Genomic DNA, 72,089 nt, shown 5'->3' with positions numbered 1-72,089 from the left:
CTGTATCATCGGAGTCTGGGGGTCGGTAGAAGGAGCCAATTATTAACTTAATTCGGCTGTTAAGTATAACCTCCACCCACACCAATTCGCACAGAGTATCTACTTCGACTTCACTACAAGATAAACCACTACTGACAGACACAAACACTCCACCACCAATTCTGCCTAATCTATCTTTCCTGAACACCGTCTGAGACTTCGTAAAAATTTCTGCAGAACTTATTTCAGGCTTTAGCCAGCTTTCTGTACCTATAACGATATCAGCTTCTGTGCTTTCTATTAGCGCTTGAAGCTCAGGGACTTTTCCAGCGCAACTACAACAATTTACAACTATAATTCCGACTGTTCCTTGATCCAAGCACGTCCTGTAATTGCCAAGCACCCTTTGACATTGCAGCCCATCCCGCACTTTCCCGAGGCCTTCTAACCTAAAAAACCGCCCAGTCCACGCCACACAGCCTCCGCTACCCGTGTAGCCGCCAGCTGAGTGTAGTGAACTCCTGACCTATTCAGCGGAACCCGAAACCCCACCACCCTATGGCGCAAGTCAAGGAATCTGCAGCCAATACGGTCGCAAAACCGTCTGAGCCTCTGATTCAGACCCTCCACCCGGCTCTGCACCAAAGGTCCGCAGTCGGTTCTGTCAACGATGCTGCAGATGGTGAGCTCTGCCTTCATCTCGTAAGCAAGACCGGCAGCCTTCACCAAATCAGATAGCCGCTGGAATCCAGAGAGAATTTCCTCAGATCCAAAGCGACACACGTCATTAGTGCCGACATGTGCCACCACCTGCAGCTGGCTGCACCCTGTGCTCTTCATGGCATCCGGAAGGACCCTTTCGACATCAGGAATGACTCCTCCCGGAATGCACACGGAGTGCACACTGGATTTCTTCCCCTCCTTAGCCGCCATATCCCTAAGGGGCCCCATTACGCGCCTAACATTGGAGCTCCCAACTACCAGTAAGCCCAACCTCTGCGATTGCCCGGACCTTGAAGGCTGAGAATGATCCTCTGAAACAGGGCAGGCAGCTGCATCTGGCTCAGCCAGAGACAGTGCCTGAAACCGGTTTGTCAGACGCACCGGGGAGGCTTTCTGATCAGCCTCCGGGGACGCCTTTCGCTGCCTGCCACGCCTTGGAACGACCTCCCAATCAACCACAGGCGAGGGCTCAGCCCCACTGCGGGCAGCAACCGGGGCAACCACAGCGGCAGACCGATCTGGGGACAGACGGGATGAGGTTGACATCCCCGTGATACCCGAGTCCGGCTCCCCACAGTGGTGCCCATTGGCAACAGCCTCAAGCTGCGCGACCGAAGTCAGCGCCGATTGCAGCTGTGAGCGAAGGGATGCCAAGTCAGCCCTCATCCGAACACAGCAATCGCAGTCCCTGTCCATTCTCAGAGAAAAAAGCGGCCAATGTGACGATCTGGCTTTAAGTCGATTCGATAACATATGACGAAAACGGACTGATTTCTCAGGTTTTTACTTTTCACATTCTCCCGTGCAACGGGGCTGCTAATCCTCCTTTGATGCAAAATCTTAAGGTTCCACTTTATGTCCAAAGCACCAAGGCCGGCTAAAAATTAATAATCGATAAACAAAACTTGAATTGTACTGCTTCATACTGGCTATTGCTTCAACTTAGAAGCTTCTTCTGTGATCTACTATGGTGCTTTTAGTGTCTCCGCATACCGCAGCACGCGACATAGCTTTGCAGACGAAAAATGTAACCGTCTCAGAGAGAAAAGCGGCCAAAGTGACGATCTGGCTTTAAGTCGATTCGATAACAAATGACGAAAATGGACGGATTTTTCAGGTTTTTACTACATATGAACACTTTTCACATTTTCCCGTGCAACTCGGCCGCTAATCCTCTTTTCATGCAGAATCTTAATGTTCCACCTCATGTCCAAGGCACCAGAGCCTCCTAAAAATCAATAATCGATAACCAAAACTTGAATTGTACTGCTTATTACTGGTTATTGCTTCAACTTAGAAGCTTCTTCTGTGTTCTACTATGGTGCTTTTAGTGTCTCCGCATACCGCAGCACGCGACATAGCTTTGCAGACGATAAATGTAACCGATTCAGAAAGAAGAGTGGCCAATGTGACGATCTGGCTTTAAGTCGATTCGATAACAAATGACGAAAACGGACGGATTTCTTAGGTTTTTACTACATATGAACCCTTTTCTCATTCTCCCGTGCAACGCGGCTGCTAGTCCTCCTTTCATGCAAAATCTTAAGGTTCCACCTCATGTCCAAGCACCAAAGCCGGCTAAAAATCAATAATCGATAACCAAAACTTGAATTGTACTGCTTCTTACTGACTATTGCTTCAACTTAGAAGATTCTTCTGTGTTCTACTATGGTGCCTTTAGTGTTTCCGCATTCCGCAGCATGCGACATAGCTTTGCAGACGATAAATGTAACCGTCTCAGAGAGAAAGCGGCCAATGTGACTATCTGGCTTTAAGTCGATTCGATAACAAATGACGAAAACGGACGGATTTCTCAGGTTTTTACTACATATGAAAACTTTTCACATTCTCCCTTGCAACGCGGCTGCTAGTCCTCTTTTCATGCAAAATCTTAAGGTCCTAGGTCACGTCCAAGCCACCAAAGCCGGCTAAAAAGTGAATAATCGACAACTAAAACTTCAATTGTACTACTTCTTACTGGCAATTGCTTCAACTTAGAAGATTTTTCTGTGTTCTACTATGGTGCTTTTAGTGTCTCCGCATACCGCAGCACGCAACGTAGCTTTGCAGACGATAAATGTAACCGTCTCAGAGAGAAAAGCGGCCAATGTGACGATCTGGCTTTAAGTCGATTCGATAACAAATGACGAAAACGGACGGATTTCTCAGGTGTTTATTATATTTGAACACTTTTCACATTCTACCGCGGTACGCGGCTGCTAGTCCTCCTTTCATGCAAAATCTTAAGGTTCCACCTCATGTCCATGGCACTAAAGCCCCCTAAAAATCAATATTCGATAACCAAAACTTGAATTGTGCTGCTTCTTACTGGCTATTGCTTCAACTTAGAAGCTTCTTCTGTGCTCTACTATGGTGCTTTTAGAGTCTCCGCATACCGCAGCACGTGACATAGCTTTGCAGACGATAAATGTAACCGTCTCAGGAGAAAAGCGGCCAATGTGACGATCTGGCTTTAAGTCGATTCAGTAACAAATGACGAAAACGGACGGATTTCTCAGGTTTTTACTACATATGAACCCTTTATCACATTCTCCCGTGCAACGCGGCTGCTAGTCCTCCTTTCATGCAAAATCTTAAGGTCCTAGGCCATGTCCAAGCCACCAAAGCCGGCTTATAAGTGAATAATCGACAACTAAAACTTGAATTGTACTACTTCTTACTGGCTATTGCTTCAACTTAGAAGCTTCTTCTGTGTTCTACTATGGTGCTTTTAGTGTCTCCGCATACCGCAGCACGAGACATAGCTTTGCAGACGACAAATGTAACCGTCTCAGAGAGAAAAGCGGCCAATGTGACGATCTGGCTTTAAGTCGATTCGATAACAAATGACGAAAACGGACGGATTTCTCAGGTTTTTACTACATATCAACACTTTTCACATTCTCCCGTGCAACGCGGCTGCTAGTCCTCCTTTCATGCAAAATCTTAAGGTCCTAGGTCATGTCCAAGCCACCAAACCCGGCTAAAAAGTGAATAATCGACAACTAAAACTTGAGTTGTACTACCTCTTACTGGCTATTACTTCAACTTAGAAACTTCTTCTGTGTTCTACTATGGTGCTTTTAGTGTCTCCGCATACCGCAGCACGCGACGTAGCTTTGCAGACGATAAATGTAACCGTCTCAGAGAGAAAAGCGGCCAATGTGACGATCTGGCTTTAAGTCGATTCGATAACAAATGACGAAAACGGACGGATTTCTCAGGTTTTTACTACATATGAACACTTTTCACATTCTCCCGTGCAACGCGGCTGCTAGTCCTCCTTTCATGCAAAATCTTAACGTCCTAGGTCATGTCCAAGCCACCAAAGCCGGCTAAAAATCAATAATCGATAACCAAAACTTGAATTGTAATGCTTCTTACTGACTATTGCTTCAACTTAGAAGCTTCTTATGTGTTCTACTATGGTGCTTTTAGAGTTTACGCATACCGCAGCACGCGACATAGCTTTGCAGACTATAAATGTATCCGTCTCAGAGAGAAAAGCGGCCAATGTGACGATCTGGCTTTAAGTCGATTCGATAACATATGACGAAAACGGACTGATTTCTCAGGTTTTTACTTTTCACATTCTCCCGTGCAACGGGGCTGCTAGTCCTCCTTTCATGCAAAATCTTAAGGTTCCACTTTATGTCCAAAGCACCAAGGCCGGCTAAAAATCAATAATCGATAAACAAAACTTGAATTGTACTGCTTCTTACTGGCTTTTGCTTCAACTTAGAAGCTTCTTCTGTGATCTACTATGGTGCTTTTAGTGTCTCCGCATACCGCAGCACGCGACATAGCTTTGCAGACGAAAAATGTAACCGTCTCAGAGAGAAAAGCGGCCAATGTGACGATCTGGCTTTAAGTCGATTCGATAACAAAAGACGATAACGGACGGATTTCTCATGTTTTTACTACATATGAACCCTTTATCACATTCTCCCGTGCAACGCGGCTGCTAGTCCTCCTTTCATGCAAAATCTTAAGGTCCTAGGTCATGTCCAAGCCACCAAAGCCGGCTAAAAAGTGAATAATCGACAACTAAAACTTGAATTGTACTACTTCTTACTGGCTATTGCTTCAACTTAGAAGCTTCTTCTGTGTTCTACTATGGTGCTTTTAGTGTCTCCGCATACCGCACCACGCGACATAGCTTTGCAGACGATAAATGTAACCGTCTCAGAGAGAAAAGCGGCCAATGTGACGATCTGGCTTTAAGTCGATTCGGTAACAAATGACGAAAACGGACGGATTTCTCAGGTTTTTACTACATATGAACACTTTTCACATTCTCCCGTGCAACACGGCTGCAAGTCCTCCTTTCATGTAAAATCGTAAGGTCCTAGGTCATGTCCAAGCCACCAAAGCCGGCTAAAAAGTGAGTAATCGACCATTAAAACTTGAATTGTACTACTTCTTACTGGCTATTACTTCAACTTAGAAGCTTCTTCTGTGTTCTACTATGGTGCATTTAGTGTCTCTGCATACCGCAGCACGCGACATAGCTTTGCAGACGATAAATGTAATGGTCTCAGAGAGAAAAGCGGCCAATGTGACGATCTGGCTTTAAGTCGATTCGATAACAAATGACGATAACGGACGGATTTCTCAGGTTTTTACTACATATGAACCCTTTATCACATTCTCCCGTGCAACGCGGCTGCTAGTCCTCCTTTCATGCAATATCTTAAGGTCCTAGGTTATGTCCAAGCCACCAAAGCTGGCTAAAAAGTGAATAATCGACAACTAAAACTTGAATTGTACTACTTCTTACTGGCAATTGCTTCAACTTAGAAGCTTCTTCTGTGTTCTACAATGGTGCTTTTAGTGTCTCCGTATACCGCAGCACGCGACATAGCTTTGCAGACGATAAATGTAACCGATTCAGAGAGAAGAGCGGCCAATATGACGATTTGGCTTTAAGTCGATTCCATAACAAATGACGAAAACGGACGGATTTCTCAGGTTTTTACTACATATGAACCCTTTTCACCTTCTCCCGTGCAACGCGGCTGCTAGTCCTCCTTTCAAGCATAATCTTAAGGTTCCACCTCATGTCTATGGCACCAAAGCCGGCTAAAAATCAATTTTCGATAACCAAAACTTGAATTGTACGGCTTCTTACTGGCTATTGCTTCAAATTAGAAGCCTCTTCTGTGTTCTGCTAAGGTGCTTTTAGAATCTCCGCATACCGCAGCACGCGACATAGCTTTGCAGACGATAAATGTAACCGTCTCAGAGAGAAAAGCGGCCAATGTGACGATCTGGCTTTAAGTCGATTCGATAACAAATGACGAAAACGGACGGATTTCTCAGGTTTTTACTAGATATGAACCCTTTTCACATTCTCCCGTGCAACGCGGCTGCTAGTCCTCCTTTCATGCATAATCTTAAGGTTCCACCTCATGTCCATGGCACCAAAGCCGGCTAAAAATCAATTTTCGATAACCAAAACTTGAATTGTACGGCTTCTTACTGGCTATTGCTTCAAATTAGAAGCTTCTTCTGTGTTCTGCTATGGTGCTTTTAGAATCTCCGCATACCGCAGCACGCGACATAGCTTTGCAGACGATAAATGTAACCGTCTCAGAGAGAAAAGCGGCCAATGTGACGATCTGGCTTTAAGTCGATTCGATAACAAATGACGAAAACGGACTGATTTCTCAGGTTTTTACTTTTCACATTCTCCCGTGCAACGGGGCTGCTAGTCCTCCTCTCATGCAAAATCTTAACGTTCCACCTCATGTCCAAGACACCAAAACCCCCTAAAAATCAATAATCGATAACCAAAACTTGAATTGTACTGCTTCTTACTGGCTATTGCTTCAACTTAGAAGATTCTTCTGTGTTCTACTATGGTGCTTTTAGTGTCTCCGCATACCGCAGCACGCGACATAGCTTTGAAGACGAAAAATGTATCCGTCTCAGAGAGAAAAGCGGCTAATGTGACGATCTGGCTTTAAGTCGATTCGATAACAAATGACGAAAACGGACGGATTTCTCAGGCTTTTACTACATATGAACCCTTTTCATATTCTCCCGTGCAACGCGGCTTCTAGTCCTACTTTCAGGGATAATCCTAAGGTCCTAGGTCATGTCCAAGCCACCAAAGCCGGCTAAAATGTGAATACTCGTCAACTAAAACTTGAATTGTACTGCTTCTTACTGGCGATTCCTTCAACTTAGAAGCTTCTTCTGTGTTCTACTATGATGCTTTTAGAGTCTCCGCATACCGCAGCACGGGACATAGCTTTGCAGACGATAAATGTAACCGTCTCAGAGAGAAAAGCGGCCAATGTGACGATCTGGCTTTAAGTCGATTCGATAACAAATGACGAAAACGGACTGATTTCTCAGGTTTTTACTTTTCACATTCTCCCGTGCAACGGGGCTGCTAGTCCTCCTTTCATGCAAAATCTTAAGGTCCTAGGTCATGTCCAAGCCACCAAAGCCGGCTAAAAAGTGAATAATCGACAACTAAAACTTGAATTGTACTACTTCTTACTGGCTATTGCTTCAACTTAGAAGCTTCTTCTGTGTTCTACTATGGTGCTTTTAGTGTCTCCGCATACCGCAGCAGGCATCGTAGCTTTGCAGACGATAAATGTAACCGTCTCAGAGAGAAAAGCGGCCAATGTGACGATCTGGCTTTAAGTCGATTCGATAACAAATGACGAAAACGGACTGATTTCTCAGGTGTTTATTATATTTGAACACTTTTCACATTCTACCGTGGTACGCGGCTGCTAGTCCTCCTTTCATGCAAAATCTTAAGGTTCCACCTCATGTCCATGGCACTGAAGCCCCCTAAAAATCAATATTCGATAACCAAAACTTGAATTGTGCTGCTTCTTACTGGCTATTGCTTCAACTTAGAAGCTACTTCTGTGCTCTACTATGGTGCTTTTAGAGTCTCCGCATACCGCAGCACGTGACATAGCTTTGCAGACGATAAATGTAACCGTCTCAGAGAGAAAAGCGGCCAATGTGACGATCTGGCTTTAAGTCGATTCAGTAACAAATGACGAAAACGGACGGATTTCTCAGGTTTTTACTACATATGAACCCTTTATCACATTCTCCCGTGCAACGCGGCTGCTAGTCCTCCTTTCATGCAAAATCTTAAGGTCCTAGGCCATGTCCAAGCCACCAAAGCCGGCTTATAAGTGAATAATCGACAACTAAAACTTGAATTGTACTACTTCTTACTGGCTATTGCTTCAACTTAGAAGCTTCTTCTGTGTTCTACTATGGTGCTTTTAGTGTCTCCGCATACCGCAGCACGAGACATAGCTTTGCAGACGACAAATGTAACCGTCTCAGAGAGAAAAGCGGCCAATGTGACGATCTGGCTTTAAGTCGATTCGATAACAAATGGCGAAAACGAACGGATTTCTCAGGTTTTTACTACATATCAACACTTTTCACATTCTCCCGTGCAACGCGGCTGCTAGTCCTCCTTTCATGCAAAATCTTAAGATCATAGGTCATGTCCAAGCCACCAAAGCCGGCTAAAAAGTGAATAATCGAAACCAAAAACTTGAATTGTACTACTTCTTACTGGCTATTGCTTCGCCTTAGGAGCTTCTTCTGTGTTCTACTATCGTGCTTTTAGTGTCTCCGCATACCGCAGCACGCGACATAGCTTTGCAGACGATACATGTAACCGTTTCAGAGAGAAGAGCGGCCAATGTGACGATCTGGCTTAAAGTCGATTCGATAACAAATGACGAAAACGGACGGATTTATCTGGTTTGTACTACATATGAACACTTTTCACAGTCTCCCGTGCAACGCGGCTGCTAGTCGCCCATTCATGCAAAATCTTAAGGTCCTAGCTCATGGCCAAAACACCAAAGCCGGCAAAAAAGTCAATAATCGATAACTAAAACTTGAATAGTACTACTTCTAACTTACTATTACATTCTCTTAGAGACTTCTTCTGTGTTCTACTATGGTGCTTTTAGTGTCTCCGCATACCGCAGCACGCGACATAGCTTTGCAGACGATAAATGTTACCGTTTCAGAGAGAAGAGCGGCCAATGTAACGGTCTGGCTTTAAATCGATTCGATAGCAAATGACGAAAACGTGCGAATTTATCAGGTTTTTACTACATATGAACACTTTTCACATTCTCCCGGCCAACGCTGCTGCTAGTCGCCCTTTCATGCAAAATCTTAAGGTCCTAGCCAATGTCCAAGGCACCAAAGCCTTCTAAAAAGTCAACAATCGATAACTAAGACGTGAATTGTACTACTTCTTACTGGCTATTACATCAACATAGAAGCTTCTTCTGTGTTCTACTATGGTGCTTTTAGTGTCTCCGCATACCGAAGAGCGGCCAATGTGACGATCTGGCTCGAAGTCGATATGATAACAAATGACGAAAACAGACGGATTTCTCAGGTTTTTACTACATATGAACACTTTTTACATTCTCCCGTGCAACGCGGCTGCTAGTCCTCCTTTCATGCAAAATCTTAAGGTCCTAGGTCATATCCAAGCCACCAAAGCCGGCTAAAAAGTGAATAATCGACAACTAAAACTTGATTTGTACTACATCTTACTGGATATTACTTCAACTTAGAAGCTTCTTCTGCGTTCTACTATGGTGCTTTTAGTGTCTCCGCATACCACAGCACACGACATAGCTTTGCAGACGATAAATGTAACCGTTTCAGAAAGAAGAGCGGCCAATGTAACGGTCTGGCTTTCAATCGATTCGATAGCAAATGACGAATACGTGCGAATTTATCAGGTTTTTACTACATATGAACACTTTTCACATTCTCCCGGGCAACGCTGCTGCTAGTCGCCCTTTCATGCAAAATCTTAAGGTCCTAGCCAATGTCCAAGGCACCAAAGCCTTCTAACAAGTCAATAATCGATAAATAAGACGTTAATTGTACTACTTCTTACTGGCTATTACATCAACATAGAAGCTTCTTCTGTGTTCTACTATGGTGCTTTTAGTGTCTCCGCATACTGCAGCACGCGACATAGCTTTGCAGACGATAAATGTAACGGTTTCAGAGCGAAGAGCGGCCAATGTGACGATCTGGCTCGAAGTCGATATGATAACAAATGACGAAAACAGACGGATTTCTCAGGTTTTTACTACATATGAACACTTTTTACATTCTCCCGTGCAACGCGGCTGCTAGTCCTCCTTTCATGCAAAATCTTAAGGTCCTAGGTCATATCCAAGCCACCAAAGCCGGCTAAAAAGTGAATAATCGACAACTAAAACTTGATTTGTACTACATCTTACTGGATATTACTTCAACTTAGAAGCTTCTTCTGCGTTCTACTATGGTGCTTTTAGTGTCTCCGCATACCGCAGCACGCGACATAGCTTTGCAAACGATAAATGTAACTGTCTCAGAGAGAAGAGCGGCCTTTGTGACGATCTGGCTCTAAGTCGATATGATAACAAATGACGAAAACAGACGGATTTCTCAGGTTTTTACTACATATGAACACTTTTCACATTCTCCCGTGCAACGCGGCTGCTAGTCGCCCTTTCATGCAAAATCTTAAGGTCCTAGCCAATGTCCAAGGCACCAAAGCCTTCTAACCAATAATCGATAAATAAGACGTTAATTGTACTACTTCTTACTGGCTATTACATCAACATAGAAGCTTCTTCTGTGTTCTACTATGGTGCTTTTAGTGTCTCCGCATACCGCAGCACGCGACATAGCTTTGCAGACGATAAATGTAACCGTTTCAGAGCGAAGAGCGGCCAATGTGACGATCTGGCTCGAAGTCGATATGATAACAAATGACGAAAACAGACGGATTTCTCAGGTTTTTACTACATATGAACACTTTTTACATTCTCCCGTGCAACGCGGCTGCTAGTCCTCCTTTCATGCAAAATCTTAAGGTCCTAGGTCATATCCAAGCCACCAAAGCCGGCTAAAAAGTGAATAATCGACAACTAAAACTTGATTTGTACTACATCTTACTGGATATTACTTCAACTTAGAAGCTTCTTCTGCGTTCTACTATGGTGCTTTTAGTGTCTCCGCATACCGCAGCACGCGACATAGCTTTGCAGACGATAAATGTAACTGTCTCAGACAGAAGAGCGGCCTTTGTGACGATCTGGCTCTAAGTCGATATGATAACAAATGACGAAAACAGACGGATTTCTCAGGTTTTTACTACATATGAACACTTTTCACATTCTCCCGTGCAACGCGGCTGCTAGTCGCCCTTTCATGCAAAATCTTAAGGTCCTAGCCAATGTCCAAGGCACCAAAGCCTTCTAACAAGTCAATAATCGATAAATAAGACGTTAATTGTACTACTTCTTACTGGCTATTACATCAACATAGAAGCTTCTTCTGTGTTCTACTATGGTGCTTTTAGTGTCTCCGCATACCGCAGCACGCGACATAGCTTTGCAGACGATAAATGTAACCGTTTCAGAGCGAAGAGCGGCCAATGTGACGATCTGGCTCTAAGTCGATGTGATAACAAATGACGAAAACAGACGGATTTCTCAAGTTTTTACTACATATGAACACTTTTCACATTCTCCCGTGCAACGCGGCAGCTAGTCCTCCTTTCATGCAAAATCTTAAGGTCCTAGGTCATGTCCAAGGCACCAAAGCCGGCTAAAAAGTGAATAATCGATAACTAGAATGTGAATTGTACTACTTATTACTGGCTATTACATCAACTTAGAAGCTTCTTCTGTGTTGTACTATGGTGCTTTAAGTGTCTCCGCATACTGCACCCAGCGACATAGCTTTGCAGACGATAAATAACACCGTTTCAGAGGGAAGGGCGGCCAATGTGACGATCTGGCTTTAAGTCGATTCGATAACAAATGACGAAAACGGCCGGATATCTCATGTTTTTACTACATATGAACACTTTTCACATTTGCCCGTGCAATGCGGCTAATATTCCGCCTTTCATGCAAAATCTTAAGGTCCTAGCTGCTGTACAAAGCACCAAACTCGGCTAAAAATCAATAATCGATAAACAATACTTGAATTGTACTGCTTCTTACTGGCTATTGCTTCAACTTAGAAGATTTTTCTGTGTTCTACTATGGTGCTTTTAGTGTCTCCGCGTACCGCAGCACGCGACATAGCTTTGCAGACGATAAATGTAACCGTCTCAGAGAGAAGAGCGGCCAATGTGGCGATCTGGCTTTAAGTCGATTCGATAACAAATGACGAAAACGGCCGGATATCTCAGGTTTTTACTACATATGAACACTTTTTACATTCTCCCGTGCAACGCGGCTAATATTCCGCCTTTCATGCGAAATCTTAAGGTCCTAGCTCATGCCCTAGGCCCCAAAAAATTATAAAAAGTCAACTATCGATAACTAAAACATGAATTGTACTGCATCTTACTGGGTATTACATCAACTTATAACCTGCTTTTGTGTTCTACTATGGTGCTTTTAGTGTCTCCGCATACCGCAACACGCGACATAGTTCTGCAGACGATAAATGTTACCGTTTCAGAGAGAAGAGCGGCAAATGTGACGATCTGGCTTAAAGTCGGTTTGATAACAAATGAGGAAAACGGGCGAATATCTTAGGTTTTTACTACATATCAACACTTTTCACATTCTCCCGTGCAACGCAGCTCCTAGTTATCCTTTCATGCAAAATCGTAAGGTCATAGCTCATGTCCAAGGTACCAAAGCCGGCTAAAAAGTCTATAATCGATAACTAAAACTTGAATTGTAATACTTCTTACTGGCTATTACATCAACTTAGAAGTTCTTCTGTGTTCTACTATGGTGCTTTTAGTGACTCCGAATACTGCAGCACGCGTCATAGCTTCGCTGACGATAAATGTAATCGTTTCAGAGAGAAGAGCGGCCAATGTGACCATGTGGCTTTAAGTCGATTCGATAACAAATGACGAAAACGGACGGATTTTTCAGGTTTTTACTTCATATGAAACACTTTTCCCATTTTCCCGTGCAACGCGGCTGCTAGTCCTCCTTTCATGCAAAATCTTAAGGTCCTAAGACATATCCAAGCCACCAAAGCCGGCTAAAATGTGAATAATCGACAACTAAAACTTGAATTGTACTACTTCTTACTGGCTATTGCTTCAACTTAGAAGCTTCTTCTGTGTTCTACTATGGTGCTTTTAGTGTCTCGGCATACCGCACCCAGCGACATAGCTTTCCAGACTATAAATGTAACCGTTTCAGTGAGAAGAGCGACCAATGTGACGATCTGGCTTTAAGTCGATTTGATAACAAATGACGAAACCGAACGGATTTCTAAGGTTTTTACTACAAATGAACACTTAACACATTCTCCCGTGCAACGCGGCTGCTAGTGGTCCTTTCATGCAAAGTCTTAAGGTCCTAGATCACATCCAACGCACCCAGGAAGGGTAAAAGGTCAATAATCGATAACTAAAACTTTAATTGTAATGTTTCTTACTGACTATTACATGAACTTAGAAGCTTCTTCTGTGTTCAACTGCGGTGCTTTTAGTGTCTTGCGCATACGGCAGCACGCGACATAGCTTTGCAGACGATAAATGTAACCGTTTCAGACAGAAGAGTGGCCAATGTAACGATTTGGCTTTAAATCGATTTGTTAACAAATGACGAAAATGGACGGATATCTCAGGTTTTACTACACATGAACACTTTTCACATTCTCCCGTGCAACGCAGCTACTAGTCCTCCATTCATGCAAAATCGTAACGTCCTAGCTCATGTCCAAGGTACCAAAGCTGGCTAAAAAGTCAGTAATCGATAACTAAAACTTGCATTGTACTACTTCTTACTGGCTATTATTTCAACTTAGAAGGTTCTTTGTGTTCTACTATGGTGCTTGTAGTGTCTCCGCATACTGCAGCACTCGACACAGCTTTGCAGATGATAAATGTAACTGTTTCAGAGAGAAGAGCGACCAATGTGACGATATGGCTTTAAGTCGATTTGATAAGAAATGACGAAAACGGCCCAATTTCTCAGGTTTTTACTACATATGAACTTTTTTCCCATTCTCCCGTGCAACGCGGCTGCTGGTCCTCATTTCATGCAAAATTTTAAGGTACTACCTCATGCCAATGCACCAAAGAAGGGTAAAAGGTCAATATTCGATAAGTAAAACTTGAATTGTAGTGTTTCTTACTGGCTATTACATCAACTTAGAAGCTTCTTCTGTGTGCTACTATGGTGCTTTTTGTGTCTCCGCATACCACAGCACGCGACATAGCTTTGCAGACGATAAATGTAACCGTTTCAGAGAGAAGAGCGGCCAGTGTGACGATCTGGTTTTAAGTCGAACAGATAACAAATAACGAAAACGGCCGGATTTTTCAGGTTTTTTCTACATATAAACACTTTTCAGATTCTCCTGTGCAACGCGGCTGCTAGACTTCCCATCAAGCAAAATCGGAGGGTTCTAGCTTATGTCCAAGGCACCAAAGGAAGGTAAAAGGTAAATAATCAATAACTAAAACTTGAATTTTACTGTCTCTTACTGGCTATTACGTCAACATAGAAGCTTTTTCTGTGTTCTCCCATGGTGCTTTTAATGTCTGGCCCATACCGCAGCACGCGACATAGCTTTGCAGACGATAAATGTAACCGTTTCAGAGAGAAGAGCGGCCAATGTAACGTCCTTGCTTTAAGTCGATTCGATAACAAATGAAGAAAACTGACGGATTTCTAAGGTTGTTACTACATATGAACACTTTTCACATTGTCTCGAGCAACGCGGCTGCTAATCCTCCTTTCATACAAAATCGTAAGGTCCTAGCTCATGTCCAAGGCACCAAAGAAGGCTAGAGATTCAATAATCGATAGTTAAAACTAGAATTGTACTAAATCTTACTGGCTATTACAAAACCGAATAAAAAGTCAAAAACCGATAACTAAAACTTGAATTGTACCACTTCTTACTGGCTATTACATCAACTTAGAAGCTTCTACTGTGGTGCCTTTAGTGTCTCCGCATACCGCACCCAGCGACATAGCTTTGCAGGCGAAAAATGTAACCGTTTCAGAGGGAAGTGCGGCCAATGTGACGATCTGGGTTTAAGTCGACTCGATAACAAATGACGAAAACGGCCGGAATTCTCAGGTTTTTACTACATATTAACACTTTTCACGTTCCCTCGTGCAACGCGGCTGCTAGTCCTCCTTTCATGCAAAATCTTAAGGTCCTAGATCATGTAAAAGGCACCTAAGCCGGCTGAAAAGTGAATAATCGATAACGAAAACTTGAATTGTACTACTTCTTACTGGCTATAACATAAACTTAGAAGCTTCCTCTGTGTTCCACTATGGTGCTTTTAGTGTCTCCGCATACCGCACCCAGCGACATAGCTTTGCAGACGATAAATCTAACCAGTTCAGAGAAAAGAGCGGCCAATGTAACGTCTTTGCCTTAAGTCGATTCGATAACAAATGACGAAAACGGACGGACTTCTCAGTTCGTTACTACATATGAACACTTTTCACATTGTCCCGAGCAACGCGTATGCTACTCCTCCTTTCATACAAAATCGTAAGGTCCTAGCTCATGTCCAAGGCACCAAAAAAGGTTAAAAATTCAATAATCGATAGTTAAAACTTGAATTTTACTACATCTTACTGGCTATTACATAGCAGAATAAAAAGTCAAAAACCAATAACTAAAACTTGATTGTACTACTGCTTACTGGCTGTTACATCAACTTAGAAGGTTCTTCTGTGTTCTACTATGGTGCTTTTAGTGTCTCCGCATACTTTAACACGCGACATAGCTATGAAGACGATAGATGTAACCGTTTCAGAGACAAGTGCTGCCAATGTAACGATCTGGCTTTAAGTCGATTCGATAACAAATGACGAAAACGGAAGGATTTCTCAGGTTTTTACCACGTATGAACACTTTTCACATTCTCCCGTGCAATTCGGCTGCTAGTCGTCCTTTCATGCAAAATCTTAAGGTCCTAGCTCATGACCAAAGCACCAAAGCCGGCTAAAAAGTCAATAAACGACAACTAGAACTTTAGTTGTACTACTTCTTACTGGGTATTACATCAACTTAGAAGCTTCTTCTGTGTTCTACTATGGTGCTTTTAGTGTCTCCGCATACCGCACCCAGCGACATAGCTTAGCAGCCGATAAATGTAACCGTTTCAGAGGGAAGTGCGTCCAATAAGACGATCTGGCTTTAAGTCGATTCGATAACAAATGACGAAAACGGACGAATTTCTCAGGTTTTTAATACATATGAACACTTTTCACATTCTCCCGTGCAACGCGGCTAATAGTCCTCCTTTCATGCAAGATCTTAAGGTCCTAGCTCATGTCCAATGCACCAAAGCCGGCTAAATAGTCAATAATCGATAACTAAAACGTGAATTGTACTACTTCTTAATGCCTATTACATAAACGTAGAAGCTTTATCAGTGTTCTACTATGGTGCTTTTACTGTCTCCGCATACGGCATCACGCGACACAGCTTTGCAGACGATAAATGTAACCGTTTCTGAGAGAAGAGCGGCCAACGTGACGATCTGGGTTTAAGTCCATTCGATAACAAATGACGAAAACTGACGGATTTCTCAGGTTTTTACTATATATGAACACTTTTCCCATTCTCCCGTGCCCGCGGATTCTAGTCCTCCTTTCATGCAAAATCTTAAGGTCCTAGTTTATGCCCAGGCACGAAAGCCGAATAAAAAGTCAATAATCGATAACTAAAACTTGAATTGTACTACTTCTTACTGTCTATTACAACAACTTAGAAGCTTCTTCTGTGTTCTACTATGCTCCTTTTAGTGTCTCGCCCATACCGCAGCACGCGACATAGCTTTGCAGACGATAAATGTAACAGTTTCAGAGAGAAGAGCCACCAATGAGACGATCTGGCTTTAAGTCGATTCGATAACAAATGACGGAAACGGAGGGAATGCTCAAGTTTTTACTATATATGAACATTTTTCACATTCTCCCGTGCAAAGCGGCTGCTACAGTTCCCTTCATGCAAAATCGTAACGTCCTAGCTCATGTCCAAGGTACCAAAGCCGGCTAAAAAGTCAGTAATCGATAACTAAAACTAGCATTGTACTACTTACTGGCTATTACTTCAACTTAGAAGCTTCCTCTGTGTTCTACTATGGTGCTTTTTGTGTCTCCGCATACCGCAGCACGAGACATAGCTTTGCAGACGATAAATGTAACCGTTTCAGAGAGAAGAGCGGCCTACGTGACGATCTTGCTTTAAGTCTATTCGATAACAAATGACGATAACGGACGGATTTCTCAGGTTTTTACTATATATGAACACTTTTCACATTCTCCCGCGCAAAGCGGCTGGTACACTTCGATTCATGCAATATCTTAAGGTAATAGCTCATGTCCAAGGCAACAAAGAAGGGTAAAAGATCAATAATCGATAACGAAAACTTGAATTGTACTGTTTCTTACTGGCAATTACATCAACTTGGAAGTTTCTTCTGTGTTCTACTATGGTGCTTTTAGTGTCTCCGCATACTGGAGCACGCGACATTGCTTTGCAGATGATAAGTGTAACCGTTTCAGAGAGAAGAGCGGCCAATGTAATGTCCTTGCCTTAAGTCGATTCGATAACGAATGACGAAAACGGACGGACTTCTCAGTTTGTTACTACATATGAATTCTTTTCACATTGTCCCGAGCAACACGGCTGCTAATCCTCCTTTCATACAAAATCGTAAGGTCCTAGCTCATGTCCAAGGCACCAAAAAAGGCTAAAAATTAAATAATCGATAATTAAAACTTGAATTGTAATACATCTTACTGGCTATTACATTGCAAAATAAAAAGTCAAAAACCAACAACTAAAACTTGATTGTACTACTGCTTACTGGCTGTTACATCAACTTAGAAGGTTCTTCTGTGTTCTACTATGGTGCTTTTAGTGTCTCCGCATACCTTAGCACGCGACATAGCCTTACAGACGATAAATGTAACCGTTTCAGAGACAAGAGCTGCCAATGTAACGATCTGGCTTTAAGTCGATTTGATAACAAATGAGGAAAAGGGACGGATATCTCAGGTGTTTACTACATAAGAAAAATATTCAAATTCTCCCATGCAACGCAGCTGCTAGTCGTCCATTTTTGAAATATCTAAGGTCCTAGCTCCTGTCCAAGGTACCAAAGCAGGCTAAAAAGTCAATAATCGATAACTAAAACTTGCATTGTACTACTTATTACTGGCTATTACTTCAACTTAGAATCTTCTTCTGTGTTCTGCTATGGTGCTTTTAGTGTCTCTGCATACCGCATCACGCGACATAGCTTTCCAGACGATAAATGTAACCGTTTCAGAAACAAGTGCTGCCAATGTAACGATCTGGCTTTAAGTCGATTTGATAACAAATGACGAAAAGGGACGGATATCTCAGGTGTTTCCTACATAAGAACAATTTTCACATTCTCCCATGCAATGCGGCTGCTAGTCCTCCTTTCATGCAAAATCTTAATGTCCTAGAGCATGTACAAGGCACCTAAGCCGGCTGAAAAGTGAATAATCGTTAACGAAAACTTGAATTGTACTACTTCTTACTGGCTATTACATCAACTTAGAAGCTTCTTCTGTGTTCTACTATGGTGCTTTTGGTGTCTCCGCATACCGCACCCTGCGACATAGCTTAGCAGCCGATAAATGTAACCGTTTCAGAGGGAGGACCGGTCAATAAGGCGATCTGGCTGTAAGTCGATTCGATAACAAATGACGAAAACGGAAGGATTTCTCAGGTTTTTACCACGTATGAACAGTTTTCACATTCTCCCGTGCAATTCGGCTGCTAGTCCTCCTTTCATGCAAAATCTTAAGGTCCTAGCTCATGACCAAAGCACCAAAGCCGGCTAAAAAGTCAATAATCGATAACTAAAACTTGAATTGCACTGTTTCTTACTGGCTAATACATGAACTTAGAAACTTCTGCTGTGTTGTACTATGGTGCTTTTAGAGTCTCCGCAGACCGCAACACTCGACATAGCTTTGCAGACGATAAATGTAACCGTTTCAGAGAGAAGAGCGGGCAATGTGACGAACTGGCTTTAAGTCGATTTGACAACAAATGACGAAAACGGGCGGATTTCTTAGGTTTTTACTACAAATGAGCACTTTTCACAGTCTCCCGTGCAACGCGGCTGCTAGTCCTCCTTTCATGCAAAATCTTAAGGTCCTAGCTTATGCCCAAGGCACGAAAGCCGAATAAAAAGTCAGTAATCGATAACTAAAACTTGAATTGTACTACTTCTTACTGTCTATTACAACAACTTAGAAGCTTCTTCTGTGTTCTACTATGCTGCTTTTAGTGTCTCGCCCATACCGCAGCACGCGACATAGCTTTGCAGACGATAAATGTAACTGTTTCAGAGAGAAGAGACACCAATGAGACGATCTGGCTTTAAGTCGATTCGATAACAAATGACGGAAACGGAGGGAATTCTCAGGTTTTTACTATATATGAACATTTTTCACATTCTCCCGTGCAAAGCGGCTGCTACAGTTCCCTTCATGCAAAATCGTAACGTCCTAGCTCATGTCCAAGGTACCAAAGCCGGCTAAAAAGTCAGTAATCGATAACTAAAACTTGCATTGTACTACTTACTGGCTATTACTTCAACTTAGAAGCTTCCTCTGTGTTCTACTATGGTGCTTTTTGTGTCTCCGCATACCGCAGCATGAGACATAGCTTTGCAGACGATAAATGTAACCGTTTCAGAGAGAAGAGCGGCCTACGTGACGATCTTGGTTTAAGTCTATTCGATAACAAATGACGATAACGGACGGATTTCTCAAGGTTTTTACTATATATGAACACTTTTCACATTCTCCCGCGCAACGCGGCTGCTAGTGGTCCTTTCATGCAAAGTCTTAAGGTCCTAGATCAAGTCCAACGCAAACAGGAAGGGTAAAAGATCAATAATCGATAACTAAAACTTGAATTGTAATGTTTCTTACTGACTATTACATGAACTTAGAAGCTTCTTCTGAGTTCAACTGTGGTGCTTTTAGTGTCTTGCGCGTACGGCAGCACGCGACATAGCTTTGCAGACGATAAATGTAACCGTTTCAGACAGAAGAGTGGCCAATGTAACGATCTGGCTTTAAGTCTATTTGATAACAAATGAGGAAAAGGGACGGATATCTCAGGTGTTTACTACATAAGAAAAATATTCAAATTCTCCCATGCAACGCAGCTGCTAGTCGTCCATTTTTGCAATATCGTTAGGTCCTAGCTCCTGTCCAAGATACCAAAGCGGGCTAAAAAGTCAATAATCGATAACTAAAACTTGCATTGTACTACTTATTACTGGCTATTACTTCAACTTAGAAGCTTCTTCTGTGTTCTGCTATGGTGCTTTTAGTGTCTCTGCATACCGCATCACGCGACATAGCTTTCCAGACTATAAATGTAACCGTTTCAGTGAGAAGAGCGACCAATGTGACGATCTGGCTTTAAGTCGATTTGATAACAAATGACGAAACCGAACGGATTTCTAAGGTTTTTACTACAAATGAAGACTTAACATATTCTCCCGTGCAACGCGGCTGCTAGTGCTCCTTTCATGCAAAGTCTTATGGTCTTAGCTTATGTCCAAGGCACCCAGGAAGGGTAAAAGGTCAATAATCGATAACTAAAACTTGAATTGTAATGTTTCTTACTGGCTATTACATGAACTCAGAAGCTTCTTCTGTGTTCAACATTGGTACTTTTAGTGTCTTGCGCATACCGCAGCACGCGACATAGCCTTTCAGACTATAAATGTAACCGTTTCAGAGGGAAGAGCGGATAATGTGACGATCTAACTTTAAGTCGACTCCATAACAAATGACGAAAACGGCAGGATTTCTCAGGTTTTATCTAGATATGAACACTTTCCTCCCGTGCAACGCGGCTGCTAGTCCTCCTTTCATGCAGAATCGTAAGGTCCTAGCTCATGTACAAGGCACCAAAGCCGGCTGAAAAGTGAATAATCGATAACGAAAACTTGATTTGTACTACTTCTTACTGGCTATTACATGAACTTAGAAGCATCTTCTGTGCTCTACTATGGTGCTTTTAGTGTCTCCGCATACCGCAGCACGCGACATAGCTTTCCAGACGATAAATGTAACCGTTTCAGAGACAAGAGCGGCCAATGTGACGAACTGGCTTAAAGTCGATTTGATAACAAATGACGAAAACGGACGGATTTCTCAGGTTTTTACTACAAATGAACACTTTTCACATTGTCCCGAGCATCGCGGCTGCTAATCCTCCTTTCATACAAAATCGTAAGGTCCTACCTCATGTCCAAGGCACCAAAAAGCTAAAAATTCAATAATCGATAATTAAAACTTGAATTGTACAACATCTTACTGGCTATTACATAGCAGAATAAAAAGTCAAAAACCAATAACTAAAACTTGATTGTACTACTGCTTACTGGCTGTTACATCAACTTAGAAGGTTCTTCTGTGTTCTACTATGGTGTTTTTAGTGTCTCCGCATACTTTAGCACGCGACATAGCCATGCAGACGATAAATGTAACCGTTTCAGAGACAAGTGCTGCCAATGTAACGATCTGGCTTTAAGTCGATTTGGTAACAAATGACGAAAAGGGACGGATATCTCAGGTGTTTACTACATAAGAACAATTTTCACATTCTCCCATGCACGCAGCTGCTAGTCGTCCATTCTTGCAATATCGTAAGGTCCTAGCTCATGTCCAAGGTACCAAAGCGGGCTAAAAAGTCAATAATCGATAACTAAAACTTGGATTGTACTACTTCTTACTGGCTATTACTTCAACTTAGAAGCTTCTTCTGTGTTCTGCTATGGTGCTTTTAGTGTCTCCGCATACCGCATCACGCGACATAGCTTTCCAGACAATAAATGTAACCGTTTTAAGAGAAGAGCGACCAATGTGACGATCTGGCTTTAAGTCGATTTGATAACAAATGACGAAAACAAACGGATTTCTAAGGTTTTTACTACAAATGAACACTTAACACATTCTCCCGTGCAACGCGGCTGCTAGTGCTCCTTTCATGCAAAATCGTAAGGTCCTAGCTCATGTACAAGGCACCAATGCCGGCTAAAAAGTGAATAATCGATAACAAAAAACTTGATTTGTACTACTTCTTACTGGCTATTACATGAACTTAGAAGCATCTTCTGTGTTCTACTATGGTGCTTTTAGTGTCTCCGTATACCGCAGCACGCGACATAGCTTTGCAGACGATAAATGTAACCGCTTCAGAGAGAAGTGCGGCCAATGTAACGTCCTTGCTTTAAGTCGATTCAATAACAAATGACGAAAACGGACGGATTTCTCAGGTTGTTACTACATATGAGCACTTTTCACATTGTCCCGAGCAACGCGACTGCTAATCCTCTTTTCATGCAAAATCGTAAGGTCCTAGCTCATATCCAAGGCACCAAGGAAGGCTAAAAATTCAATAATCGATAAATAAAACTTGAATTGTACTACATCTTACTGGCTATTACATAGCCGAATAAAGAGTCAAAAACCAATAACTAAAACTTCAATTGTACTACCTCTTACTGGCTATTACATCAACTTAGAAGCTTCTTCTGTGTTCTAGTGTAGTGCTTCTAGTGTCTCCGCATACCGCAGCGCGCGACATAGCTTTGCAGACGATAAATGTAACCGTTTCAGAGAGAAGAGCGCCCAATGTATCGATATGGCTTTAAGTCGATTCAATAACAAATGGCGAAAACGGACGGATTTCTCAGGTTTTTACTACATATGAACACTTTTCACATTCTCCCGTGCAAGGCGGCTGCTAGACTTAGCTTCATGTAAAATCTTCAGGTCCTAGCTCATGTCCAAGGCACCAAAGAAGGGTAAAAGGTCAATAATCGATAACTAAAACTTGAATTGCACCGTTTGTTACTGGCTATTACATCAACTTAGAAGCTTCTTCTGTGTTCTACTATGGTGCTTTTTAGTGTCTCGCGCATACCGCAGCACGCGACATAGCTTTCCAGACGATAAATGTAACCGTTTCAAAGAGAAGAGCGGCCAATGTGACTATCTGGCTATATGTCGGTTCGATAACAAATGACGAAAACGGACGGATTTCTCAGGTTTTTACTACATATGAACACTTTTCACATTCTCTCGTGCAATGCGGCTTCTAGACTTCCCTTCATGCAAAATCCTAAGGTCGTAGCCCATGTCCAAGGCACCAAAGCCGGCTAAAAATCAATAATCGATAACCAAAACTTGAGTTGTACTGCTCCTTAGTGGCTGTTACATCAAATTAAAAGCTTCTTCTGTGTTCTACTATGGTGCTTCCAGTGTCTCCGCATACCGCAGCACGCGACAAAGCTTTGCACATGATATATGTAACCGTTTCAGGTTGAAAACGGCCAATGTGATGATCTGGCATTACGTCGATTCGAAAGCAGATGACGAAAACGGGCGGGTTTCTTAGGTTTTTACTGCACATGAAAACTTTTCACATTCTCCCGTGCAACGTGGTTGCTAGACGTCCCCTCATGCCAAATCTTGAGGTCCTAGCCCATGTCCAAGGCACCAAAGCTGGCTAAAAATTCAATAATCGATAACTAAAACTTGATTTGTACTGCTTCTTACTGGCTATTACACCAAATTAAAAGCTTCTTCTGTGTTCTACTATGGTGGTTTTAGTGTCTCCGCAATCGCAGCACGCTACATAGCATTGCAAACGATAAATGTAACCGTTTCAGAGAGAAAACGGCCAATGTGACGATCTCGCATTACGTGGATTCAAAAGCAGATGTGAAAACGGGCGGATTTGTTAGGTTTTTAGTTCATATGAACACTTTTCACATTCTCTCGTGTAACGTGGCTGCCAGACCTTGTTTAATGCCAAATCTTAAGGTAGTAGGTCATTTTACTGGCAAAGCCGGCTAATAAATCAATAATCGATAACTAAAACCTGAATTGTACTGTTTCCTACGGGCTACTTACATAAACCTAGAAGCTTCTTCTATGTTCTACTGTGTTGCTATTAGTGCCTCCGCATACCGCAGCACACAACATAAGTTTGCAGACGATGAAGGTAACCGCTTCACAGAGAAATTTCAAATTCTGTGTCTGTGTCTATTGCCTGCTCATATTGTTTAAAGCAGGTTGCTCTAAATGCCCAGTGGATCTGATTCCCGTGATACCCATTCTAAACAATCTCGGATTGGGAAAGACCAAGCTCAGCTTATACTTATAGTCTGGGAAGTTGACATATCTTAGACAGTAAAATATGATGGTTAAAGATGTCCACTGAGTATTCCCATATACACTGAAGTTAGCTTTGAACAACAAATTATTAATTGGCCACCTACTCTTGACTCAATAGCTACTAAGATCTTTCACTGGTGAAGGAGTTGACGATGTTGTTACGTCCATTAGAGGCTTCTGTAGTTTTCTGAGAATGATGTGATATAATTGTGCCTTGTGATTTTCTGTGGAGTTCCAGAATAAGTTCTACACTGGTGCAGGACATTCATTCCTGCTGTTCTTATTCGAGGCAATCCTGGATTCTGAATCTCAAGCACCAGTGGATTAGAAACAGCAATGCAACCTCTGTCTTCCTGGCTGTCCACTATTTCAAAGTGCTGTGGTTGACAGTCTCTTCTCATTGTGCAGTGCTTGTAGATTATTGTAAATGGATAAACTGCAATATTTAGAACATCTCATTCTAAACTTTCTAAAGAACGAGACTTTTCTGTCGCGACCACTTTTTGTGTGAGGTGATAAATACCAGGAATTTTGTTGCATTTTGAGAACCTAATGGTGACATACATTAGTGTCTGTGTAAATTAATGGAACTGGATTTTTTCTGAGGTCGGCAGTTTTCCGAAGGTCGGCGTTTTCCCACGATATCGTCGTTTTTCCCCGAGGCTGGCGGTTTACCCCGAGGTCGGCGTTTTTCCCCCGAGGTCGGCGTTTTACCCCGACGTCGGCGTTTTTCCCTCGACGTCTGCGTTTTTCCCCGAGGTCGGCGTTTTTTCCCTAGGTCTGCGTTTTTGCACCGAGGTCGGATCGGCGATTTTTTCCCCGAGGTCCAGAAATCTACGAATATATTGAAAATCCAAAGTATTTTCATGTATATCGAACTATACTGATATGTCATGTCATCTTGAAACATATATCCGACCACTAGATATCGGTATTTATCGAGATAGCGATATATTTCGATATATCTATTTATTTCGAGAATCGTTTTCTTAGGGGTACAGATTTATTTCGAGACGTCCAGTTTTTTCCCATTATCGATTTATTTCGGTATATTGACTTATTTCGAGGCACACATTATATCGAGATGTCGATTTATTTCGAGATATCTATCTATACTGAGGAGTCCATTTATTTCGAGGTATCGATTGGTTTCGAAGTACACGTTTACGTCGAGTTATCGATTTATTTTGATATACCGACGCAATCGGGTTGTCTATATATTTTTCGAAGTATCGATATATTTCAATGTATCGGTGTACTTCAGATATCAATTAATATCGAGACATCGATATATTTCAAGGAACCTCTATATCTCAAGTAATCCATAAATTTCTAGATATCGTATTTTTAGAGATATCTTTATATTACGAGGTACCATTATATTTCAAGATATCGATATGTTTCTATACCTCGATTTATCTCGAGAGCTCCTTGAGTTTCGAGATATCGTTCTATATGGTAAGCTGAATGCATCTAGATGTCGATATATTTCGGGATATCGAATCATTTCGATGTAGCAGTCTTTTGGAGGTGTCGATTTATTTCGAAGTTTCGATTTTTCTCATTGTGTCGATTTATTTCGAGGTTGCGATTTATTTCGGGGTGGCCTTTTATTTCTAGATGTTGATTTATTTCGAGGTGTCGATATATTTCGATGTGACGATATATTTCGACGTTACTTGTCGACTGCATCAGCTTAGAACCTATTTCGTACAGAGTGGTGCGACTGCATACTTCAGAAGGCGACATTGATATCCAGACGATGAATGTAAACGTTTCCGAGAGAAAAGCGTCCAATGTGACGAATTGGCACTACGTCATTATGAAAACAAATGACGGAAACGTGAGGTTTCTGCCACTCAAAGTGCTGCCAACTTTCACCCCAACCCCTCCTCACTCTTCCCAGTCGTGGCGATCAGCTGGTGTGATAGAAATGGACACAGGAAAGTAATAACGTTCCATGATATCCCATTCTAGGGAGGTTCAAGGGTAAATGTTCCAGACGGTTTATTTGCATTAAGACACGCATACTGGACATCTACAATGTCACATCTGCCAGATCGTTTCTATTGTCAGCAGTGGAAAACAAAACAGCGTACTGAAAAAGCCATAGTGAAACGCGGTTTTTGGTAGACGAAATAATAGGAATACTCTAGCCACTGATAATGATGATCTAATGAGAATTCTGGTATTGTTTTGAAAGATGCATTTAAATATGCATTGAACGTAGCTCCAAATTATTTTGAGAATTATAATTGCGGTATGATGAATCTACACTGGAGATTTGGTAATGCAAAACATTTCGATCTGAGAATACTTTACGTGATAGAACGGCATTGACCTTGTGTGTCATTAGGGTAAAGTTAATTTGCCGCCATTAACAAAAAATTTATCCGCCATTAACATAAAATCTATTTTTCAGCGCACTTCAATAAGGACTCACTTCAGATGATTGGACAATTAAAGAGAACTCAAACCGTTATTTTAATAGTATTCGTAGGTCCAATGCAGCATTTACCGTGGACAGTCCCTGAGCCAAGACTGTCAATTTTATGTAGGGAGCACTACTTTAAGAAAGCACTCCGTGTTCAGGCCACAAGTGGCCAATCAGGACCATCCGACCGCCACGTCATTCGCACTGAGGGTGGAGGAGGAGCTGGCTCTCCCACTCGTTGTGGTAGTTTCCTTTGACTTGAGCCGCTACTATTCGGTCGAGTAGTTCCTCAATTGGCATCGCAAGGCTGAGTGCAACCCGAAAAATGGAAACAGCGCATAGCGGATCGGATGGTCACCCATCCAAGTGCCGACCACGCCCGAAAGTGCTAAACTTCAGTGATCTGACGGGAACCGGTGTATCCACTGCGGCAAGGCCGTTGCCCCTCCAACTTTTACATGATATTTTTGATCGTAGATCAGGTCTGATGGCTGGAAAGAATGGACGTTTACCATGTTATGCACATTTATATTTTCACTACGTCGACACAGCTGGTCCAATTTCGACCACAGGTGATGGTAGCCATAATGATGGAGCCAAGCATCCTGTGTACATTAGTTGCACCCATGTGTGTGGGGATCACAGCATTCGTGACATTTAAATTTGTTACTTCTTTGGTACTATATTCGCAATAAATTTTGCAGACAGTATCCGCATATGACGCTGAATGTACCTACAAAATTATATCATTGTACGACACATGTTTCAGGAGATACGTCATAAAAACTCAGGACAAGGCCAGACGCTGCATAGTACGGACGTGGACGCACAGCTGTAAATAAATGCCTGGTCAACACCAAGCTTTTCCGCTAGTCATCTATACAGATAAAAAAATCCCCAATATTGCCCACCAGCGTATTTTTGAAAAAACTTTATTTTGTCATCCATTTTTTTCCTGTAAAAATCGTAAAAGCCGAGCATCATTGTGTTTTTAAAAATCGTTTCCTATTGTCATCTCTTTTTATGTATTTTAAACCATCTATCGCTTGTGTAACCTGTGGCTACAAGTCCATTCCCTTTATGGGGTAATCGAAATAATGAACAACGGAAAAAAGTGTGGGTCAATTTCTTCCTCATTTTTCGGAACTTCTGATAATAGTAAATCGTTGGCCCTTTGAGGGCGTGGTAGGTACATACAAGAGATTAGTGTAAGATTAGAATTTGGGTTAGATACAGTGCCAGGAGGTTTTGTTTCTATCTGGCTAGCTTCAGAGTACTTCACCATCTACTAAGTGATGCGTTTCATTGGGAATGGTGTGTTCTGTGCTAGGTCTACCCTTACTCCACAATGCTGTTCCCTCGATGCTATTAAAACCAGGATGTTATCAAAATATATGCACAGTGGCAGACTGGAGTCTGCAGAAATATTTCCAGTGGTGGGGAGGGGGGAAGGCGCGTCGGGGCTGGAATGCATGATTCTGAAACTGGCACTCTGTGTACAAATCAGCTGGTCAGTTACGAGGTGCATCAAGCTACAAGACCCTAACTGTATAAGCGCTACAACTGGTCAAAGCTAAGGTTTAGCAGTATTGCGGAGAATTCTTATCTGGAAGAGTATGAGTATACTGTAACGAATAAAAACTCTTTACTCCAGATTCCAAGGATGGTTAGGGGCGACGGGTGAAAGTGCCCTTTTGCCAATCCTCCCCTCCCCACCTCCTCCCCTCCCCCTCCCCTTCCCCCTCGCGGACGCCAATGGCTGGCCCGTTCATTTTGAGAACATCAGAGTTGCAGTAACCTTTCTGAGAAACTGTTCTAGATGTCCTTGCGCGTCAATCTTACCACTCAGAACAGCAGTGGGAATGTCGGTTATCGCTGAAACAACTGGTTTTCGGCTCTTATCAGTTTCCCAGCCTCACTTTAACCTAATTGTTAAAGCCCGTCACAATACCAGTTCTTGTAATAACCGATTTTCAGTCTTTTATTTACATTATTTCCTCTAGTAAACGTAGAAATCAAACAAAGATTAAAAAAATTTTACTTTCTCAGTTTATTGATAAATGGAATCAAAACGTCAAATACATTTATGACGACCTGCAGCCGTCCAGAACGAAATTAGAATTATATTAATACCGTCAGCTGCTCACGGGTGTCGATAAATATCAACGGGGACAGGTGACAATGTGTGCACGTCTGGGACTCGAACCGGGATATCCTGCTTACGTGGCAGGCGCTCTGCCCATCTGAGCCACCGAGGGCACAGACGATAGTGTGACTGCAGGTACTATCTCGCGCACGCCTCCCGCGAGACTCACATTCTCACCTTGCATATGCACACACTACATTCGTAGTGTCCCACACCAACACACTCATTACTCGTGGAACACATTCTTACCAAGTCCCGTAGCAGTTCGGGGAATACTTGTGCATCTTCACAGAAGAAGGTCATGGCTGGTATTGCCAGAACCATATACTTATATGGATATGGACATGTCTTCCACGAGGAATGAGTGTGTTGGAGTGGGACTCTACGACTGTAGTGTATGGACATTCAAGGTGAGAATGTGAGTCTCGCAGGAGGCGTGCGCGAGATAGTCCCTGCAGTCGAACCATACACTGTGCCCTCGGTGGCCTAGATGGATAGAGCGTCTGTCATTTTAGCAAGAGATCCCGGGTTCGAGTCCCGATCGCGGCACACATTTTCACTTGTCCACGTTGATATTTATCAACGCCCTTGAGCAACTGACGGTATTAATATAATTCTAATTTCTTTCAATTAAATAGTCCAATAAAACTTTGTCCGATGTTCGCTGCTTCTCTCAAAATATAGCGAGTGCTTCTATACTGCAGAAAACTGCCAGTATTATCCTACTGATTTTAGTTTTTAGAACTCTGATCAAAAATTATATTGAAATCGGTTATCACAGCACTATGCGGGCATTACGTATAGTCCAGCGATAAAGAGTGAAAACTGCGGCAGGAGAACTCTCTTTTTCGTTTTAATTTCTCTGTTAAAGGCTAAAAGCAGATAACGGCATACTACGTAGACACAGGCAGCAGATCACGCACTTTCTATTTTTATCCCGAACTATGAATGATTTGTAAAATTTTAACTTTTTTCCTTGTATGATGTCGCAAGTGACCAAATCGACCATTGTGCTTCACTCGTACTGCATATCGTAAAATACTTCCAGGCTTTCAGATGGTGCCATTCTGTGTTACAAATGACGTTCGACAACAGCGAGAAACTGCGTCCATTCTCGCGAACTGCTTGTATAACAGGCACGCACAGTATTGTCTCGGCAATGTTGGACCAATTCATTTGTTGCTCGTTTCTATCAGCATTGTTATTAAAGCGGCATACATCACTTTACCCATTTTTTCTGTAATAACGCAGTATTTTAGAACTATGGAAATCTTACGAATAAAAATTACTCGTCTTTTTTAAAAAAGGTTTATTTGAAAACTAAAAATTTTACTACGACAGCTGTGGCTAATTGGTATATCTGTTTTTACGTGGTTATCAGGAAAATATAAAAAGATACTTGTTATAACCGAGAGCAAACAAATACCGAAAGACATCGGTTATTCAGAACTAAAATACCCATGTCGTTATAACTGATCGGTTTTTCTATCTCTAAACTGCAATGTCGCCACAGAAAAGTGTGTCGTTCCATCAATGTCCATAGCAACTTCGAGATATGTAAGTGATTATGCGCAATATCGGCAAATGGAAACACGAAGTGGTAATAAGCACCTGAGCGATAGAATTTATTTCACAGTCAGAAAAGTCGAGTGAGAGACAAGACTGAATCACTGTAATAGAAATTATATGGAAAGCTGTGTAAAGGAAAATTTCCAGTTCTTTCATGGATTCCAAAATTGAAGCCAAGTCCGGGACATCAAGGTGACATAGTCTTATACGGATAGTATTCCATGACTAACGTAATTGGCCCACATACTGTACTGGTATACTGATAATATTACACTACTAAGGTAATTTACCTGAAGTAATTTACAAACATGTAACTATAACATTCGCTACTACTCATTACGCTAATTGACCTTCAGCCATTAAGCGCAAGCGCAGATCTCAGTTATGATACGTGCGCCATCCAAAAATTTATCAAGGTGGTAACTCAACACAACTACAAACGATCATTGTGTGCAAAATAAATAGAACACCTCATAAGAAGAACATGACGGGTTTGAATCATTCCCACCGCAAAGGATGAAATATTCAGGCTTGCACATAAGACCACTTGATAACTAACCAGAAATTCAGATTAGTTGTAGCTTCGGTGACAATCGCCTTTTTTACATTTTCCCCGTAAACTAGATAATTATGAAACGTAACAACTACTCTAAAATATCTGCAGCAACGGACTTGCCGCGGAGGTTACATCGGTTCACGTGAGATCACCGAAGTTAAGTGCGTTGTCGGGCGTTGAAGGCAATTGGATGGGTGATCATCCAGTCCGCCATGCGCTCTTGCCATTTTTCGGGGTGCACTAAGCCTCATGATGCCAATCGAGGAGTTACTCGACCCAATAGTAGCGGCTCCGGTCAAAGAAAACCATCATAACGACTGGGAGAACAGTGTGCTGACCCCCGCCCCTCCTGTTCGCATCCTCCACGGATGATGACACGGCGGTCGGATGGTCCCGTCCCAGCAGGCCACTCGTGGCCTGAAGACGGAGTGCTTACAAAGCAAACTACTCTCCAGTGGATGGTCGTACTACTGAGACCTTGATTCCTGGCATCAATAACAGATGGCAGCACAAGAGGTTGCCTTACGCCTACTGCCGAATTTTGCGATCTGTCGTAAGCCTGCGTAAGCACGTGGGGCCTTCCGTCTTAAGTGCAAGCATATCCATTGCGTTTTCTGCCGCGCGACTTGAGTGGAATGTTTCATTATTTCTGAAATATTATAGAAATGTTTTTCGTTGTATATCCTCACAATCGGTACTGAATTCACTGTAAAATTACTTGCTCACTTTTCGGAACTTCCGTTCATAGTAAATCGATACTATTTGAAGCCGTGGTAGACACGAGTCTAGTGTGCTTCACCTACAGCACCTTCTGTGTCAGTCTCGGTTCCTATGTCGCTGATTTCACAACTAACAGTTCGTTGTCTACTGAGTATACTGTCTGTTGCACGACACTATCTCTCCCACGCTGCTAAATGTAGGTCGTCGCAAAATATGACTGCAGTGGAACAAGGGCGTCTGCAGAAATTTCCCCAGGAGGTGGTGGTGGCATTGTTAGTGGTGTGTGTGTGTGTGTGTGTGTGTGTGTGTGTGCGTGTGTGTGTGGAGGCCATTACTATGAAATTCACGCAGTCCAGACCGCCAAGGAAAATAAACCTTGAGATTTGGAAAGGGTGTTGATCTTATACCGCTTATGCTGCATATTTCGAAATTCCACCTCTAAGGGGGATACACAGGAAATGAAAGGATTTTTGAAACATGTAGCTATTAAGGTAATTTTGAAGCTTGGCTGACGAAAACTTGTATCTGGTTTCTAGGTCAGAAATAAAGAAATATGTGTTCCAGTATTATTGGGAATTTAACCTCTATGAGGTGAAATAGTGGATGAACATTTTATTTTGAGATAAAAAATTATGGAAGAACTATGGAAGTATTTTTAAGGCTACATCTACGAAAATTGGTATTTGACTTCAAGGTTACAAATAAGAAAATACGTATTTTCGTGTTTTTGGAAGTTCAACCTCTAAGGGGATGAAATAGAGTGAGCTGGTGCGTTTCTGGCGCCAGTTTCCGTCGATCGTTGTTTCGATCTTTGAGTCGCGGTCCAGAGGACACTGCTCCCTAAGCGACTGTAGTAGTTCCCTGTGCGGCCCAACATCGGGCTTACCGCGCTTACACTGGACACAGTTGCCAACAAATCGCCTGCCATCACCATATAGGTTGGGCCAAAACATGTGTTCCCGAACTCGGTTCAAGGACTTGTAGAACCCCAAATGATCCCCTACCGCCGAATAGTGGAAATATCTGAGTGCCATGCTAACTCGTTCCTGTGGAATACAGACCTTCCCTTCACCACGGTTGTCTTCCCCTTTACACAAGACCCCCCCCCCCCACCCCCCGAAGACCTCGCCATCCGCCAACTGCTGCCGAATCGGTCCCCACCCGGGGTCCTCAACCTGTTTGCCGGCTAAGTCGCAGAAGAAGCCGGGTGTCTCGGAGAGAAGGAAATTCTCCCCAAGATCCGGCTCCACGTGGCCCTTGCCTTCCCTAGACTCTACCGCGAACATACGGCTGAGAGCGTCGCCAATTCATTGTCTCTTCCACTAATATGCCGAACCTGGAGATAAGTCTTGTCATCTTAACTTCGGTATGATTTTTAGCGATCTTATTAATCAAAGTTTAAGGGCTGGCACTGGCCAAGTAACTCACGGAGGCTCATTGGTTTCAGTCCAGTTGTATTGCTCACCTGTTCTCCAGATAAGGTTGTGTAGTTTATGTCTCAGAGAAGTGTCTGCCCTTGATGTGTGTTTTGTTAGAGATAATTGGCAGCGGTCGACGCTAACATACTGCGAGCAGAGCACCACGGCGGCAGAGAGATATTTAAGGCCATGTCCTCTCCTTTACATCCTGGGTTATGTTGTCACTTTTGCGTGATTCCATCTTTCCGGTGCTGAACTATAGCATCCAAAGTTCAATTGCATTGCCAAGTTGAGTATATTTCTATGTCATTCTCTGCCTCGTGGATCTCTTGTATTGATTAGAATCCTTAGTCTGCTCGCGTCTATCGCCAATTCACGCGAAATATTGAAGCAACCTTATTTTAAGGGTATTGTCATATAGTCATGTTCTAGTTGTAATCATTCTAAGAATATTGTTGATTAATCAACTGAGTAAGTAAATTTGAAGGTCCGTTTGGTCAAAATTAAAGGACCCCCTTAATTGTTTTACTCATTTTTATACAGTTTTGTTTAGGAAAGTTGGCTAGCCGAACGTTAAATATCTGTATTCTTACGCTTAATCTGTTTCTCCCCTGATTGCAAGTAGTGAGAGTTCTGCTATGAATTTTATGGACATTTGTGCTATTTTAGTAAAGCTTTACCTAAGTATATTTACATAGTCATATTCAAATTTCAAGTTTTACGGGTCTCGTTCCACTTATTTATTATTTGTCCAACTGATCTGGCCTTGTAAGGCAGTCTCCTCTATTATTGTGATTGTGATTTTATAATGCTTTTGATTGTAATAAAATATGTAGCAACTACAACGGATTACTATTGTGATTTTGGTGTGTCACTACCATACCCCATTTCATAGAGGATGAAATGTTTCATGAAATATATGAAAACCTGTTTTTGATACATTCAACCATTAAGAGGGGTGGAATATAGGATGTAATGTTTTATGAAAGTATTTCAGTGCGAAAGAATTTTTAAAGCGAAATCTATGAAAATTGTGTTATTGAAAAATACGTGTTTCACTGTTTTTGGAACTACAACCTCCAAGAAGGTGCAATAGGAGCACAGGTTTCACTGACCCATAGCCTTCCAGCCCAACCTGCAAAGTATATGGACTTGAAATTTGATGAAGGTGTAAATCTTACGCTGAAAGCATCATTTAAGAAGAGATTGTTCGAAATTTCACTCCTAAGGGGGTGAAATATGGGTTGAAAGTTTTTTTTAATATATGTCCCTATGTCCCTATTGAAGCTATAACTACAAAACTACGAAAATTGATATTTGGTGTCTCAGTCAGAAACAAAAAAGAAACAAGTTTTTAGCATTTTCCGAAATTCTTCCATTGGGGGATAAAATAATTAGTGAAGGTTTTTTGAAAATAAATAATTATTAAAGAACTACTGAAGCATTTCTATAGCTACATCTATGAAAATAGGTATTTGACATCTCGGTTGGATGTAAAATAAATGTGTTTCGTTGCTTTTGGAAATTTAACTCACTAACAGAGTGAAATAGGGGATGAAATGTTTTATGAAATATTTCACTATGAAAGAATTTTTAGAATTAAATGGATGAAGATTTGAATTTGGCTCCTCGGCTCTAAATAGAAGAATATGTGTTTAATTGTTTTTGAAAACCCAACCCCTAAAGGGTGTGAGATGTTTCAGAAAATGGTTCATTATGAAAGGATTGCTAAATATATCTGACAATTCGTATTCGGCTAATGTGTTACAATTTTTAAAAACTACGTGTTTTTCTGGTTTTGGAACTTCGAGCATAAGGGGATGAAAATTTTAATGAAATATTTATTGCGTTATATTAAAATATTTTAAATCTGCATCTATGAAAACCGGTATTTCACTTCTCAATTAGATATAAAGAAATATGCGTTAGGGGATGAAAGACTCTACGGAGATATCACCACAAGAATACAAACGGCTTGATTAACAAAAACCTTGGACTCCAGCTGTCAGCATTGCTTTTTGATCATTCAGTAAAAGACCATGCTTCAACGGTGCTAAGTTTAGAAAGTTTAGAAAGTGTTGCAGTTTATAAAAGACATAAAAAAACGATTAAAGAAAAAAATTCTTTGCAGACCATGAACGGTCTACGCAAGTAGAGAAGCGGATGATAAGCTAGCTCTTTATGCAAATGAGTTGGTCAGTGTACGTTCCGAGACATGTCATGCAGCAGGAACGGAATCCTATAGTTGCTACGATTGGCTAAAGGAAAAGTTTTGCAGAATCACTCGAAATCACTTCTGCAAGTGGCTAAGAATCTCGTAATGAATAAAAATTCTGTACTGAGAATTCCAAGGTGGGAGATGCAAGATTCCTCCCTCCCCCTTCCCCCTCCTCACAATGCTATCCTTCTTTACCTACAGCAAAAAATAAATAAATTAATTAATAAACAAAACTAGAGAAATTTCTACTGTGAAACTATTTGCATACAAGAGAACGGCCCTTGAAATTTAACTCTTCAAAGTTTTAAGCCCTGCTCATTCCGGATATTGATTAGAAAGTGTTAATCCACAGGTGAAACCTGAGTATATAATCCCTGTGACATTTGATCAACGGTGTTCCATAAGGACAGGTTCTCATTCAAAACGTTCGAAAATTCAATTTCTTTGTAGTTGCATTTTTTAAAGGTGTACTTGTCTAGACTCTTGGAACGGAAAGGTTTTTTTTTTAATCCGTGCTTTACACAAGTTTCTACAGTCCATTGTTTGAAGCAGTGTCACGGCTGCCATGAGCCGCGCGGGGTACCCGCCATGTCTCCAACGCCTTGTCACGGTTCGCGCGGCTCCCCCCGTTGGAGGTTCGAGTCCTCCCTCGGGCATGGTTGTGTGTGTGTGTTGTCCTTATCATAAGTTACTGTAAGTAGTGTGTAAACATAGGGACTGATGGTTCAAATGGTTCTGAGCACTTTGGGACTTAACATCTGAGGTCATCAGTTTCCTAGAACTTAGAACGACTTAAACCTAACTAAATTAAGGACATCACACACATCCATGCTCGAGGCAGGATTTGAACCTGCGACCGTAGCGGGCGCGTGGCTCCCGACTGAAGCTTCTACAACCGCTCGGCCACATCGGCCGGTCTGTCATGTATTCTAGAAGAGCTGCACGGTCGTCGGTGGCGCCTGTTCTTTCGAGAAGAGTTACTATCTTCATATCTATGGTTAAACGTTACCCAGCCATTGACCTTCGTCTGTGCGAATGCGCACAGGTTGCCGGAACTCACCTTAGTGTGAGCCAGTAATGAGTGGATGGACAAATACCTATTAAGTACATTACGTAATCGGATTGTGGACGTTTGAGGATGTGAGTCTCACGGGAAGCGTGCGAGGGATAAATTCCTGCAGTCCTGATGTTCATTTGTGCCCTCGATGGCTCAGATGGATTGGGCGTCTGCCATGTAAGCAGGAGATCTTGGGTTCGAGTCCCAGTAGGGGCACACTTTTCAGCTGTCCCCATCGAAGTATATCAACAACACCTGTTGGCAGCTGAGGGTTTCAATTAATTATCAGTTGTGAAGGTGATTCGATGAACCCTTTGCCAGGAACTTTAATGTGTTTTGCAGGGTATCCATATAGATGTAGATGATAACTCGTCCCGTGTCGCACGTGCTCAAAATGATTCATACTGCAGAATGCATGCAAACATACTCACCGAAAATACGGACGAATATCAAGTGCAGGCTGCCGAGTGCTGCATATCCAGCTTAGACAGATCGGCTTTTCATCTACATCTACATGACTACATCTACATGACTACTCTGCAATTCACATTTAAGTGCTTGGCAGAGGGTTCATCGAACCACAATCATACTATCCCTCTACTATTCCACTCCCGAACAGCGAGCGGGAAAAACGAACACCTAAACCTTTCTGTTCGAGCTCTGATTTCTCTTATTTTATTTTGATGATCATTCCTACCTATGTAGGTTGGGCTCAACAAAATATTTTCGCATTCGGAACAGAAAGTTGGTGACTGAAATTTCGTAAAAAGGTCTCGCCGCGACGAAAAACGTCTATGCTGTAATGACTTCCATCCCAACTCGTGTATCATATCTGCCACACTCTCTCCCCTATAACGCGATAATACAAAACGAGCTGCCCTTCTTTGCACCCTCTCGATGTCCTCCGTCAATCCCACCTGGTAAGGATCCCACACCGCGCAGCAATATTCTAACAGAGGACGAACGAGTGTAGTGTAAGCTGTCTCTTTAGTGGACTTGTTGCATCTTCTAAGTGTCCTGCCAATGAAACGCAACCTTTGGCTCGCCTTCCCGACAATATTATCTATGTGGTCCTTCCAACTGAAGTTGTTTGTAATTTTAACACCCAGGTACTTAGTTGAATTGACTGCCTTGAGAATTGTACTATTTATCGAGTAATCGAATTCCAACGGATTTCTTTTGGAACTCATGTGGATCATCTCACACTTTTCGTTATTTAGCGTCAACTGCCACCTGACACACCATACAGCAATCTTTTCTAAATCGCTTTGCAGCTGATACTGGTCTTCGGATGACCTTACTAGACGGTAAATTACAGCATCATCTGCGAACAACCTAAGAGAACTGCTCAGATTGTCACCCAGGTCATTTATATAGATCAGGAACAGTAGAGGTCCCAGGACGCTTCCCTGGGGAACACCTGATATCACTTCAGTTTTACTCGATGATTTGCCGTCTATTACTGCGAACTGCGACCTTCCTGCCAAGAAGAACAGGAAGTTGCTGTCTAGGAACAATCAGAGGTAGAGGAAGGGTTGATAAATACTCCTTGAATTGCAGACTAAACGTAAATAACGAAAATACATTTTTGGTAAAAATTTGTCAAAAATACTCGTTTGCCCTCCGTATTGGATTAGCTGTTTTGAATATTGAAAATCTGACTTCAGATTCGTTTTCAGCGACATTAAGAATATATATGTAACACTCAGTTCATGCAAATCGAAGTAATAATATAACTAAATGTTTTCCCTAAACTTTGAACACTTTTTTTTCGAGTAACGATTTTCTCAGAACGGCATGCAGTATAAATTAAAAGTGGTTCGATCTCTTAACTTCTACCTCTGACCCCTAAAAGTAAACACTTTTCTTAGGAACTTATAGCTATAATATGACATTTGTTAATATTAACTAATTTTGGTGTAGGCATAAGGAGTGAAACAAACCCCCCAAAATCGAACTCAAAGTTCGAATTAGCACTGTATCGTTAAATTTAAGGTTGTTTCATTGCGGTTAGGTATGCGCTCCCATAAATTTTATGTATTATCGACTGATGTTATCCATTTTCAATTTCAAAGAAATAATGTAGTATCAACTGATGTTACCCATTTTTGAATTCAGGTAACATCTCAGGTGCCACACTGCACGCACTCTACGTACTCCAGTCTCGCAGGCCCTTGATCAAATCATAATTACGGGCGCCATTTTTTATTGAAAATCTAAAATTAAGCTCATAGTATTATCACTCGTAATTCCCAAACAGATCCTTCGAATGTATTTTCATTGTCTCAAAAAAAATTTCAAATGTACCCTTTTTTGCTCATTTGTATGAGAACCTGGCCGTAACGCCGGAATATAGTCACGAGATTTTTTTTCAGAGATGCTGTACGTTCGCGAGAAGACTTTCGTTCTGCAACACGCGATCTAGTGTCCTCAGATATTACTGTGTGTGTGCTACTCAGTCGTGCCATTTAAGTGTACATCTTTGCATAGTTTTCCTTTCACGATGTAAACAGTGTTCCGCTCAGTTGCTAACTGGCCAGTGAGTGGTTCCGAAGGTATCGGATGTGCGGTGCGTTCGGTCTGCTAGGACAACAGCAGACTAGCGTGGTGCGATGGCAGAAGCAGACACTGAGGGAGCTAGCTGCTGGGACGCCAGCGAACAATTTATGCCAAGTAAGACGAAGAGGACTATTCTAAAATTACGAGCCGTCTCAAAAGTGTTTACCATTGGTAAATCTTGCAGTTGAGTCTGACAAAACTGGCAGTTTTGCCTACAGATACATTACAGAGAGAGATACAGGAAATCCCCCCACCCCCCTCAATGAATTTTTGGTTGTGATGACAGGCCGATTGGTAGTGTAGCCCGAGATCTAAGTTAGGTTGGAAGGTGGTAATTTGATTGAGAGTTGTTTACGCCAACGATTATGAATGCCGACTAAACGTTGTGCGAGCAGATTGCCCTGTAGCGTAGCCTAGTGTTTCCGCCCGCGCCACATTTAACACACATTCTCTAACTGTGTACAAAAGTCTCACAACAGCAACGATAACTACGTTTCTTGTGGGGGGAGGGTAGAGTCCACTATGTAACTTTCACTGCAAATTTTAGTAACCGCCGAAACTAACCGAAATAGAAGCGTAATTTTAACTATATTTCCTTTTGTGGGAAAATAATGGTTCTCCTCTTTCGGCAGCAACTGTAATATGTAGGCGACTTATTAGTTTTTTTTTAAACTATGAATCATGATTTCAATAGACGCAGTGCTTTTTTTACGTTACTTGATTTGTGGTCTATAGTAAACAATGCAACGAACTGGTAAATTCTTTAAAGTTTGACGTGTGTTACATAGACGACGTCTGCAATGTTCGTAAAGCCAAGTTTGCATATATTCTGTGTCTGTTTTTTTGGCCATGTACTGTATAATTAAGGGGAGGAGGATTATGTTCAAGGAGCAGTGTATTAGCAGTCTATGGAGAAATTGAGAATTTGGATCTAACGAACGGCATGCTCGGGCAGTTCGTGCTATTCTGTTGACCACTGTGTAATTGGGACACAGTGATTATGGCCTCTCCCTAGTAACCAGGGGACTCGGGTGCTAATCCTGGTCTGGCACAAATTTTCAAGTGCCCATTGACTAAAGTCTGTGCCCATTGTCAGCTAATGTCATTGTTTCGGTGTTAAATTGTATTTTGTTTACGATACGTAGTTTAGCTTTTTCATGGATAACAGCTTTGAAAAGCGTATAGGTTATATTGATATTCTCTCGTCGTTAGTCCAAGGCAACTATAGCGATTTATAAACACAGCTGTAGTTCGTATTAAGCCTACATACGTAATTGTGTCCTGTTTTTCTTTACCAAGAATTACTTCGTAAGTAATTCCCCTGTAGTGGTATTTTGTTTTAGTATTTTGTTTAAATATTTATAGACTGCAGGCTTGGATGAAATATGAAACACATGTCCGAAGTTCTTGTTGATTCTGCAGATACTGTTTCATCCGTACTAGGGGCCAAAACATTTCATCTAATACAGAAGGACACAATTTGTCTCGAGATTTAGCAATTTTTCGTAATAGTTGCCTTGCTTCGATATATTTTTCTCTAATTCTTGTTTGGATTTAATCTTAAAACACACTAACTCTTCCACCAGTTATTCGATATGTGGTTTCATACCTTTCGTAGCCTAGAGTTCCTAAACGGTCGATAATATTAATAATTTCCTTTCTCAATTTTATTTTCTGTAAAATCTCCTGTTTATGGTTATTGCTAACGTGTTTCACGTTCTCACTTTTATTATTTTTATTTTTCTAGTTTTGTGACTGGTAGCCAAATGTTCTTTGAATCTGGTTTTTAATTCTGAAATAGTAACAGATGAAGGTCAAGAGAAGATTGCGATATATTTGAGGAGAGTGGCTTGGAGATTTTCTATAATAGACGTACACAGGTCATGGGGATCCTTACCTATATAAATTTACTTCGAGTGTGATGTAGCCCATTCTCTTGTCATGATCTCGGCCGTATCGTAGCACATTGTCTCGGTTAGGTTGGAGATTTCTGTTGAGAGTTGCCGAAGTCAACGAAAGTGATTACAAAGTAAAGACTGTGCTAACAGAACGATCTGTAGCGTAGTCCAACACGTTCTTTCTGTCCTTTTAAAGCCTCTTTTAATTAAAAATAACTAAAGCTGCAAGATACAATCACAAAAACTGTGTTACGTAATAGAGTAATCCCAGACTATTGTTGTGTAAGTTGTGTGCGTACAGTATTTTCTTTTGTCAGTGAATATACATTTTTTTACTCATTTGCTGGGTTTCAGTTTTCCCCTTTAACGGCAAAAAACCTTTTCCTGTGAAGGGCCCATTAGCTTGTCGGTTATATTTGTGACTTTCTCGACGGTCAGTAATTTCGTGATAGTCCATCCACCGGCGTCATTGTTAACATCGAATATAGATTTAAGTATTAGGAAGGCTAATATGAAGCTAATGCATGAGTAGGTCTAACAATTAATAAAAATAGAAATGTGGGTAAGATACTACAAACAGCATAGTGAACGCATTGTTGTGGCCAAGATAGCCACGAATCCCACGCCTACCAAAGTCGTAAAAGTAGTCCGCAGATGATTATGAAACTGATGGAATGTGTGATGAGATAAAAGAAATCATTCAGATAGTGATGGGAGATGAAAATTTAATATTAATGGGTGACTGGAATTCGACAGTAGGAAATGGAAGAAAAGGAAACGTAGTAGGTGAATATGGAATGGGGGTAAAAAATGAAAGAGGAAGCCGCCTGGTAGGTTTTTTTCCCAGAGCATAACTTAATCATAGCTAACACTTGGTTCAAAAATCATAAAAGACCTGGAGATACTGCAATATTTCATATAGATTATATAATGGTAAGACAGAGATTTAGGAACCAGATTTTAAATTGTATGACATTTCCAGGGGCAAATGTGGTCTCTGATCACAGTATATTGATTATGAACTGTAGATAAAAACTGAAGAAACTGGAAAAAGGTGGGAATTTAAGGAGATGGGACCCGAAAGAACTGACAGAATCAGAAGTTGTACAGTGTTTCAGGAAGAGCATTAGGGAACGATCTACAGGAATGGGGGAAAGTAATACAGTGTGATGGGGGATCTGAGTGGTGTACTGTCAAGGGGGAGGGGGTTCCTCAGGGATCAGTGTTGGGGCCGCTCCTGTTCCTTATTTATATAAATGATATGCCCTCAAGTATTACGGGTAACTCAAAAATATTTCTGTTTGCTGATGACACTAGCTTGGTAGTAAAGGATGTTGTGTGCAACATTGACTCCGTTTCAAGTAGTGCAGTACATGACCTCAGTCAATGGCTTATAGAAAATAAACTAACGTTAAATCACAGTAAGATTCAGTTTTTACAGTTTCTAACACACAATTCAACAAAACCTGACGTTTTAATCTCACAGCATGGGCATATGATTAGTGATACTAAACGGTTCAAATTCCTAGGTGTTCAAATAAATAGTAAGGTGTTGTGGAAAGCCCACGTTCAGGATCTTGCTCAAAGACTTAATACTGCCATTTTCACTATTCGAACGGTACCGAAAGTGAGTGATACTTCGACAAGTAAATTAGTCTACTTTGCCTATTTCCATTCACTTATGTCATATGGTATTATGTTTTTGGGTAACTCTTCCCATTCTAGAAGGATATTTTTGGCTCAGAAACTGGAGGTTCGGGCAAAAAGTGGTGTGAGTTCACGAACCACTTGTCGACCTCTGTTCAGGGAGTCTGGGTATTTTGACCTTGGCCTCTCAATATGTATATTCCTTATTGTCGTTTCTTGTTACCAATATTAGTTTATTTCCAACAATAAGCAGCTTTCACTCGGTTAATACTCGGCAGAAGTCAAACTCCCATTTGGTTCGGACTTCCTTAATTCTTGTGCAAAAATGTGTGCAGTATACTGCTGCATCCATTTTCAATAAGCTGCCACTCGAATTCAAAAATCTTTGCAGTAATCCACGCGCTTTCAAATCGAAACTGGAGTGTTTCCTCATGGGTCACTCCTTTTATCCTGTCAAGGAGTTAATTGAAAAATTAAGCTGATTCTCATTGTACTGCTGATAGCGTTTGCTTAAACTTATGGACTGATTTTCTCTCAGGTTCATGAACATGTATTTTTATCTGTTATTACTTTTATGTTGTAAGTTCATGTGTCGCCCTAACCGCCGTCTGCTTCACGTCTGCTGTTCAGCGAGCTACCTTAATTTAAGTATTAACTGTATTTTTCTTACTTGTCACTTCTTCTTCCGTGTGTTTTTGCTTTTAGGAAGCTTTAATTGTCGAGTGCTAGTAATAGAGTTACATAGATTTCGTGTTTGTTTTGAATACAGTCAGAGAGAGTCCTTGTAGTCAGCCATAGTGCCAGTAATGCTAGTGTTTGTTTTGAATACAGTCCAGAGACAGGTAGTACTATTTTCATTGTTTTCTACAAGAAGTCGTTAGCAATCACAGTTTAGTCAGTAATCAGCCACCTTTAGTGAATTAGCAGTCTACTTAAAAGTTGAAACTTCCTGGCAGATTAAAACTGTGTGCCCGACCGAGACTCGAACTCGGGACCTTTGCCTTTCGCGGGCAAGTGCTCTACCAACTGAGCTACCGAAGCACGACTCACGTCCGGTACTCACAGCTTTACTTCTGCCAGTATCCGTCTCCTACCTTCCAAACTTTACAGAAGCTCTTCTGCGAAACGTGCAGAACTAGCACTCCTGAAAGAAAGGATACTGCGGAGACATGGCTTAGCCACAGCCTGGGGGATGTTTCCAGAATGAGATTTTCACTCTGCAGCGGAGTATGCGCTGATATGAAACTTCCTGGCAGATTAAAACTGTGTGCCCGACCGAGACTCGAACTCGGGACCTTTGCCTTTCGCGGGCAAGTGCTCTACCAACTGAGCTACCGAAGCACGACTCACGTCCGGTACTCACAGCTTTACTTCTGCCAGTATCCGTCTCCTACCTTCCAAACTTTACAGAAGCTCTTCTGCGAAACGTGCAGAACTAGCACTCCTGAAAGAAAGGATACTGCGGAGACATGGCTTAGCCACAGCCTGGGGGATGTTTCCAGAATGAGATTTTCACTCTGCAGCGGAGTGTGCGCTGATATGAAACTTCCTGGCAGATTAAAACTGTGTGCCCGACCGAGACTCGAACTCGGGACCTTTGCCTTTCGCGGGCAAGTGCTCTACCAACTGAGCTACCGAAGCACGACTCACGTCCGGTACTCACAGCTTTACTTCTGCCAGTATCCGTCTCCTACCTTCCAAACTTTACAGAAGCTCTTCTGCGAAACGTGCAGAACTAGCACTCCTGAAAGAAAGGATACTGCGGAGACATGGCTTAGCCACAGCCTGGGGGATGTTTCCAGAATGAGATTTTCACTCTGCAGCGGAGTGTGCGCTGATATGAAACTTCCTGGCAGATTAAAACTGTGTGCCCGACCACTTGCCCGCGAAAGGCAAAGGTCCCGAGTTCGAGTCTCGGTCGGGCACACAGTTTTAATCTGCCAGGAAGTTTCATATCAGCGCACACTCCGCTACAGAGTGAAAATCTCATTCTGGAAACATCCCCCAGGCTGTGGCTAAGCCATGTCTCCGCAGTATCCTTTCTTTCAGGAGTGCTAGTTCTGCACGTTTCGCAGAAGAGCTTCTGTAAAGTTTGGAAGGTAGGAGACGGATACTGGCAGAAGTAAAGCTGTGAGTACCGGACGTGAGTCGTGCTTCGGTAGCTCAGTTGGTAGAGCACTTGCCCGCGAAAGGCAAAGGTCCCGAGTTCGAGTCTCGGTCGGGCACACAGTTTTAATCTGCCAGGAAGTTTCATATCAGCGCACACTCCGCTGCAGAGTGAAAATCTCATTCTGGAAACATCCCCCAGGCTGTGGCTAAGCCATGTCTCCGCAGTATCCTTTCTTTCAGGAGTGCTAGTTCTGCACGTTTCGCAGAAGAGCTTCTGTAAAGTTTGGAAGGTAGGAGACGGATACTGGCAGAAGTAAAGCTGTGAGTACCGGACGTGAGTCGTGCTTCAGTAGCTCAGTTGGTAGAGCACTTGCCCGCGAAAGGCAAAGGTCCCGAGTTCGAGTCTCGGTCGGGCACACAGTTTTAATCTGCCAGGAAGTTTCATATCAGCGCACACTCCGCTGCAGAGTGAAAATCTCATTCTGGAAACATCCCCCAGGCTGTGGCTAAGCCATGTCTCCGCAGTATCCTTTCTTTCAGGAGTGCTAGTTCAGCACGTTTCGCAGAAGAGCTTCTGTAAAGTTTGGAAGGTAGGAGACGGATACTGGCAGAAGTAAAGCTGTGAGTACCGGACGTGAGTCGTGCTTCGGTAGCTCAGTTGGTAGAGCACTTGCCCGCGAAAGGCAAAGGTCCCGAGTTCGAGTCTCGGTCGAGCACACAGTTTTAATCTGCCAGGAAGTTTCATATCAGCGCACACTCCGCTGCAGAGTGAAAATCTCATTCTGGAAACATCCCCCAGGCTGTGGCTAAGCCATGTCTCCGCAGTATCCTTTCTTTCAGGGGTGCTAGTTCAGCATGTTTCGCAGAAGAGCTTCTGTAAAGTTTGGAAGGTAGGAGACGGATACTGGCAGAAGTAAAGCTGTGAGTACCGGACGTGAGTCGTGCTTCGGTAGCTCAGTTGGTAGAGCACTTGCCCGCGAAAGGCAAAGGTCCCGAGTTCGAGTCTCGGTCGGGCACACAGTTTTAATCTGCCAGGAAGTTTCATATCAGCGCACACTCCGCTGCAGAGTGAAAATCTCATTCTGGATACTTAAAAGTTGATTAAGTCTCTTCGGTAAATTGATTCCTTAGGATGGATAGGATGTGTGACTGCTGTGTACGGACGCTGGCCACTCTTCGCGAACAGCTGAGCGTGTTGATGGCCGCGGTCAGCCATCTTCAGGCTGCTGCCTCGGAGTGCAGCGGCAGTGGGGAGTCTGGTGCATCGCATGGTGCACCTCAATTGTTAGATGCTTCACCCACTGTCCCTGCTGTCGAGACATCTTCGCGGGTACCGGGCACAGTTGGGCCAATGTGGAGGCTGGCCGTGTGGCATCGCCCGCTCTGCCTGTGAATGGACATGTGGCTGCTCCTTCAGCAAGGTCCGAGCAGGCACACGGGGGGAGGAGTTTATTAGTTATTGGGAGCTCCAACGTTAGGCTGGTGATGGAGCCCCTTAGGGAAATAGCGGAAAGGTCGGGGAAGAAGGCCAGTGTTCACTCTGTCTGCTTGCCGGGGGGTCTCATTCGAGATGTGGAGGGGGCCCTACTGGCGGCGATAGAGAGCACTGGGTGCACCCGACTGCAAATTGTTGCTGATGTCGGCACCAATGACTCCTGCCGTCTGGGTTCAGAGGTCATCCTCATTTCGTACAGGCGGTTGGCGGATTTTATGAAGGCAGAAAGCCTCGCTCGCGGGGTGGAATCAGAGCTAACTATTTGTAGTATCGTTCCCAGAACCGATCGCGGTCCTCTGGTTTGGAGCCGAGTGGAAGGCTTAAACCAGAGGCTCAGAAGATTCTTCGGAGAGCTGGGGTGCAAATTTCTCGACCTCCGCAATAGGGTGCAGAAATGTAGGGTCCCCCTGAATAGGTCAGGCATGCACTACACGCCGGAAGCGGCTACGAGGGTAGCGGAGTACGTGTGGAGTGCACATGGGGTATTTTTTAGGTTAGAGAATTCCCTCCCTAGACCCGACAAGACGCCTCCTGAGACGCGGCAAGGCAGGAGTAGGCAAAATGCAACAGGGAATAACAATATTAATGTGCTAATAGTAAACTGACTACGAGACAAGAAAAAATGTATTCATAGGTGAAAGCTCAAAGCTACGGGTAAAATGTCCCTAGGCTTATCGTCTCAAAGAAGAGATGGCACAGAGAAACAAGTGGGCATGTCTTACATAGCAAGCAGCCATTTAAACCGACATTTAGGACCTTCAAATAAGTATTTGGACTAAAATACTTTCATATTCGCACTAAGTGTAAATAAAACTGGTACAATCACCAATAAACAAAATTATTTTCATTGTTTTCGGGGTTCCTTTTGCCTTTCGGAATAAATATATTGCGAATCAGTAGTTAACATGCCTGGTTCCCCAAACAGGAGACGACTAGAAACTTCCGAAATGTGGTGGTGTAGAAGAATGCTAAAAAAGCTTTGATCGAATAGCTGAAGGGGAGATACGAAATCAGATTAGAGAGCAGAGAAATTAATGGCACAAATTGACAAAAAGAAGCGATCGTGGGTAAATGTCATATTTCGATTCCACCCATCCACTGTGACCCATGACGTTCTGCATGACGTTGATTAGTTGCATTTCGAAGGATACCAGTGGCCTTATTAAATGTTAACTGTGATTGCCTTCGTTTCTAGAACAATTTATAATGTTCGTTAACTATGATTTTTTTTCGGAATATATCGTGATGAACTCTGGGAGGAACCACTGAACACAGCTTAAATTGTCGTTGAAGAAACGAGTAGTGATTGTATTTTTATCTTTCTTATCCGACACGTTGGGGTATCCAAGGTATAATGGGATACACAGTTGAAAACTTTGATTAAATGTACAAAATTGATAAATAAGAGAGCTACAAATTTTTATATGAACACATTATGATGTATTAATCAGAAAAATACAAGAACATTGCCATAAAATAAAACAACAATATTTTCTGACTCAAAAACAGAAATTTATATCATTTGCACGCGGTAGAATGGGGTGGTAAATACAAGTGATTACAAAAACGTATAAAATTATCGGAAATGCAGAAAATATTGGCTTGCTCGGAATTTTTTTTAGTTCAAAGTGAGTATTAATGTCAAACTACAGTTTTCATGTATCGTATCCTTTTCTTGAGGCTGTTTACAAAATTCACACACGGGGAGACACTCATCATCTTCGCTATCTATTCCTGCACAAGAATCGTGTGTCCATTTTTTGCACGTGGAACAAGCTACCCAACCTCCAACTGATTTTGAATATAACCCACCACAATATACACATTGACAGTCAGAACTTTCCTCGTAATCACTCTCGTTAGTATTGTATTCTCTCTCCTTTTTTCCATTTACCTTCAGATTCTTTCTCTCTTTTTTGAGTTCTTAACTTTATTCTCTTTCGCAAAAAGTTTTCTGTTTGCTCTTTCTTCTTTGTCAAAGTTCTTTTTTCTGTTTCTCCCATTAATGACTTTTAACTCTTTTTTTGTACGGCGAATCAGTTAAAACAACGTTCTTCCCCATTTTCAGTCTCGCTCTTTTCTTGCTTTCGTTAACTTTTGACAAGAAAATCAGAATCTCAGGTGATATATGAAATGAGGAGGTTGTGTTGTCAGTTGTCATCCAAGAGCACCCAAGATTAGAACAATTATCCCCAATAACTTTGTTATTCTTAGGCGGCAGTTCATTGTAACAAATAGCTGAAACCTCGTCCGCTTGATTATCCAGCCCGTTTGAGTCGTCTTTTTCAGCTGGTGTGCTAGGTGGAGGCAATTACAATTGTTCAGATATAATAACCCCTTTATCTGACGGCCTATCACGTCCGCTGTCAGTTGTGTGTGCCGGGAGGAAGTGTGCGTCGTGAATATGGATGGGTCCGTGGGCCATATTGCAGTAGCTTCGAAACCTTTAATAGCGGTTTTCATTTTTGCGCTTTAGACGAAAGCTGAACCAAAAAGCGTTAAAATTTGAAAGACAGTTACGACTTTCCCTGCGTGGCTTCGCAGCCATTTTCGAAGCTGATCACTATAACGAGGATTTATAAAACAAACATCAAGCGGCTGAAGTCTGTGAGAGCAATGTGGTGGTGAAGAAACGCCACTCTCCCTCGCGTTGTCCATAACGTCATTGTTCGTGGTATGAGCTGAGTGGCCATCTGATATAAGGAGAACTGGGACGTGCTTTGATGCCTTAGAAAATACCACAAATTGTGGAAACCATACAAAGAATGACTCTGTGGCCATCAATGCGGTGCTGTGGACCTCAGCGCAACCTCCTGCTGCCAGTCCTAACTCAAATTCTTTCTGCTTCTTCTTTCGTGGAAAAATAATCGTAGGAGGAATGTCAGCTCCGCTTGCTGAAGTACTAATGAGGCTGGTTGCAGTTTCGCCCCTTTTTGCAGAGGTTAACGATCGCACTGGACGGTTCCCTTTGCAAGCTGCGATGTTCGATTGGTTTTTAGCATTAACCGAGACGCCTGTTCCATCACAATTAGTTATTTGAGAAGTCATTAGTTTGTGATTGTCAGTTACATTTGTTAGCAACGAAAAAAACCTATCGACAGCTACTTTGTTAAAATCAATGATTCTTGTACTAGATTTTGCTTCGGGCTTGCGAACAAATCCGAATTTGCTTCTTCATTGTTTCATGATGTAATAAAGATTTCTATTTGTTTTGCTCGAAATTTTCGAAAAGGTATCTGGGGAACGTGCAAAAATTGAAATGGCAAAACTGTGCACCTGCCGAAATACGAGTGCGTATACTCATTTGAAAAAATGTTCCTAAACTGCTTCTGATACGCTAGAGGTTACCGCACAGTAAACAGCAATTGTAGTTGACCGTTTGCCTGCACCGTATAGAGTACGGCCAATAAAATATTTTTGTAGGGAGGACACATCATCTCATCCTGAATGAAGAGTTCATCTATACGTGTAAATGTAACCACTTGTGCCAGAGGGAGTGTGTTGGTAGCCTTACTGTTCATGTTGTATATAAACATTACAGATAATATAAGTAAGTTCACATATTTCGAAAATGATGCAGATATCGACATAGAGGTAACAAAGTCCGTGTGAAGCGATATACACATACAGGGGATAATAAAAATGTGACCACCTATACTTGCATCTACATGGATACTCTGCAAATCACATTTAAGTGCCTGGCAGATTGTTCATCGAACCACCTTCACAAGTCTCTATTATTCCAATCTCGCATAGCACCCGGAAAGAATGATCACCTGTGTCTTTCCATACGAGCTCTGACTTCCCTTATTTTATCGTTGTGGTCGTTTCTCCCTACGTAGGTCGGTGTCAACAAAATATTTTCGCATTCGGAGGAAAAAGTTGGTGATTGGAATTTCGTGAGAAGATTCCGTCGCAAAGAAAAACGCTTTTCTTTTAATGATGTCCAGCCAAAATCCTGTATCATTTGTGTGACACACTCTCTCATATTTCGCGATAATAGGAGGACGTGCTGCCTTTCATTGGACTTTTTAGATCTACCTCGTCAGTCCTATCTTGTAAGGATCCCACATTTCCCAGCAGTATTCTAAAAGAGGACGGACAAGCGTAGTGTAGGCAGTGTCCTTTCTAGGTCTGTTACGTTTTCTAAGTGTTGTGCCAATAAAACGCAGTCTTTGGTTAGCCTTAACCGCAACATTTTCTATGTGTTCTTTCCAATTTAAGTTGTTCGTTATTGTATAATAATAATGGCGTGTGACAAGGGCCTCCCATCGGGTAGACCGTTCGCCTGGTGCAAGTCTTTCGATTTGACGCCACTTCGGCGACTTGCGCGTCGATGGGGATGAAATGATGATTAGTACAACACAACACCCAGTCCCTGGGCGGAGAAAATCTCCGACCCAGCCGGGAATCGAAGGAATCTTAGGATTGACAGTCTGTCGTGCTGACCACTCAGCTACCGGGGGCGGACGTTAGTTATTGTAATACCTTGTTATTTAGTTGACTTTACGGCTTTTAGATTAGACTGCAACTTCTCTCATAGTGATTAGTCCATTCTGCTTCACCAGCAATATTGCGGGATCAGTAACGACCTGATTTGTTGATATTGCGGGCGTACCTTAACTGGCTTCTGTCTTCATTGATTAGCGGCTACCTTTGAAATGGTTGTACCACTCCTTTAGCCCTGCAGTACCCATTACTTTGTCCACAAACACACGATGGTTTCAACTTGAGAATCGCCAAGCTTGGAGCCAAATGTGATGTAAAGACGTCATTTTGCTCAGAATACTAAATCCAACGTGTACGACTTGCAAGTGTTCCGAAGTAGTGGAGAAAATCAGGTATGTGTGCTAAATATGCCTGAAAACATGAGCCCATGCGCGCCCTGATACCATTGTTGATTTCAACAATTAAAAAAGGTCGGATATTTTTTGAACAGCTCATGTATATAAGCCATCGCCAGTGATGTCGAAAGAGCAAGATACCCCTAACTACGCCAGTTGATTAGGTAGTTCGAATGGAGCGGTCTATTGTCTGACGTATCTCCATAACAGCTCCGAACCGAATACCCCAAAGTTCGACAAATGGTTCAAATGGCTCTGAGCACTATGGGTCTTAACATCTATGGTCATCAGTCTCCTAGAACTTAGAACTACGTAAACCTAACTAACCTAAGGACATCACACAACACCCAGCCATCACGAGGCAGACAAAATCCCTGACCCCGCCGTGAATCGAACCCGGGAACCCAGACGCGGAAAGCGAGAACGCTACCTTCACGTCAGGAATCAAGCTGAGCTCAGAAGGGCGCAAGTCCGGGTCTGTCTCAGGCCGATACTGATCTTCGGCCTGACGTGGCTGCTTGTCCTGTTCCAGGTGTTGCCCCTCAGTCTGCAAGATCCGAGCAGTCGCAGAGGGTGGTCTTACTGGTAGTTGGGAGCTCCAACGTCAGGCGCGTAATGGGGCAGAGAGGGGAAGAGAGGGGAAGAAAACCAATGTGCAATCCGTGTGCATACCGGGGTGAGTCATTCCAGATGTGAAAAAGGGTCCTTCCGGATGCCATGAAGGGTACAGGTTGCACCCATTTGCAGGTGGTCGCTCATGTCGGCACCAATGATGTGTGTCGCTATGGATCGGAGGAAACCCTCCCTGGCTATCTGATTTGGTGAAGACTGCCAGTCTCGCTAGCCGGATGAAAGCAGAGCTCACCGCTCACCATCTGTAGCATCGTCGACAGGACTGACTGCGGGCCTTTGGTAAAGAGCTGAGTAAAGGGTCTGAATCAGAGGCTGAGATTGTTCTGCGACCGTGTGGGCTGCAGATTCCTCGACTTGAGCCATAGGGTGGTGGGGTTTCGGGTTCCGCTGGATAGGTCAGGAGTCCACTACACGCAACAAGCGGCTACACGGGTAGCAGGGGTTGTGTGGCGTGAGCTGGGCGGTTTTTTAGGTTAGATGGCATTGGGCAAGTACAGAAAGGGCGGCAGCTTCAACGAGTTCGGGGCAAAGCAGGACATGCGGGGACCAAGCAGCAATCGGTATTGTAATGGTAAACTGTCGAAGCTGCGTTGGTAAAGTACCGGAACTTCAAGCGCTGATAGAAAGTACCGAAGCTGAAATCGTTATAGGTACAGAAAGCTGGCTGAAACCAGAGAGAAATTCTGCCGAAATTTTTACAAAGGTACAGACAGGTAGAAATGATAGATTGCATGCAACCGGTGGTGGAGAGTTAGTCGCTGTTAGTAGAAGTTCATCCTGTAGTTAAGTAGAAGTGGATAGTTCCTGTGAATTATTATGGGTGGAGGTTACACGCAACAGCCGAGCTAGGTTAATAATTGGCTCCTTTTACTGACCTCCCGACCCAGCTGCATTAGTGGCAGAACAACTGAGAGAAAATTTGGAATACATTTCAAATCAATTTTCTCAGCATGTTATAGTCTTAGGTAGAGATTTCAATTTACCAGATATAGACTGGGACACTCAGATGTTTAGGATGGGTCGTAGGGACAGAGCGTCGAGTGACAATATACTGAGTGCGCTATCCGAAAATTACCTCAGGCAATTAAACAGAGAACCGACTCGTGGAGATAACATCTTGGACCTACTGATAACAAACAGACCCGAACTTTTCGACTCTGTATGTGCAGAACAGGGATTAGTGATCATAAGGCTGTTGCAACATCCCTGAATATGGAAGTTAATAGGAATATAAAAAGAGGGAGGAAGGCTTACGTGTTTAGCAAGGGTAATAGAAGGCAGATTTCAGTCTACCTAACAGATCAAAACGAAAATTTCTGTTCTGACACTGACAATGTTCAGTATTTATGGAAAAAGTTCAAGGCAATCGTAAAATGCGTTTTATACAGGTACGTGTAGAGTAAAACTGTGAGGGACGGGATAAACCCACCGTGGTTCAACAACAAAGTTAGGAAACTACTGCGAAAGCAAAGACAGCTTCACTCCAAGTATAAACGCAGCCAAAACCTCTCAGACAAACAGAAGCTAAACGATGTCAAACTTAGCGTAAGGAGGGCTATGCGTGAAGCGTTCAGTGAATTCGAAAGTAAAATTCTATGTACCGACTTGACAGAATATCCTAGAAAGTTCTGGTCTCACGTTAAATCAGTAAGTGGTTGGAAACAGCATGTCCAGACACTCCGGGGTGATGATGGCATTGAAACAGAGGATGACAGGCGTAAAGCTGAAATACTAAACACATTTTTCCAAAGATGTTTCATAGAGGAAGACCGCACTGCAGTTCCTTCTCTAAATCCTAGCACAAACGAGAAAATGGCTGACATCGAAATAAGTGTCCAAGGAGTAGAAAAGCAACTGGAATCACTCAACAGAGGAAAGTCCACTGAACCTGACGGGGTACCAATTCGATTCTACACAGTACGCGAAAGAACTTGCCCTCCCTTTTAACAGCCGTGTACCGCAAGTCTCTAGGGGAACGGAAGGCTCCAAATGATTGGAAAAGAGCACAGGTAGTCCGAGTCTTCAAGAAGGGTCGTAGAGCAGATGCGCAAAACTATAGACCTATATCTCTGACGTCGATCTGTTGTAGAATTTTAGAACATGTTTTTTGCTCGAGTATCATGTAGTTTTTGGAAACCCAGAATCTACTCTGTAGGAATCAACATGGATTCCGGAAACATCCATCGTGTGAGACCCAACTCACTTTATTTGTTCATGAGACCCAGAAAATATTAGATACAGGCTCCCAGGTAGATGCTATTTTTCTCGACTTCCGGAAGGCGTTCGATACAGTTCCGCACTGTCGCCTGATAAATAAAGTAAGAGCCCACGGAATATCAGATCAGCTCTCTGGTTGGATTGAAGAGTTTTAACAAACAGAACACAGCATGTTGTTATCACTGGAGAGACGTCTACAGACGTTAAAATAATCTCTGGCGTGCCACAGGGGAGTGTTATGGGACCATTACTTTTCACAATATATATAAATGAGGTAGTAGATAGTGTCGGAAGTTCCATGCGGTTTTTCGCGGATGATTCTGTAGCATACACAGAAGTTGCAGCATTAGAAAATTGTAGCGAAATGCCGGAAGATCTGCAGCGGATAGGCCATTGGTGCAGGGAGTGGAAACTGACCCTTAACATATACAAATGTAATGTATTGCGAATACATAGAAAGAAGGATCCTTTATTGTATGATTATATGATAGCGGATCAAACACTGGTAGCAGTTACTTCTGTAAAATATCTCGGAGTATGCGTGCGGAACGATTTGAAGTGGAATGATCATATAAAATTAACTGTTGGTAAGGCGCGTACCACGTTGAGATCCATTGGGAGAGTCCTTAGAAACTGTAGTTCATCAACAAAGGAGGTGGCTTAAAAAACACTCGTTCGACCTATACTTGAGTATTGCTCATCAGTGTGGGATCCGTACCAGATCGGGTTTGCGGAGGAGATAGAGAAGATTCAAAGAAGAGCGGCGCGTTTCGTCACAGGGTTATTTGGTAACCGTGATAGCGTTACGGAGATGTTTGACAAACTCAAGTGCCAGACTCTGCAAGAGAGCCGCTCTTCATCGCGGTGTAGCTTGCTCGCCAGATTTCGAGAGGGTGCGTTTCTGGATGAGGTATCGAATATATTGCTTCCCCCTACTTATACCTCCCGAGGAGTTCACGAATGTAAAATTAGAGAGATTAGAGAGCGCACGGAGGCTTTCAGACAGTCTTTCCTCCCGCGAACCATACGCGACTGGAACAGGAAAGGGAGGTAATGACAGTGGCACGTAAAGTGCCTTCCGCCACACAACTTTGGGTGGCTTGCGGAGTATAAATATAGATGTAGATGAGTGTGGTGCGTGATGCGGCGCTCCCCATCCCTATATACCGATCAAATCAGTCACGACTTGAACCGAGCGTGCCCGAACATTGTCCTACAAAATGATGGCCGCCTCCTGCAGAAACCGACGCCGCTTCTTTCTCTCAGTTGCTTTTCTACTTTGTAACACAGTCTGTTTCGTTTTAGAGTCCAAACAGCTTAACAGATATTGTTCAAATTTGTCATGGAGACAGTTTGAACCCTTAGAAAGAACATAGCCCACTTTAAAAAGCAAGAAATTTTTTTTTTGCATCAGTGAACGTAAACTACATTAAAACTTACTTATTTTGGTTGTATAACTTAAGAATTCTATAATGTATAAGTACTTCAGTAGTCGCCGCGCGGGATAGTCTCTCAAACGAAATTGCTCCCACGTCCAAGGCCTTTGAATATCACGTCTTCCATTCCGCTTGTAGTTCAGAATATTTTGGGGAAGTCTGGGACGTAGCATTCTCACCAGTCTTCACGATATTTTTGAATTTTTTAGTTTCTTTTGAAAATACTTAATTTTTCTCTAGTAACTTCATTCCTAATCATTTCTTGTTGTGCAGCTCTTCGAATTTCGTAGGAACCTCATCTCTGCCGTGTGATTTTTTTTGCTTTTTTTTTAACCATGTTTTCGCTTTCATAGCATAATACAGGAACCGCGACCACGTTATAGAATTTCGGGACAATCTTTTTGTACTTTATTGCCCAATATTCAGATAATAGTGTCACATACAGCTTAGAATTTGTGTAATTTATTTTAAGTATCAGAGTAAAAATCAGATCTTACAGCGTAGCCTAAATGAAAGATTAAGAGACCAGTTCTAAAGCAGGATTATCCAAAACTAGTTTTAAACTTACTGAGTATTTTCCTCGGAGTGCACTTATTTTCGTTTTATTACTAGAAATTTTAAAGTTGTATTCATTGCATATTTCGTTCAGGTGGTACATAGATCTTTGGAGGTCATTTCGTGAACTTGAATCATGTCATCTACAAACAGAAGCACAATCAGGTATTTCTCATTCGTTATCCCAATTCCTTTGTCTTGTCGTAGTTCCTGCTTTCATTTATGAAGAACGAAGTCAATGTATATACTAAAAATGCTGACTTAATCTGCTCATTTAAATGTATTCCGAACGAGCTGCCGCAGTGGTTATTCCATGGTATGATGATGATGATGATGATGTTTGGTTTTTGGGGCGCTTAACTGCACGGTTATCAGCGCCTGTACAAAGCCCCAACCTTTACACAGTCCAGTTTCGCCACCTTCACGGATGATGATGAAATGATGACACCACAGACACCTACTTCCCGGGCGGAGAAAGCAACCCAGCCGTGAATCGAACCCGGAATCCCACCACCAGCAACGCTAGCTTCTACACGACGAGCTGTCAACTAGTACACTAGACTCGCATTCGGGAGGATGACGTTTAAATCCGCATCCGGCCATCCTGATACGTTTTCCGTAACTTTCCTGAATCGCTCCAAGCAAATGCTGGGATGGTTCCTTTTAAAGGGAACGGCGGACTTCTTTTACCCTTCCCTGACGCAGTGCCAACTCCTGCTCCGTTTCTAATGACCTCAACATCGATGGCCCCCTGTGGGTTCGGGGGTAAGAATAGGCCCACGGTATTCCTGCCTGTCGTAAGAGGCGACTAAAAGGAGTCTCAAACGTTTCGGCCTTATGTGATGGTCCCCTACCGGGTTTGACCTCCATCTTCTAAATTCTTCCGAAGAGCGAGCTGATTGGGGAAGGGCGCCTTACAAGGTGCAATGTGTCCATCGCTCATTACCATCTCTAGCTTGGTTGGTCGTCGTCGCATATCTGTCCCGCCCACTCACCATCTCTAGGGCGTGGCTTTGTTCTTGGGTGCGGTTTTTGCAGTCTGCTCTGCTGTGTCGCTTTATGCGCCAATGACGATCATGGGCTACATTTCGCCTGAAATCCAGCATGGTAGCCAGTCCGTTGTGGTGGGGCCGCCATGTACCCTGTCGGCTGTAGCCCCCTGACAACACAGGGATCGCTCTACTGATGCCTGCGCCGTTAACTCCCCGCGTATGCCAAGGAGTAGATGCCTGTCTCCTTGGGGCATCGGGACTCCCGGCAATGGCCATCCCGCCAGGTGGTCGTTGCTGAGGCTGGGTGGCGCCCGTGGGGAGGGCCCTTGGTCGGAGTAGGTGGCATCAGGGCGGATGACCCGCGATGAAGCGTGGTACATCATCTCTTGCTGGCGGCCAGCCGCCAGCAGTCTCTAAGCGTTCTCGGCCTCAATACAACGCTCAGGCATATGATCCACAATCGTTCCCCTCCCTGGCCACACCATGGGAGGAACGAAAGGCTACGGTTGGCAGCGAACCTTATTCACCTCGCTATTTAGTCTGTACACGAGTCGATGGGGAATCGTTTATGGCGACCAAGCCTCAGTTTTTTGTCGAGCACTTGGAGGACAAGTTTGGGGAGGTGGAGGGCTTGTCCAAAATGCGCTCTGGGGCAGTATTGATCAAAACGGCATCCTCTGCACAGTCACGGCGGTTACTCGCTTGTGACAAGTTGGGGGATGTTTCCGTCACGATCACACCCCATAAGAGTCTCAACATGGTCCAGGGCATTATATTCCATAGGGACCTACTCTTGCAGTCAGACGACGAGCTACGCGCCAATTTAGAACGGCGGGGTGTTCACTTCGTCCGGCGCGTCCATCGGGGTCCGAGGGATAATCAGGTAGCCACCGGTGCCTTCATCTTGGCCTTCGAGGGTGACGTCCTACCCGAAAAGGTCAAGGTGATGGTCTACCGATGTGATGTGAAGCCCTATATCCCTCCCCCGATGAGGTGTTTCAAATGCTGGAAGTTCGGCCACATGTCATCTCGGTGTACTTCCAGCATGACATGCAGAGATTGTGGACGCCCTTCACATCCTAATACTGCATGTGCGCCGCCTCCCATATGTGTGAACTGCGGCGAACACCATTCCCCTTGCTCGCCAGACTGCAAGGTCCTACTGAAAGAACGAAGGATCATGGAATATAAGGCCCTGGACCGCATGACCTATACTGAGGCTAAGCGGAAATACGAGAGGCTACATCCTGTGGCTCTGACCAGCTCCTATGCCACCGCTGCCAAAACAGTAGTTTTGTCATCTGCTGCACCGATTCCACTGAACACTCTGAGCCGGAATACTACACCTGCCCCCTTGATGGTGGGGGGCACTTCCCCATCTGTTGCTCCTGCACCATCTACCTCAGGAGCAACGACCCCCCAACCATCGGGGACACAAGTCCCCAACTCTAAGCCGGAGAAGCGTCCGACTTCTTCGGCGACTCTCTCTCGCAAGGGATCCCTCGGGTCCCTCCCTTCCCAGGTTTCCACCTCTGGGAAGGGTGACGTCAGCCAATGGCTGAAAAGCAGGCCAGCGGCTGGTCGCAGGGCTTCCCGCTCCTCCTCCGTCCCGGAGACTGACTCGGTGGAGCCCTCCCAGCTAGTAAAGCCCAAGGAGCAGAGAGAGAAGACGAAGAAGAAGAAGGCCTCTAAGGCCAAGGAACGCGTGGTGGCATCCACCCCACCGCTCCATACAGGCTCTGCGTCTGGGGATGAGGTGGAGATCCTGGCGTCCGCTGAGGACCTGGATCTCGCCATACCCTCAGACGCCAAGGACGCCGATTGTACTGGTCCTCGATCGGTGACAGCAGGTGACCCAGTGACGTGATCTGCCTCCTCGGTCCCTTCACGCCTATTTCGCCCATGGACAAAGTGATTCTCCAGTGGAACTGCAGCGGTTTTTTCCACCACCTTGCTGAGCTCCGCCAACTCGTCAGCAGTCACCCTTTCTTCTGCATTGCCCTCCAGGAAACGTGGTTTCCGACAATGCGGACCCCTGCCCTACGAGGGTATCGGGGTTATTATAAGAACCGGGCAGCTTATGAGAGGGTGTCTGGTGGAGTCTGCGTCTACGTCCTTAACTCTATCTACAGCGAGTGTGTTCCTCTTCATACACCCTTAGAGGCTGTCGCTGTAAGGATGTGGACGCCTCAGCCTATTACTGTCTGCAGTTTGTACCTTCCGCCGGATGGTGATGTCTCTCGTCATGTGTTGGCTGCATTGATAGGACAACTGCCGCCTCCCTTTGTGTTGCTGGGCGACTTTAACGCCCATAACCCCTTGTGGGGTAGCGCCGCGATTACTGGCCGGGGCAGAGATGTCGAGACTCTTCTGTCACAGCTTGACCTCTGCCTTTTAAACACGGGAGAGGCGACCCACTTTAGTGCGGTCCATGGCTCGTTTTCGGCCATTGACCTTTCTATTTGCAGCCCCGGACTTTCACCACCCATCCACTGGAGGGTCCATGACGACTTATGTGGTAGTGACCATTTCCCCATCTTTCTGTCACTGCCACAGCGTCACTCTTCTGAACGCCCCTCCAGATGGGCTCTGAATAAGGCTGATTGGGACTTATTTACATCTGTCGCAGTGATCGCACCTCCTTCCACTGATCCGATTGATGCGGTGGTTCAGTCGGTCACCACCAGCATCGTTTCTGCGGCGGCATCTGCGATTCCCTGTACATCCGGGTCACCTCGGCGGAGGACTGTGCCATGGTGGTCGCCCGAGATCGCAGAGGCGATTCGAGATCGCCGGCGGGCTCTTCAGCGCCATAAGCGGCACCCGTCGTTGGAGACCCTCATTGCTTTTAAACAGTTCCGCGCCCGAGCCCGACGCCTTATTCGCCAACGGAAGCAGGAGTGTTGGGAACGTTATGTTTCCACCATTGGCGTCCGTACCTCTGCATCGCAGGTTTGGGCCCAGATTCGGCGACTCCAAGGCTATCGGCCACCTGTCTCTGTCCCTGGGCTTTCGCTGAATGGAGCAGTGTGCACCGACTCCGACACGATTGCGGACCGGTTAGCAGAGCATTTTGCTCAGTGTTCCGCGTCAACGAACTACCCGTTGGCCTTCCGCTCCCGGAAAGAGCGGTTGGAAAGTCGGAGGCTTTCCTTTCACACGTGCCACGCGGAGTCGTACAATGCTCCTTTCAGCGAATGGGAATTCCAGAGCGCACTTTCTGCTTGCCCTGATACGGCTCCTGGACCAGACCGCATTCACAGCCAGATGCTGAAACACCTCTCAGTGCCTTGCCAGCGACGCCTCCTAGATCTTTTCAATCGCGTCTGGGTCGAGGGTGTTTTCCCGTCTCAATGGCGGGAAAGCATAGTCCTCCCCGTATTGAAACCTGGCAAGAACCCGCTGGCGGTGGACAGCTATCGCCCCATAAGCCTCACCAACGTTCCTTGCAAGTTGCTGGAACGTATGGTGAGCCGGAGGTTGAGTTGGCTCCTCGAGTCTCGGGGCCTTCTGGCTCCGTCTCAGGGTGGGTTCCGTAAAGGCCGCTCTGCCGTCGATAATCTGGTCTCCCTGGAGTCTGCCATCCGTACAGCCTTTGCACGCCGCCAACATCTGGTTGCCGTCTTCTTCGACATGCGGAAGGCATACGATACGACTTGGCGCCATCACATCCTGGCCACACTTCATGGGTGGGGCCTTAGGGGCCCGCTCCCGATTTTTATTCAGAATTTTCTTTCGTATCGTTCCTTCCGCGTGCAAGTAGCTGCGTCGCATAGTTCCTCCCGGGTCCAGGAGAACGGGGTCCCACAGGGGTCTGTCCTCAGTATGTCCCTGTTTTTAATTGCCATCAATGGGCTCCTTGAGGCGGTGGGGTCGTCCGTCGAGGCTTCTTTATATGCGGACGACTTCTGCCTATATTACAGCTCCAGTGGCATCGCCGCTGCTGAACGGCAGCTGCAAGGTGCCATCCGCAAGGCGCAGTCATGGGCTGTAGCGCACGGCTTCCAGTTTTCGGCCGCGAAGACCTGCGTTATGCATTTCTGCCGGCGTCGCACGGTTCACCCTGAGCCACGCCTTTACCTTGATGGTGAACCTCTTGCTGTGGTCGCGACGCATCGGTTCTTGGGACTGGTGTTCGATACCCGGTTGACTTGGCTGCCCCATATTAGGCAGCTGAAGCAAACATGATGGCGGCACTTAAACGCTCTCCGTTGCTTAAGCCACACCAGGTGGGGTGCCGACCGGTCCACCCTCCTCCACCTATATCAAGCGCTGATCCAGTCCCGCCTTGATTATGGGTGTGTGGCGTACGGTTCTGCCTCGCCTTCAGCATTGCGATTGCTGGATCCCATACACCACTGCAGGATCCGCCTCGCCACGGGGCGTTCCGGACAAGCCCCGTCGACAGCATACTTGTGGAGGCTGGTGTCCCTCCATTGCGGTTCCGGCGTGACCGCCTTCTGGCCGCCTATGCCGCGCACGTTTATAGCATGCCAGGGCATCCAAACTACCGTCTCCTGTTCCCGCGCTCGATCGTCCATGTTCCAGACAGGCGGCCCCGGTCAGGGTGTCCCATTGCGGTTCGCCTCCGGGACCTTCTCCGTGGCCTTGACTTTTTTCCTCTGCCGCCTGTTTTCCGGGCCAATCTCCGTCTGCCCCCGTGGAGTGTGCCCCGACCGTGCCTTCGGCTCGACTTGGCACAGGGTCCGAAGGTCTCAGTGCCTCCGGAGGCCCTCCGCCGCCGCTTTCTTTCCATCCTGGCCGAGTTTCCGAACGTGGTGGTGGCCTACACCGACGGTTCGGTGGTCTCTGGTCACACTGGTTACGCTCTCACTCTACGGGATTATTGTGAGCAACGGTCATTGGCAGCTGGCTCCAGTGTATACACTGCCGAGTTGGTTGCCATCTATCGTGCCCTAGAGTTTCTCCGCTCCCGCTCAGGTGAGTCCTTTGTCATCTGTAGTGACTCCCTGAGCGGTTTACGAGCTCTTGACCAGTGTTTCCCTCGTTCCCGTCTGGTGATGGCCATCCAGGAGTCCCTCCATACTCTCGTCCGTTGCGGCCGCTCTGTCACCTTTGTTTGGTCCCCGGGTCACGTCGGCATCCCGGGTAACGAGCGGGTTGACGAACTGGCGAAACAGGCGGTCAGTTCCCCGGCCATGGAGATCGGTCTTTTAGAGAGTGACGTCCGATCCGTATTGCGGCAGAAGGTCCTTGCTGCTTGGCGTGATGAGTGGCGCACCCTGCCCTTTCCCAACAAACTTCGGGCAGTCAAGGAGACAACCAGTGTGTGGCGCTCCTCCATGCGGGGGTCTCGCAAGGACGCTGTCGTCCTCTGCCGGCTCCGCATAGGACATACCCGGCTCACGCACGCGTATCTCTTGTGCCGTGACGACCCGCCTCTCTGTCGCTGCGGATTGGCCCTGACCGTGGTACACGTCTTACTAGACTGCCCACTTTTAACTGCCCTCAGGCAGACGTTCGCGCTGCCTGATACACTCCCTGCTCTTTTAACCGATGACTCTACTATGGCTGACTTAGTTCTCCGTTTTATTCGAGCAGGGGGTTTTTATCATTCAATATGAGAGTCCCTTTTCATTTTTTTTTTTAGTGTCGACTGTGGCTTTTGGCCTGGGGTTTTAGTTTGTGGTGTTTTAATGTGTCCCTTGGTTGTTGGCCTTTCCAGTTTTATTTTCATGGTCGGCCAATGACCGTCGCACTCTGTGTGTCTTTTAATCTCTTTTCTCTGGTCTTCGTCTATGTCTTTCTTGTACTGTGTCGTCCCTTGTCGTCTCCGTTATGTGTTTATTGCTTGTTGGACTTTTCTTCGTGTATTATTATGGTCGTGGAACAAGGGACCGATGACCTAAGTAGTCTGGTCCCTTTAACCCCCCACAAACCAACCTCAACATCGATGGCACATTAAATGCAATCCTCCTTCCGTCCTTCATTTAAAGGCATAGGTTTACGCAATAAGTCGGGCGTTGAAAGTTAAAAACTGCGTACTCGTCTAAGGCAGCACAATTTCATGGCGCGCAAATTATCGAGAATATATTCACCGAGCATTTGTGAAAGGCAGCACGTGGCGACTTCCAACAAACTTCACACATAATTTCGAAACTTGGCGAAACTTTTTTTCCCCTCTGACATCCCTGACATAATGATGAAAGGAAAAAGACTTTGATCACTTCTACATTTTCGCTGTTCGTGTAGTAAGGTGTCAGCATCAGGCTTGATGTTTCACTTTATTACTTCTTTACTACTCACTTTATTCGCAACACATTTGTCACAGTATCCACATACGTCGCCGAATGTACCTGAAAATTATAGAATTGTACAACACCTAGTTCAGTAAATAAATATTGAGACGTTTTCGAAAAACTAGCTTCTCTTACAACAGAGCGTCTTCAACTGCAAAGGGTTATGTTTCTTCAGGTCAAGATTTTAACACATTAACTGATACGGAATGTGAACGAACTTCTGAAGGTGTTTTACAAGTGGGACTTCCAGTTTTCAGACAGCAATTTGGAGGGGAGAAGGGGGCGGTGGTTACGCGGTCTATTTGGAACTTCAGTGTTTTCGCAAATGATGCTGTTGCCTGTAATAAAGTTCTGTTTGAAAGAAGTCACGCCCTCATAAGATTTCAGTGTAGTGCAAAGCATGACAACTTAGTTTAAATGTTCCCGAAATGTAAAATTGTTCGGTTCACAAAACGATATAACCTTATCCTACGAGTATAGTGCAGCGAGTCAAATTCGCTATCGCTCAACCCACATGAATACCTGGGTGTAAAAATTTCTAGAGATTTGAAATGGAACCGTCACATAGTCGCAGTCTTAGGGAAATACGGTGGCTGGCTGCAATTCGTTGGTAGAATTCTAGGAAAATACAATCAGTGTACAAAAGAAATTGCTTACAAATCACGCTTGTGACCCATCCCCCAATATTGCTCGAGATTCTTGGATCCTAATCAGATACAACTGCCAGGCGATACTGAATGTATACAGAGAAGGGCGGCACGAATGGTCACAGGTTTTTTGACGCGTTGGAGAATGTCACACAGTTTCTGATCAAATTGAACAGGCAGGCGCTTGGAAAGAAACGTAAAATATCCAGAGAAAGTCTACTTGGAATATTTCCGGAGGAATCCTTAACTGTTGAATATAGGCGAATGGTAGTCAATGGAGGGAATGACTGCGAATGCTCGTTCGATTTTCGTTCTCTTCCGTAGGCTGCGATGCAAACCAATCCTGATAATATTCCCGGTGTGAGATGTAGTTGGCAGCTCTGTAAATGCTGACCGGTGAGTCGCTTAAAGCCCAGGTGAAATTAATCTCGGAGGGACACATCACGCTCTCAACCGACTAAGCATATCCCCTAAGGATCGCCTAGAGCCTGTGACTAGTGCATTGAATGTAAATACGGAAAACCGCAAAAACTCACTTTTTGAACTATTTGTAATTCCATTAACTAGTTTTGTAACCTTTACAGACTCATCTTCAAATGTGGCACACAGAATTTCCGTCTCTCTGACGTGGAGACAGAGCGACAGTTACATGGCGACATGTGTCGGAAAACCAGTTATTCTACTTACTGACTAACGGACAGTTCATGGTAGACACAGACTATCCCGTGGAAGAGCAAAGTATCGCGAGGAGACCTAATTAGAAAGTTTCTAGAACTGACGTTACATGATGAAAGTAGGAATGGAATATACTGAAACCACCTACGTATTGTAACTGTAGGAAGCGTGAAGACCGGAAGAGACTAAGCACAGCACGCACAGAGGCTTTTAAGCAGCCACAGTTCGCACGCTCCATACGTCAGTGGAGTGGGAATAAGTCCTAATAACTGGTATACTAGCAAGTTCCATCTGTCACGCAATTCACGGTCGTTTATAGACTACAAATTATAAGCTGCCTATGTTTTGTTTAAATTTGGATTACAAGAAAATGGGCGTTTTGCAAAATGTCCTACATAAGTCTCCTCTTCATCAACACCACCACCATGTGTGTTCTGCCCTAGGGCAGGTCTTCACATGTAGCTCTCCATGCAGTCCCATCATTTGTTACCCTCTTGTTTTCTCACAACTATTTTCTGTTCTTACGCTGTCCACCACCTGGTATGTTCTGCGTCTTCTTCTTCTTCTTCTTCTTCTTCTTCTTCTTGCATTCACCATTTCCTTCATACCATCAATAAACAATCTCTTCTCATTCAGTGTCCATGCCAATTGTGTTTGCTCATCTTGCTACCTTTAAAATTTCTCTCTGTTCTCCCACTCAACACCACCTCATTTCTCACTGTGCCTGCCTATTTTATCCCCTATCAATGCACCCACATAAAAGCCTCCTGTTATGAAACGTCTCGTTGGCAATTGCTATACGTATTTTCACCTCCTTATTACTTCCAATGTCGTCCATAATAGCACGTCGCAGTTATCTAAAAACACTAAATTGTGTATCTTCCTGCCTAACGTTATAGTTGTTCTTGCTTTTCTTGCACCTATCACCGGACATTTTGCGATTTTCTTATTATTTCTCATTCCAATTTACTCACGCCTCTTGTTCAATTCTTTTAACATTTCAGTCATACTTCTTTCGCTCTCTGCCAATAACACCACATGATCCGCGAGTCTAATACATTCTGCTCTCCTAACAACAACCCGCTCCCGTCTATGTCGTTTCAAACGTTTTTGAATGACATGCTCCAAATATATTTACACTCTAAGGAGAATAAACGTATCCATGAGGACTTACCCCAGCGCGATGGAAATCGATACACGTGATGTTCATTCATGCCCAATAGTATCCGAACGACCTGAATTGAATTTCACCTGATTCACATGCAACCCACATAGCGCAACTGTCTAGCAGGTCTCCTTATCGCTCCTTGGTACAGTCGTTTGACTATTGAAAGTGGTTCCAACAAGTCACCACGAGAAAAAACTGTTCTGTATCGCAATAACTCAAGATGCAAAGTAATACCAAGATTACAAATATCACGGAACACCTTCTCACAGATAAGACTGCCCTTAAGGCTTGTAGCTCACATTTATTACAATAAATGACATACCTGACATTTTACCACTCTCATTATTACGTCAGATAGGTAATACACGTAGTAAATTCGTCGTATTCATGATTTCCTCTTCAAAGTAACATACCGTACTTATCATTGAACACAAAATGAGTTTAAAAATTGAAGTTATTCACGGGCAACCAGTTGAGAATATGTATGAACTTCAAATGACACGACGAACCGTCTCGTTTTGCATATGGATTCAAACCCAGGTCATGCAGACTAAGCAAAGATTTCGTGCCTGACGGAAACTAACAGTCACTCCTGATTAGGCATACAGAGAGTGATATACCTCGATTTTAGAGAGAGCCAGTTTGCAAATACCAACTTTAAATTACATAGCGCAAGCATTTTTGCCGGACGCGAATTCCTACCAAGCACCTATTGCTCCTGTTAACGAACGACGAGAGATGTTGAATCTTGGTTCTTGACAAGTAATTTACTTGAATTGCCGTGAGGTAAGGCTTTGTACTGGGCAGGGATTCGAACTCTGAACTTAATCGGATAGATATCGACGCACAATCAACTGTGACATTTCGGATTTTCTCGGCAGTAGCTAGATGTTTTAACTGAAATGACGAGACGAAACATAATTTTTTTTCCTTCGAAAGACTCCAACCCGGCATCTATCGCTGTTATATTCTGCAGAAAACGAACGTTAAATATGGGTTGGTTGCACCAGCAGCGACATGTGAGCGTGTTTGAACTAGAAATAATATGACGAAGAGTTCAGTGCTCACTGGGAATACAGCTCCACACATCATATCGCTTTTGACTACACACAAAGATACGTCAGCTTCCGAATTTTTGTCCAGCTCGGACTAACATCTTGAACTTACAGTGATCTCGCAAATAGTCCTGTGTCTCACTGGGTGTCAAAAACGTCACATATCGTTAGTGTTGACAACGAATGAAAATACATTAAACATTAAAATAATTATCCACCAGCAGATAGGTGTTCTCATGCTAGAGCTTGATAATACATAATGAAATCTATAGTGCCGGGCCAGGATTCGAACCCATTCACGCGCAGTATGTGGAGATGTTGAGGAATCTGCAGTTCTGAACAAACAACAAATTGTAGCCGTGCTGTATTCTCACGAAGGGATCAAATTCAGCCTTAAGTACGGTCTATGTTGCATTCTCAGTTCAGAACCGATTTTATCGACATACAGAAGCTCAGATAAAATATGGACTAAATTTCCTGTGAGCCTACATAGCGTTTGTTTCGTCACTAGAAATAAATAACAAGTATAAGAAAGGTTTCTACGTGTCGCCGCTCCAGTCTTTATTGTGATTCATCCTAACGTCTACTTTGTAGAAAAGGAATATCATTTTTCATGTTAATTTCAGACCACAATGTCATTATATCTTCTTCACTTGGTGTAGCCAGAAGAGAATGGAATCTGTCTCTCCCTATCTAAAATCATTGACAGAAGTTGGAATCGAGCCCAGTCCATAGATATACAAGCATATTATAAGTATGTGGCTCATTTTCCTATCGTAACGCCGTTGCACCTCTCCGGATGAGAATTGACACACAGGCTTCCTGTAGTAATTTGCAGCAGGTTCAGTAAATTCATGTACTTGGTTGACCGAATCACAATGAACTAGCTGCCTCGACTACCCAGTGCATACATTCGACTTTATTTTGTAATCACCGAAATAAAATCACGTACCTGCCACCTACACAGAACAGCCAACAGTGTAGGATGCACAAATTTGAAAAGGAAGTGTTTCTTTCCACTTGAGCTACTGTATTGCGCCATCTCTTTGTTGAAAACGTCGTGCAGTGCAAATGTCGCATTTCATAAGTAAAGTTTTGTATTCCTAGAAACCCAAAATTTGCTTGTGAGCAGCGGGAAGAGGAGTTACCTGTTGTGCAGCATTGTAAGTTTTCACCATTGCACTATGAGCCGAAAGTATTTTTTTGCGATTTCCTTATCGATGTTTTATCTGACTGCTTGTAGCTCTTTCACAGAAGGGATAAAAACGTTACAGTCAGTGAGACTGGAAGTGCGAACCATAACAGATGCTATTTCTCAGGCCAGCGCATTACCATAGAGCTGGCGTAGAAGTACGTGTCTTAGCTTACTCTTACGAGTTCGATAATGTCTAGCACTCGTAAACCGCTATTTAAAGGACGAGATTAGTTGCGATTTCCACGTGCAACGACTTTCCTGGGCTGAAAACCGTAAATTTACAAACTTTTGTTACACCTAACGTGATAATAAATCAGATTATTTAATGGAAATGACAGGTAAAATCAAGTGAACTTTGAGGATAAATTCCGTGCGCACCAGGAAGGAACTCGTCGATCACATAGTTGCCAAACATACGTTGCCTTGTTGTAAAATCTCAGTTACAGTACCAGCAGAAAGAAGACGAACCGATGTGATCGTACAGCGGTCTGGGAAGTGACCATAGCTGGTGTCTCCAAGTCGCGGTTGCTACGGCCTGGAATACGTAATGCGTCTGATTCGCATTTCTGTAACTAGGTTTAGGGACTGGAGCGTGGTTACTAATAATACTCCGAACTGACTGAAAACTAAGCATCATATATCAGTAACTCTCACAGTTGCTTTTATATTTATTTCGTAAGTGTACTAAAAACTAAGAAGCTCATTCAGAGACGTTTTGATGCCTCGCCGATAGTCGAGCAAAACAAACAAATAGAGAAAAAAAGAATGTGTGTGTGTATGATAGAGAGAGAGAGAGAGAGAGAGAGAGAGAGAGAGAGAGAGAGAGAGAGATCAAAAAGAATGAGAGAGAGTAAGAAATTGTTGTAAAGAAATTGAATCATGGTATGTAAAGAAACCTTTCATTAAAATGACATGTTACACATCATTACGAAATATCGTATTCATGATCTATGAAACAAGAATTGATCTAATGTAATCTAATCATATCATATTGATGGCTATCCATGAAGAGTCATAAATTACCGAAATTTTTGCCAATACCAGTAATGAAATCTAAACTTGAAAATAAAAGACGACAATTTTTGTAATAAACCGGGACTCCTAACAAGACCCTTTCGTCCCTCTTAACTAACCACGAAAGATGTCTGATATACCTCCATGCTCAAGTAACAAAGTGCGCATGCATTTAAAGATTAAGTGCATGATGTGAAGTTATATGACGGAGATACGAACCCAACACGTAATCGTATTGTTAGTTAAGTAAAATCAAATGTTACGTATCGGTTTTTCTTACCAGCTGCTAGGTGTTTGGATCTAAACTAAAGATACAAACTTTAGTACCTAAGCGACAATCTAACTGCACGCCTACCGTGCATCCACAAATATAGCTTAAATATCAGTTGCTTATTCACCAACGGTAAGGTGTGTGCGTGTTTGACAAGAAATAATGACACCTATTGCGATTGTTGGCAACACATGAATAGACATTAAAAGCGCACGTTGGTTTTCACTAGCGGGACGGTGTGCACGTTATAGGGCTTGAACTGAAACTATGAATATTTTTGTATTGGATCAGGATTCGGACCCACATACTTACCTTTGGAGGAGACCTAGAGAAGGTTGCAGTCTTGCGAAAAGGAACGAAATGGTTGAACTATAATGTTCCGAGAGATTCAGATCCTCGAAAGAGGAGAAACGAATTCGAATCACAGTCCAGCACCAAATTTTACAACGTCTCTAGTTCAATCAATTACAAGTAAAATAAGAGCCCCATCCTTTAAATGGCTATCGGTTCATAAAATAAAATAAAATTTTCTAATGTAAGTAAGTTTACTGGCGACTGTATTTCTGTTTACGATGACTTCCGCTATGTCATTTCCCAACGTAACCTGGCTCTGCCCAGTTGGTAATGATGGAACGTGATTTGTATTGCGAATTCTGGATTATAACGTCTTTCTTTTGAGGTTACCAGACGCAAAGTAAATCTGTTTGTGCTTCTTAAAAGTAAATGTCTGAACCCACGCATTGCTCCTGTGATAGTTCCACCAGGCCATTGTGCCCACATTTCCCAGCCCCAGGAGTGAGCTGCAACGGATGATGTGCTGAGCTTACAAAAGTAGTCACGGTGGATAAAACGCGAGTCTATTAAATGTTTAAGTAGAAACAAGCTTCTGACGCGGAGATTATGCTATTCTCATGTCAGCAGGATGTAAAGACCCTTGTAGGCATCATAGGCTCGATGTGAAGCCATTTTGAAATGTTCACAAATTCAGATATTTTCTTATTTCGTGAAGATCCACTGGGAAGTGTGAAGTTACCGGATAATTGGATTATTACCGTCATTATTACTATCATTTTCTTCATGCCGCTGCTGGAACACTGTACTTGAATATCAGTTCGTGCCTTTTGGTCACTATACAAGTAGTTTCACAAGAAGAGGTTCTTTCTCTGTCTACAGAATTCTTTTCATGTTAATATCAAACATCAGCAATTACTCATAGATTTCATTAAAACTAAAGTAATCGATGAAGACGTTACTTGATAACAAAAACGCTCTGCCTTTCTTCTATTACTTGCGCCTAGAAATGGCTGTCGAGTACTGCCAAACCAAAAGCCAAGAGATCTTACTGCCTGCCGATATACGTCGCTGTCAATTTTTCCATATGATTTGGTTGACGTGACCTGTTTCAAGTTGTGTATGACAGAGAATGTTTTAGAAAATCAATTGTTTTCCTTTGCAATAAAGAAAAAGATTTTCATTCTAAGCTATCCAAGTTCAAAATTTTTGGAATATTAGTTCCAGTTTAATATTCGCTTCTATAATGTAGGAAAGTATTTCGCACTTGCAAAACTCGGATCCGGCCCATTGACCTTACACTCAGCCGCCGGCCATAAATTCTGTCTCAGAGTGACACCAGATTAAGTAACCTAATATAGCGAAGATTATTTGCCAGTGCTCTCTCTCACCAGAAAATACGCAGTTCACTCACTAATTGGGCTCCATTAGTACACTGTAACAGTAATTTCTGTGTGTCTGCAATGCATTCGGATTGTAGAATTTAGCGGTGCTCTCTCTCCCACTTCTGTATACAATATGACTGACCTAAACGGGCCCTTTATCGTTACAGGCCCTGAGCAGTGCTACATCATACTGACAACAGTAATGTTCTTATACTGACAATCTGACTGGTCGTTTTACCTGATTTTGTAATCATTTAAATAAGACAACATGACCTTCCAGTGGGAGACATTTCGTTCTCCCTTTTCCTTCTGTGACATTTTTCCGTAATCTATTTGCCTTCCAATCAGCGAAATGCGGTAGAGTACGGCCGGTAAACGATTTACAAATCACGATTTAGTCCCGTTAAGACGATTTCTTCAAACATTGTCGTTGCTAAAGGAATTTACTTTCGTCTTAAATCGTCTCAAGCAGCAACGTTCACAGACATCCCAAATACGTAAAAGCTCATTATCCTGGTACGAAGTTTGTAAAACAAACTTACCACAGTTTGTGTCAGGTTGATCTTTTCGTCTGATAGCTCAGCCTAAGTATCACAAGTAGTGTCCCTGTAGCTTTGGGAATCATTGGTTAATAACGAGTTTAACACCAGTGGGTATAGTATTGCTAAATATTCAAATTAATTATCAACCTAAGTCTGAGTTCATCCGCAGACTGTAGCGAATTCATAATACTGAAGCTAGACTTTGCATCCTTGTCCTCCTTGAGTGGGCATTGGAAGGCGTTTGCACACACGAACACAACACTATGAATACTTCGAACGCCATAGTTAACGTTGCTCTCATAAACTACTTTTGTTTTCTTAATTCTTCTAGGTGTTCAGGGTGCAATATGTGTTGTAGATACAGCCTTAGAGCAAAACATTGACCGCCGAGCCGTCCACATAAGGTGGACAACACAGTCGTGCTCCTCTCAGGATCCTGTGTCCGGCAGTATGCTCGATCAGCAACATTGTAGACTGCGGCACTTCCCAGAGGAAGTCTTCAGTTCAGTCTTAGTACATTATTCTTGACTAAGGCCGTAGTCTTGAGGTAAAACGCGAGACTAGCTAATATGACGTCTGGCGACCGGAAGCAGACAACGACAAAATTTTTATCGCCCCTTTGCTCTCGGTGCTGAAGCTATGCTTGTAATTCAAGCGAATCTACAATATATTTCGCTTTGTGTCACACTGGTAATAATAGTTTGGTTCAGCAATGTCATAGCGAAAGATTTCTTTACCGAGCATCTGCCTCTGAACACCGCATGCGTCTGAGTTCTCTGGGACCCGTTTGCTGCCTACCGGCGGGGGCTGAGGCACTGCGCTGCCTTCTGCCGACAACATCTGCTCCACCCCACACTCTCAACCATGTAAAATGCTTTAATGTTGTTGAGTAGTGACCCATAAAATCTGCCTACGATTTGTGTTTCACTCTTCATAGCAAAGGAGGCACAAAACCGTTTTTATTTGATGATTACTTTATTACATTAGAATGCAGTACATCAATGTGACGCAGAATTAATTTCATTGTTTCTGATCCAGTGCGCTATAATTAAAGCGTCACATTCTGTTCCTTTCCTTGCACAGGAGATTCTTCAAATAATTTATTATTGTCATGGATTCATATGTGTTACTCAAGGCACAGGGAGTAAAT

At 43.4% G+C, this 72,089-nt stretch overlaps 1 non-coding gene across 1 annotated transcript; it reads left to right on the top strand.

Moving 5' to 3' along the window:
• The first annotated feature begins 44,906 nt into the window (after nt 1-44,906).
• Nucleotides 44,907-44,981, top strand: Trnas-cga (transfer RNA serine (anticodon CGA)). The gene has a single exon. It is a non-coding gene; the product is annotated as a tRNA-Ser (tRNA).
• Nucleotides 44,982-72,089: the final 27,108 nt, after the last annotated feature.

The sequence above is a fragment of the Schistocerca gregaria genome, unplaced genomic scaffold (genome assembly GCF_023897955.1).
Source record: "Schistocerca gregaria isolate iqSchGreg1 unplaced genomic scaffold, iqSchGreg1.2 ptg000214l, whole genome shotgun sequence".
In the NCBI taxonomy this organism is placed as follows: domain Eukaryota; kingdom Metazoa; phylum Arthropoda; class Insecta; order Orthoptera; family Acrididae; genus Schistocerca; species Schistocerca gregaria.
This window is presented reverse-complemented; position numbering and strand designations above follow the sequence as displayed.